Genomic DNA, 72,089 nt, shown 5'->3' with positions numbered 1-72,089 from the left:
ATTCTCGGTGGCCAGTCCATATAGTTCCCAAGTCTGTTCGACCAGTCTCGAGGGCTCAATGCCTTTCTTTCGAGGAAAAAACCATGGACCGTGCTCGGCCAAGACTCGAATGCGGGTTGGGATGCCCATGGCGCTCGTGCACCTAGGTACTGGCCACTAGCGGGCCCATCCTTCACCGCCCCTCACTCTAGGGTGCCCTGGAGCGGCCGTGAACCCTTCGATGGGTCGACCTTTGAACTCCTAGGCATTATTGTGCCGTGGGAGCATTTTTAGCTCCGTATCCCTCTTACCTATAGCGGTCCATGGCCCAACGGGCAGTCGAATTGCTGTTCACCGTGACCCTCAAGGGAGCACCCAGGGGTGGCGTGCGTGTGGCTCCTAATTGGTAGAGCGACAGGACAGTTGATGGGACGGGGCCAGCGCGTGAATCGAGGTGAGTGGTTCACCTTCTACTCTGCCTCCTTATAGACAAGAGCCTTCCTCTATTTTCACCACGCAAAACTGCAATCTTGCCTTCTCCACCATCTGTGCCCGCGTTTCTCGCTCTCGTTCTTCCACCACCGTCGCCGGGGTTAGGGTTTCTCACTTACCTTTCCCCACCATCGTTGAAGCCTTCATACTGCCATCCTCACTTCTCGATGGACCTGTGGCCTCGGTCCAACGTCCGTGATACGCGCATGGAGGGCCTCGTCAAGAAGGGTCTTCTCTACAAGAGGACCATGGTGAACGAGTGGGTCATCCCAGGCAACGAGGATGAGCCGATACCTCCCACCGGCTATGGTGTCTCCTTCATCCCCTTCCCCAAGCGCGGGCTCATGACTGCCCCCACCGATTCCTCTAGGGGATGCTGCATTACTACAAGATCGAATTGTTGCATCTGAATCCTAATGGGATTTAGCACATCGTGGCCTTCATCACGTTGTGCGAGGGATATTAGGGGATCGAGCCCCACTTTGAGCTATGGAAGTACTTCTTCACCATCTCCCTACACAAGAAGGAGAAGAACAAACCAGAGCTATCGATGCCGATGGGGTGTGCGAGCATCCATCTTCGAAGCTCCCGGTCATTGTAGTACATCGTCATCCTGTTGAGCAAGTCCAACAAGGGATGGCACAAGATGTGGTTCTACCTAAAGAACAGCGACGTCGCCCCCTGCTGCCCTTCATCGGCCGCCTGATCAGGGAGGCCCTAGGTGAGTGGGAGTACGGGCCCATCGCGAAGGAGAAGGAGAGGCAGAGCGACCTCCTCAAAGCAATCAAGACCCTGAAGGATGCCAAACTTCATGGGGCTAGCGTCATCAAAGCGTACCATGAGAGGAGGCTAGCGCCACTAATGGCGTGTGAACTCCTGATGTACCGAATGGCGCCAGATTCATCGCCTGATGGTACGGTGCTCTCCTATGACACCAAAGGTGACACCAAGCAGGTGCTTAGTGTCAGCGAGGTGCCATAACATATCAAGGAGGTGATGGAGTGCCCGACTGGTCCGGTGGTGGATCTTAACCCTGTGTACCTAATCCCGGGGCATCCCCCGATGCAGCCGGATGCTGGCTTTATCAAATTGGGAAACTCTCCCCTGTCTTCCCTTGTTGTTCATCCTTCCCCTACTTTTTGATTGTGAGAGCCAGTACTTGTAGCCTAGCCTCTTCGTCCAGGTCTCCAATCCGTCGCTACTGGAGGATGCGGCCAGGAGGGAGGTGAACCGCACCATGGCCGAGAAGAAGAAGAAGAAAAAGAATGACAAGAAGAAGAAACTGGTGAGAGAAAAGACCAAGCTAGACGACGCAAAGTAGTGCCAGGGGTCAGACGAAGAGGAGGATGACGACAAGTATGAGGATGAGTCGGACATGGAGGAGGAAAGAGAAGAAGAGGAAATCGTCTTTATCTCATCCATCGAATTGGACAAGATAGAGCATCAGGATGAGGGCCCATCTCTGCAGAAGATTGGGCCCTACCCATACCATGTGGGGCAGGAGGGAGAGAATACGCACCCAGGAACAATGGAAGTAGCCCACTCTGCCTCGCTCAAGCCCTCCAAATAGAGGGAGAGCTAGAAGCATCAGCGTGATGACGAGGCATAGCTAGGGTTGGGTGAGCCGACCCCAAAGCGCCCTAAGGCTTTGTGTCATCAAGGTGAGTGAGGACCTTTTTGTTCCTCCATTTTGGTGACTTTTTATTGTGGGTTGATTGTTGCCTTTTCGCAAGACGGGCGTAAGCCGAGGTACCCTGCACCTGGTACCGAAGAAAAGCCTGGCGCTCCAGTAGGTGCGCTCAGGGTCGGTCGGCACCACGGTGGAGATAGACAGGAGCAGCGCTGAGGCAGCAACTGCAGCCATGGCACCGATGAGGGTGGTGCCACCCACGGCGGTGTCCACAGAGGAGCTGATAGGGGAGGGCACACTCTGGGTGCCTATGATGGGCGCGGTGTTGGTAGGTGGTGCCAAAGATAGTGTAGTCGGTGCTGCCATTTAGCCGATGTCCATGCCTATGACCGACGTCAAGCCGCTAGGCATGGCGATGGCGCCACCGTCGGAGGCGGTGTAATTAGAGCTATCGTCTGTGCCGACGGCCGTGCCCACGATGGGGCAGGCGGAAGGAAGCGCTGCCGAGGTGTCCCCGGTAGCTGTGGCGATGGCACAACTCGAGACAGCCAGCTAGGGGACCTCACCGGCCCACGATGGCCAGGAGTCTGAGGTCATGATGGCAGTTCCTTCTGGCGGCATACAACCGTCCTAGGCCTTGGACCGGGTGGGCGAGGTTCCTCAAGCGCAAGGAGGTGCCCAAAGCCGATTGGCTGATCGACGGAATCCGGGGGTGACGCTTTTCGCCATTGACGCCATAACCGAGGAGGAGTGGGAGAGAGTCCACTCAGGGGTTGGGGACCTAGCCTGCTCCTTGGTCGATGCACTATGCAAACTGCATGACATCATCGCCCCAGCTAGCCAGGTATGATGCACTCGGACCATTGTTCTTTACCTCCTTTCCTCTATCTCTACTTTGTGTGCTCATTGATCTGTGTTCCATTTGTAGTCCCTCAAGGCCCGCACCCAGGGGAAGTCCCATTCCTTCGTCGTGAGAGGGGCGTTTGGGACCACCCGAGGAGTCTGAGTGGCAGCATGAGGAACTAGCCGAGCAGCTCACTGTCGCCCATCGGTAGGCGACCGAGCTTGCTTTTGCCCATGAGGAGTTGGCCAGCCTTTGGACCAAGGAGGCGGAGGCCTACCACCACGCCAACCAGGTCGAGAAGTAGCTCCATGACCTGGCCAAGAGGACATGTTCGGACGCTGAGGCGATCGAGCGACTACGGAAGGAGCGGGACGAGTTGCTCCAAGGCATGGGAGGACTTCGCATGGAGTGCAACTTGACCCACCAAGAATCCGTAAATGCCCAGGAACGGACCTGCCAGCTGTAGTCTAAGCTCCAAGGGGAGAGGGACCTGAAGGTTGCGACCGAGGGCAGGAGCGCTAAGCTCATCACGGACGTCGCTCAGCACGAGGCAGAGATCTGACATCTTCTAGGCAAAGTGACCGGTGAGTCTTTGACTTCTTTTGTTACTTTACTTCATGAGCTTCATAGTGGGTTTTCTGATAGGTTGATGCGTGGCTTGGGCAGGTCACGAGAACCAGCTCAAGGTACAGGCATTGAAGAGCCATGATTTGGGGATGGAGCTCACCAAGATGAAGGTGAACCTCCAATCGGAAAGCGATGAGCATGGGGCTCTGCATGTTGCCCTCGGGCTAGTCTACGATGACCTTAGAATGGCCTCGGCACAGGGGTGAGCTCACTCATGGTTAGCGCCACCCAAATCATAGAACGAGCTCACGAGCTTACAAGAGGCGCACTTCACTATGGTGTTCGCCAGTCATTCACGATCGCCCGCTCCTACTATGTTGACATTGATCTGGAGACGATAAGTCAAGGCTTCCCACCAGGTTACGAAGATCAGGAGTTGGATGAGATCGAGAAGACGGTGGCCCCCTGGCGTAGAACCTGGCTAAGAACTTGGAAGATGCAGTCGTCCCCAGAAGGGGTAGTTAGTTTAAATGAATCGAGCGATGACGCCTAAAAACTTGTAAGAAATGAACAAGTCATTTGCTTGTGAATTGATCGTTTGAACAAGTTTTGTCCTTTTTAAATGTATAAAAAGTCGTTGCGGTCTAATCTCTTTTAGCGTTAAGGCTGTAAAGCTCGAGGTGTGGGTAAGAGATTCTGGTCATAATAGTGACCAAGAGTACCATAGCTATTGGGGCGTAGGTTTCTTACAGTCCAACCAACATACATAGTGTTTTATTCCCGTGACTCCAACTTCTAAGTCTTAACATAAAAAGGGGTCAGACGTGAGTCATTGCGGTCCAGTCTCTTTTAGCATTAAGGATGTAAAGCTCAAGGTGAGGGAAAGAGATTCTGGTCATGCTGGTGAGCAAGAGTGCCATAGCCTCTGGGATGTAGGTTTCTTACAGTCTGACCGGCATTACCTAGTGTTTCATTCCCGCGACTCTAACTTCTAAGTCTTTACGTAAAAAGGGGTCGGACGTGGGAAACATTGTTGGGTGTGTATACCCCTTATCAGCCCCCGTGTGAGGTCCAACCCTAGGCCACTACTTGGGGTTGGGCATCACTGAGAACCGATGAGAGGATAGCCAAAATCGATAAGAGGAAGAGCACTTTCTTATTTCAGAAACATAGCTCTCGTTTTTCATGAGTGTATGTATAGCTTGGAAATGCTAGGGGTAAAAGCGACGTAGTTGCTTGATGTTCTAAGCGTTGGTGAAGACTTTGTCGTCGTCAGTCATGAACATGTAGGTGCCTGGCCGGAGCATTTCTGCGATGACGTATGGCCCCTCCCACGGCGGGGAAAGCTTGTGGTGGTCCTTGTTGCTATGGACGAGACGGAGCACCAAGTCACCAACCTCGAAAGCCTAGCCTCACACATGGCGGCTATGATATTGACCCAGCGCTAGCTGGTACTTGGCCGAGTGGAGGAGGGCGACGTCTCATGCCTCATCGAGCTGGTCCAGGGCATCTTCGAGGGATGCCTGGGCTCCCTGCTCGTCGTACGCCCTGACCCTTAGTGCTCCATACTCAAGGTCGGTCAGGAGGAATGCTTTGGCGCCATAGACTAGAAAAAGGGCATGTAGCTAGGGGTTGTCCTCATGCTCCAAAGGATCATGGGCAGCTCCGCAACCCATCATTTGATGAACTTTTTTAGCTGGTTGAAGATCCTAGGCTTGAGTCCCCGTAAAACCATGATGTTAGCACGCTCGACTTGCCCGTCCGTGCGAGGGTGTGCTACGGCGGCCCAGTCAATGCGGATGTGGTGGTCATCACAAAACTAGAGGAACTTCTTCCCTGTGAATTGCGTGCCATTGTCCATGATGATGGAGTTTGGGACCCAAAGCGGTGTATGTTGTCGAGGAAGAATTACACGGCCTCCTCGGATTTGATCACCGAGATCGGTCGAGTCTCTATCCACTTGGTGAACTTGTCTACGGCGACAAGCAAGTGCATGTAGCCCCCGGGAGCCTTCTTGAGGGGTCCGACCATATCAAGCCCCCAGACTGCGAACGGCCACATGATGGGGATCGTTTGGAGGGCTTGAGCCGGCAGGTGGGTCTGCCGAGCGTAATACTGGCACCCCTTGCAGGTGCGCATGATCTGCTCAGCATCAGCCACTACGGTTGGCCAGTAGAAGCCCTATCGGAATGCATTACCAACCAGGGTTCTAGGCGCGACATGATGTCCGCAAACCCCGTCGTGGATGTCCTTTAGCAGTAGCTTCTCTTATTCGATGGGGATGCATCGCTGTAGGATCTTGGTGCGGCTTTTCTTGTAGAGCCGCCCCTCGATGATGATGAAATATTTGGCATGGCGTGCGAGCTGTTGGGCCTCTGTCTTGTCAGTAGGGAGTGCCTCTCGGGTGAGGTAGTCAAGGTAGGGTGTCCTCCAGTCAGTCGGAGGGTCGGGCTCCACCGCTGGATCCCTGTCGAGCTCCATGACCTCAGGGTCGGACGGGGTCGGCGGTTAGTCAGCCCCCGAGCCTGGGACAGGCGGCTCGTCGATGACTTCCCTTGGCTCCTCATAGCGGATCAAGGGCTTGTATTGATCGCTAGCAAAAATGTCGGTCGGGACTGGTTCCCGACCGGACGCCATCTTTACTAGTGCGTCGGTCGCTTCGTTGAGCCATCTCAGGACGTGGTTGAGTTCGAGGTCATCAAATTTGTCCTCCAGTCGATGGACCACCTGACAGTACGCCACCATCTTGTCGTTATGGCAGCTCAACTCCTTTATGACTTGACTGATGACTAACTATGAGTCGCCCCAAACGTCAAGCCAGCGGATGCCGAGCTCGATGGCGATGCGAAGGCCGTTCATGACTGCCTCATACTCGGCCACGTTGTTGGAGGCGGGGAAGTGAATGCAGACTGCATACTTCAAGCGCAGCCCAAGGGGAGAAACGAAGACTAGCCTCGCACCGATGCTCTTCTTCATCAGCGACCCATAGAAGTACATCATCCAGTACTATTGATCGACGGCCACCGGCGGCATTTGGACCTCGGTCCATTCTGCGATGAAGTCGGCCAGCACTTGGGACTTGATGGCCGTCCGAGGGGCATACATAATGCTCTGACCCATCAGCTCGAGCGCCCACTTTGTCCTTCCCATGGCGTCCCTGCTCTGGACAACCTCGTCGAGAGGGAAGGACGACACGACCGTCACCGGGTGTGACTCGAAGTAGTGACGCAGCTTCCTCTTGATGATCAGGACGACATATAAGAGCTTTTAGATCTGAGGGTAGCAAGTCTTGGAATCCGACAAGACTTCGCTGACGAAGTACACGGGACGTTGTACTTTGAGGGCGTGTCCCTCTTCCTCCCGTTCCACCACGATAGCGGCATTGACCACTGTTGACGGTAGTTAACAACCATTATAAATCGTCAACTAAACATGGATAAGGGTATAAATATAATCACCAATAAAGGTTTAGGGGTTTAAACTAATAAATTCCACGAGTTTTGGTGACTCTATTTTTTCAGCAGGGTTTATCTAGAAAACCGCCAAGGAGAATCTAATCGTCAAAGAAAATTATGGAATTTCGCCGCGGCACCGACGTGGGAAGGATCTAGAAGGTTTCAGAAAACACCACGCCGAAGCTTGGGCCAAACGGCCATGAAAGTGGGCCGGTCGGCCCAAGCCCTAGGCCGGTCGGCCTGCTACAGAGCCCAATCGCTCTCCCCTTCGACGTGGACTCTTCCACCGTCTTTTAGGATGCATCTAAGTCGTTGCTTAAGTTGGTTTGATCCAAGGACTCACGTTGGACATTTAGGACTATATATACCAGCCCCTACCTCCTCCCTGGAGCTATCTCTTAAACCCTAATTTATATCTCTCATTCAGAGATCAAGATACACCAGGAGGATTAAGGGGGTGTTTGGATTCAGCTACTAAAATTTAGGAGGTGTGTCGGGAGGATGTTGCATGGGGTGTTTGGATACTAATAAAAAATAAATTACATAATCCGTCAGTACTCCACGAGGCGAATTTTTTAAGCCTAATTAATCCGTCATTAGCACATATTTACTGTAGCAAAACATTGTCAAATCATGGACTAATTAGGCTCAAAAGATTCGTCTCGTAAATTAGTCGCAAACTATGTAATTAGTTTCGTAATTAGTCTATATTTAATACTCCATGCATGTGTCCAAACATCCGATTGGACAACGACTAAAATTTAGAAGGAGCAATCAAACACCCCCTAGGTCTAAACTCTCCAATATAGTAGATTAGTAGCTCAGGAGTAAGGATCGAGTTAGACTCGTGCTTAAATTCTGGATCCAGCCTATCTCCCTACTTCCATTGGAACTTTTTTCCCTGCATCACCTAAAACAAAAGTACAAGGCAAAAGATTAATTGGCTCCATATCTGCTGTGGCTAACTGACTGCTAGCAGCACAGAGAAACTAGACAACAGAGCTAATAAGGAAGCTTGCAAATTCCAGGAATTTAGAACTGCTGCAAGTGCACTTGTTCATACAATAGGAAATGAATTAATTCTTCAAATATTTGAACGATTCCTTGACTAAAATATTTACTATTATGAAAGTGACACAACACAGAAAGATGCAAGGCTGCTGCTCTGGAACAGCTGAACTGCTCTCGAACAGCTGAACTGCTCTGGTGTACACAGAAAGACACAAGGAACCTTGCTGAAAATATGTGCTCGTCATGTCACAGTTCTCACAAATCATAAGGCAAATTGGCTTCCTAGTATGCCAGTATACGGCTTTATTTCAACATGCAGTACACAGAACAGACAGCTGCAAATAAGCTTCCCTAAAAATAAATATTCACGAACATGCTTGGTATTTCAGGAACATAAGCTAATGCAGATCAAGAAAAAAAATGCAAAACAAATATTTTTTTTTTCTGACATGCTACCTTACCATCTAATTCCTAAGACAAACAAATTTTACACAGACTATCCAATATCAAAACACTAAGCCCAAATCCAATATAAAAAACACAATCAAGTGCATGCAAGTGTACCTTTTACAGGTGCGAGTTGAAACAAAAGCTGCCAGTACAAACTTATAGAAACGTAGCATACAAAAATTATATGTCAAGTATGCAAGCTAGTCTACTGGAAAAAAAACTGTTTTTAGTTCTAAGATAAGAATCATTGGGCATGTAATAATTATCTGGAAATTATTCCATTCAGACACTAAACTTTTGAACAATAACATGGATTCATCATCAGCCTATAGGCAAGGCACTAGGCAGTACAAACCAAGCACTAGAAAATTAATTTGGCTGTTTACTTGTTCTAATACAAGCCAACTGCAACAGTGTTATCGCTTCAATTTTAGCAATCTTTTTTTTCACTTAGTATGCAAATCTACATCACTTTATTCCAGAAGCTTACATGCTCGAAATTGCAGTCAGATTGGCAATGTTGTCAGATATCGATCCTCCAACTCTGAAATTTGTGAGGTTGCTGCAAATAATATTTTGTATAATCTATTTGCCTTAACAACAGGGACATGTCAACTCATTTTGTATACTTCCCTCCGTTTGTGTTTACTTATCAGCAACTTTTTACTATAGCAAATTTGACCATCTGTTTATCAGCAATTTTTTTTACCGTAGCATCTGTTTTTTCTTCTAAAAAAATTTTAGATACTTCAGTGTATATAACACTAATGAAGTATGTTCAATAAAGAATTATATATGTGAAAACTTGATGTATCTAAAAATCTTCTGCAGGGAAAAACGTATGGTCAAAATTGCTACAGTAAAAATTCGGTGACAAGTAAACCAAAACGGAGGTAGTAATATTTTAGACAGCATGATTTGAGCAACAACTTTACAATGGCATTATAACAGCACATAACACGTCTGCCTTGATTATGGATACATATACTTCCTACACAAGAACTCGCTGCAAATCAGCCCCAATAATTTCCCAGGAACTACACAACATGGAAAAGGAGCGGCACTCCTACCAAACAGCAAAAATTCAGTCCAGAGCATCCATCAGTCACTAATAAAAAGAAGAGAAATACACAAGATTCGAACCTGGTAGTTGGTCAGGCGGCAGAGGAGGGCACAATTCATCTTCTTGGGGCGAAGGTTGAGGAGGAGCAGCTTCTCGTTCTTGTACACCACCCACTAATCTTGGATATCCTAGCAGATCTAGCACAGGAAAGGGATTCACCAAAATGGAGAATCGCACATGGACACCAGGTGGAAAGGAGGTCAGGTTGCTTTATTATTTGAGCGTACATAACATTTTAGCAGAAACTTGAGAATTCCACTATAAGCAACGCAATCAAAGACGAGAGTGACAGCCGCTTGATCACTCTCTGTAAACAGTGCCGACCGCCAACCTTTCCTGCTGCCCAAAACAACCCTCCCTAAGCAGAAAATCGCAAACAGACGAGGAATATTAGACCCTCGCTACACGACAAAGCCCCTGCCGGAGTCTGCGCCCCTTGACTCCACTAGCGAGATGCCCATCGCCTCCGCCGCCTGCCCCCACGTGTACGACGGCGATGCCTCCACGCCACGCTCACCGTCCCGGTGAGCTCACCTCCCCTAGTTAATGCACCGCTCTTGCGAGTCATGGCTTCCCTTCGCTTATCCCCCGTCCTTTTTAGCGGCTTGTGCGACTGCTCCCACCCTTCCTCTCGCCCCGTCAGTCGCCTCTAGCTAGCTTCCCGCACAAGCAGCGAGGCGGAGCGAACAAAGCCGGCGACCGGTGGTTCCCGTCCCGTCGTGGCCACGACCGGTAGCTCGACCTCCGCGTCGTCGCTCCGCCCTTCCAAAGGCGCGCGCTTTTATGCCCGCGGCAGCTCGGTTCGTGGACTTCCCTGTAGTAGCGCTCTCCGCCTCTCGCCCTCGGACCTTTCTGCGAAAGCGAAGATTCCGGTATGGAGGTGGAGGCGACGCCCACGACGGCCGTGTCGTCTTCCGGCGGGGCCGCGCAGCTGCCGCCGCCCGGCCCGCCCGCCAAGAAGAAGCGTGCCCTCCCCGGCATGCCAGGTGATTGATTTTTCTTCCTTCTGTTTATTACTCGTCTATTAGTGGTCCGAGGTGCGTGCGTGCCGGCTCCGGGGTAGCTCTTTGTCGTGATCGATGGCGACGGCGCCGTGGTGGCGGTGGTGCAGATCCTGACGCGGAGGTGATCGCGCTGTCGCCCAAGGCGCTGCTGGCGACGAACCGGTTCGTGTGCGAGATCTGCAACAAGGGGTTCCAGCGGGACCAGAACCTGCAGCTTCACCGGCGGGGCCACAACCTCCCGTGGAAGCTGCGGCAGCGGAGCGGCAAGGAGGCCCGGAAGCGGGTGTACGTGTGCCCGGAGCCCAGCTGCGTGCACCACGACCCGTCGCGCGCGCTCGGCGACCTCACCGGGATCAAGAAGCACTTCTGCCGCAAGCACGGCGAGAAGAAGTGGAAGTGCGACAAGTGCTCCAAGAAGTACGCCGTGCAGTCGGACTGGAAGGCGCACGTCAAGACCTGCGGCTCCCGCGAGTACCGCTGCGATTGCGGCACCCTCTTCTCCCGGTCCGTCCTCCTCCTGCTTGCTCTTGCTCCTACTCCTCTCGATCGGGTCCCCTCTCTCATGAATTGCTCGTGCATCCAATTCCGTTGACTGACATGTGTTTCGCCGTGCGCACGTTGCAGGAGGGACAGCTTCATCACCCACCGCGCCTTCTGCGACGCGCTCGCCGAGGAGAGCGCCAAGGCGCGGGCGGAGGCGCCTCCCGCGGAGGACGGGAGCTCGGCAGCCGCCGTGGTTCCGCCCCCGGCGCCCCCACCTCCGCCCCCGCCTGCGCCGCATCACGCGGAGCAACGTAATGGTCAGTTCACATCAATGCTTATCATCTTGCTGCGGTCAAATTCGACTCTACAGTACTTAGTACGGGTTCGATGCATCTTGCATGTGTGGGTTTGGAATGTCATATTGTTTGTGTAAAGATTGTCGGGGAGATAGGAGGGGAATTCTCTCTCTGTTGATGGTTTTTGTCAGGATCTGGGAGAGCTAAAAAATGGGACCTTGTCCCAGAGCTGGGGTGGTCCACTGTGTTCTTGCACGCGTCACGGAGCTCGATTATGCCATTTCTCGAGTAGTTTCACGCGAGTGAGATCGGATGACGGCGATTATGCAAATCTTTTAGGACTGCGTTGCTGGATTGTTCCTGGCTCCGTTCTGGGATCATGCAAAGTTGCTCCTGATTACGACATCCACAACGCCTTTCTGAACTTCTCAGAGCATTGAAATCCGATGATAAAAGTGCGCCCACGAACGCATGAAAAAGATGCCATCATGCGTTGCTTTCTGCATCTGCCAAGCTTTTAGCGCTTTACACTAATCAACCTGGTTTGAATCTAATCCTTGCTCCTCATTTGCTAATGCTTCGATGCAATGCATGCAGAACCGGAGACCAATGCCACTGAGCCCGTTCAGTTCGCGCCACCGCCACCGCCGCAGGTGAGCGCCGCCAATGTTAGCGCCGGCAGCAGCAGCAGCGTCGCGGGGACGTCGCAGAGCCTGCTCGGTGGTATGTTCGCACCGTCGTCGATGGCCTCAGCGCCACAGTTCCCGGACCTCGTCGGCGGGGTTGGCCGCCCGGAGCGCGCCCTGCCCGCCAAGCCCCCGTCGCTGTGCCTCGCCACGGACGCGTCGTCGTCAATCTTCTCGGCACCCGTATCCGCCGAGCGACAGCAGTTCGCGCCGCCGCCTCCGTCCCCGTCCTTGTCCCCGCACATGTCCGCCACCGCGCTGCTCCAGAAGGCAGCGCAGATGGGCGCCACCTCGTCAAGCTCCTCGTTCCTCCGCGGGCTGGGCCTGGACGTCTCCTCGTCATCGCCGGGGGCCTCGTCGTCAGGCCAGCAGCAGCAGCACCAGGAAGCCATGCAAGTGTCACTCCCGGACACTTCGCTGCCGCAATGGCCGCCGCGGCTAGAGCCGGAGCCGGCGCCAATGCTGTCGGCCGGGCTGGGCCTCGGGCTGCCATACGACTCCACCGGGGCTCAGGTGTGCCTGCCGGAGCTCATGATGGGGCAGTCGTCTCTGTTCAGCGGCAAGCCGGCTACGCTGGACTTCCTGGGGCTCGGAATGAGCCCGACGGGCGCGCGGGCCAGCAGAGGTCTCCCCGCGTTCATCCAGCCCATCGGCGGCGCCGTCGGCATGGCCGGGACCGGGGCTGGCGCCGCCGAGACGTTCGGCGCCGGACGTGGCGCGCAGACGACGCCGTGGGAGAGGAATCCGAGTAGCTCGCCAATCCTGTAACACACTTGGATAGCAAGTAGTAGTTGAACCCGAAGCGCTGTGATTTTGGGCAAAGGAGGAGGGATCGGAAGAGGAAAACACTAGACGCCAGGTTCGATTAGCAGCTAGTAGTCTCTTCCACTGTCAGTTCTTGCTGTTCTTTTGTTTCTTTTAAGCTCGGTACGGAGTTACGAGTACTCTACTCCTTCAAGTGAGCTGCTTTGCACTTCCTCGTCTCAGTTCATTTTGCTCTCTTTCCCTCCCGTCGCTTGCCGTTGTCTCTTCCCGATGGCTTCCTTGCGCTTGTCATCTTGTTGCCACTGCCGCGGCATTTAAGCGCGCGGCACGGCGGCAACGCAGAAGTGGATGGCGAAATTTAATGGAATTGGGGGTGTTTAGTTCCCCAAACTCCTGAATTTGGCACTATGCAAAAAGAAGATTCTCTGTCACATCAAACTTGCGGTACATACATAAAGTACGAAATCAAAAACTAATTGCACAGTTTGATTATACTTTGCGAGACGAATGTTTTGAGCCTAATTAATCAATGGTTGGACAATTATTATCAAATGCAAATGAAAATACTACAGTGCACAACAGTACATTTGGCGGCGCTAATTCCGGCCAACTAAACAAGGGCTTGGTGTTGCAGCCTGGGACGATTTCGCAGCAGCCACAGCTAGCAGGTGATGATGAACATTCAGGCTCGCCCCCTGGAATGGTGTTCAAGTGTCCGTGTCATCAGATGATCAGACTGGTACAAGCGTTCCTCTCGCCACTATTCCTTCCTATCAATGCCGGCTCTGTGGCGGCCCAGGTACATGCATGTGTGACTGTGTGTGCGGTAGCTGCTTTTAATAGGTTATCTCCGTGGTGTGTTCTTTCGCGGTGGTTGGCTCCATGACTCCGTCGACCGCTGACTAACTTCTTGTTTAGGTTAGGCCTACAGATTCTGATGATTGCAGCATCCTACTCATACATTTTTCTTTAGTTGGATAATCCCAACGGTTTGTTAACTGTAGCAGAAGCTTGTCCGGCTGTTAACTTCATTTCGTACTAGTATATGACAGACATAAGACAGACGTATGAACTTTTAATAAGGTACTTTGGCATGTCTTTGTCTGAAGGAAAACATTGTTGCCTAGTTGATAAGCCCTGATTGAAAACAACAAGCGAACAGGTTGAGAGGTAGGTCGAACTCACATCACATGGACCAATTAGTGGTTTGAAACTGCGAAAATACGAGAGGCAGCAAAGCACGTGTCATGGATTGTGAAAGCATACATCGCAATCTACGGTGTGCAGTGCATGCAGCGGAGGGCAACGACCGAGTGCGACTGCTCACGGACTTTGCTCTCGCCCGTTTGGAATCATGGAGCTTGGAGACCAGCAGTTGGATGGATGGATGCCTTTTGATGAACATGGCAGGCCGCAGTTCTTTCGACCGCCACAGTACGTGTTGGATTGCTTTCAACTTGTGTGTGCGGATGACGCGGACTTTTCGTCTGTGCTCGAGTGCACCGCATGTGCGTGGCGAGATCGTTTTTTTGTGTGTACTTGTTCGCGACCTCTGACGGCCTACTACTTTGAATCCCTGCATCGACGCAGACTGGGCTGCGGCGTGGCCAAGGGTGGCAAAAGTCGCCGAAGGACTCGCCGAGTCGCTGTACACGAGCGGTGAGTGGCACCGACTCTGATCCGTTGTACACTGGCGGTGTTCGGCTGAGAAGGTTGGCCAAAACGTATGAACAGTAAAAAAATTCATACCAGCCGAGCGGAAGTCTGGCTCGTGGTTATGCAGAAGCATTCCAGCCGATTTTTTTATATTTTAGCCTTTTTTTTAAGTTTCTCGCAAATAGATCCATGACGAAACGAATTCAGAAAATAGACCTTTAGCTCGGTGTCATTGGTGCTGGTACCGAGCTAACATGTCTCGGCACCAGTGTCTCTGGCGCCGAGCTCCTGGGCACGGTAGATAACATGGCAGTGAGCTCGACACCAGTCACTCTGGCGCCGAGCTCACTGTCATTTAACCCCGGTCAACCTTCCTGTCCGAGCGTTCTTCCTCTTCTTTCTCCTTCCTCTAGGGTTTTTTCTCTCCCCACTTTACCCTATCTCACAAATCGGCATATTGAACCTTGAAAACTTTGATTTGATCCATAGATCTTCGAGAGCAAGGTATCCTCGCTCCCCTCCTAGTTTTTTTCGCATCGATTCGGTATGTATTAGTCGAATTTTTGAACGTAATAATTGTCATTACTTAGGGTTTTATTGTATCTACCAATATATGTATTATACAACCGTATGATGATGCCAAGGCGTAAAAAAGCTAGCAAACCTAGGCGCATGTACTTATGTTATGGGTTCATTGTTGTGCATCAAATGAGAAACCCTAGGTTTATTGTTTAATGTTAACTGCTTTGGGTTCTTAGAACGAAATTGGTTGTATTGTAGTTATGGTTCTTATTGACATTTATTTGTGATGTTTTGATTTATGTTTGTTAAATTACATCTGTTTTGTTAGATGCAAGAAATGTTTCGGGAGGACTTTTGGCGAAAACGGGGTCGTCCTCGAGAATTATACCCCGACGCGTCTAGCAAAGATGCCCCTGTCCCTCCCGACCTTCCTGTCCCTAACTGTGACTGTGGTTTTCCGACCCATGTTTTTCAGTCGAAATATCCTGACACTGCGGCGCGTTGCTTCTACACATGCAGTTGTTTTAATGTAAAAAATTGTTTCCACTATCCTTTTTTTTATTTGTGTAAGTATGCTACTAATATTATGATGGAATCTCGTTGTGTAGGACCATGAGAGGTGCTTTTTTCAGTGGATCGACGGTGCGACAAGTTTAATCCTAGGTACCTCCTTTTTGATGATAAATTTAGAGGGAGACATCCACGTGAGCACTTTAAGCGCTGGGTTCCACCCCCCTAACCCTCCGCCAATGACGGCTAAGGAGAAGCATCTAGCTGCAGTTAGACGACTCGAGAAACCTCCTCTGTGCGATTGTGGAGATTGAGCTGTGATAAACTCTGAGAATACGTTGGAGTTTATGTGTCCAAACAAGCATGAAGTAAGTGCAAAGTGTATGTGTTGAAATGTTGAGCTATATGTGTTCATGTACTAATGTCTACTTATTTAGATGTTTTCAATGGCGAAGTGTCGTTTCAAGGAGTGGTTGTATGGTCCTAAGAACCAATGGTCGGAAGAACCGTGAAAGGTTAAGGAAAAGAAGAAAGACAGGATAATTTATAAAGCACCTCCTATCATATGCGAATGTGGTGTTAAATCCAACTATGGTCTAGTCCCTTCGGAGCTTGGAATAGGCCATTATTGCGGCCATATGGTTGAGTATGATGAGGTTGGTTATTTTTGTGGTAAACATGAAATCGTATTTTATTCCTTTTGCTAAGACATATATGATAGAATTTTATGTTTGAATAGAGCACTAGGAAATGCAGGTGGGAATGTTATGATGGTCAAGCTAAGTTTTTGGATGAACTAAAGAAGAGGCAAGTATTTGTACGAAAGAGGAGATATGGACCTGACTACGTCAACCTATTCGTTAAACATCATAAAGAAAATATACGTGAGTTTGTTAGACAACGCGGTATTTGTAACCTCATCGATGTTGGGCTTAACAAATGGAGATTGGAGAGACGGATTACGTTAGAGGAGGAGAGGGCATGGAATGAGGCAAGGGAGGAGACAAGAGTATAGATGCAGGTCTTGAACGAGCATATTATTGCATTATGTGGCAGTGAGTGATTGAAAGTATTTTTTCGTTGCATGATTTTAAATGAAATATAATCGTGTTGCTAACTTATTATATTTTATACATGAAGGAATTGGTTGCAGTGAGGAACATACCCCAGAGCTAGCTCGTGCAAGCTATGAGGAGAAGAAGTTAGATGAGCATAGATCGTGAGTTGGTCACACTGTTCAATCATCGATTGTGTTGTCTGATGAGGGGCACGAGGATAAGTATGACACTGGCAGACTCAGTGAGCTCATTGCTCTAGCAGAGGGGGGCTTGCAGGCGTAAGAGGCTGAGGACGGTACTGACAGACTGAACGAGCTCATCGCTCTAGCAGAGGCGGGGTTGTAGGCGGAGCAGGCAGAGGAAGACACTGGCTGACTGAGCGAGCTCATCGGTCTAGTAGAGGCGGGTTTATAGGCGGAGGAGGATGACGACGCGTTCTTCACTCAGACCGCAGCAGCCGCAGATGAAGTGGAGGCCGCTTACTACAGGCGACAGGCAGGCCAAAGCAGCGCAGGTGAGCCTAGCCACGACAATAGGGTTATAGTAGAGGACTGATACTCGGATGATGAGTTGCTTACTCAGTATGTTTCAGACTGAGGATTTGGAAGTGCATTTGCCCCTATGTCTACTATCGGCACGTACTTCTAGTATTATTATATTGTGTAATGTGGCATAGTATTGAACTTTTCGTTATACGGTTGTTTTCATTATTTATGGTCTTAATATTCCGCTTACTGATACGGACGTATTGAAATGTGAACACGTGCTGCAAATAAAACTTAATGACATACGACATTATATAATTCAACACACGAAATAAATAAAATGGCATGTGAGAACATGTACCGAACCTGGGTATAGAGTTTCCTTCAACTAAACCTGGTGAAAGCTTTAGTTTGGTTTTGGTGAATTGATAAAACTCTAAGTGCTAACCTAGTTTATCAAGTGATCATGACATAGGTAGCACATTCCAAGTGGTGAAGCAAATGAAGATCATGACATGATGATGGTGATGGTGATGCCATGGTGATGATCAAGTGCCTAGACTTGAAAAGAAGAAAGAGAAAAATAAAAGACTCAAGGCAAAGGTATAAATAGTAGAAGCTATTTTGTTTTGGTGATCAAGACACTTAGAGAGTGTAATCACATATAGGTTTGATAGCCGTACTATTAAGAGAAGTGAAACTCGTATCAAAATGCGGTTATCAAAGTGCCACTAGATGCTCTAACTCATTGTATATGCATTTAGGATCTAGTGGAGTGCTAACACCCTTGAAAATGTTTGTGAAAATATGCTAACACATGTGTACAATGTAATACACTTGGTGGTTGGCACATTTGAGCAAGGGTTAGGAACTTCACCAGCAGAGTGTCCGCACGTAGAGTGCGGATAATCCGACGGTACCACCGACGCCCTAAACAGAAAAGACGGAGGTCACTGTAAGTGACCGGACTCTGGTCTCGGTTGGACCGGCGCGTCCGGTCAGTGGTAGCAGAGGGCGTGCGTTTCGGTCACATGACCGGACGCTGGGTCGCTCAGCGACCGGACGCTAGAAGGCTACGTCCGGTCATGTTGACGTGGCAGCACAGAGGTAGACACCATGTGACCGGACGCTAGTCGTGTCCGGTCAGGAAAAAATGTTTCTGGAAGCTTACTGGAAACGACCGGACGCTGGGGGTTCAACGTCCGATCACTGTTAGCTGCTGCGTCCGGTCGACTGTTGATCGTTGAGATCGGGCGAACAGTATTCAAAGAGAGGGGACACTGTTAGCTGGAGCGTCCGGTCACCCTGTGTTGTGCCCAGTTGAAGGGTCGAGATGGCGACTAGAGGGGGGGTGAATAGTCCTTTTTAAAACTTAATCACGTTGGCTAACCGAAACAAGTGCGGAATTAAAACTATCGATCTAGCCAAGACTATACCCCACTATATATGTTCACTAGCACCTTGCAAAGATAACAATTATGCAACAAAGGTGTCGGGCTAGTTAGAGCTCTCCTAAACAATTCTAGGAGCAAGGTTACACAAACCTAGGCCACTAGTACTTTAAGCGACAAGGGAGCTCCTACACATGCTAGTAAGCAAAAGCACAAAGCTAACGAAGCTCACTAGCAATGCTCAATAACAAGGCAACCAATGCCTAATTAGAGAGTGTAAATACTTAGCTACATAAACTAAGCAATGTGACTAACAAGGTTACTAAAACCAAATTAGCCACACAAGGGAGCTACTTCTATGCTATACAAGCAAGAAGGTAATTAGCAAGCTACACAAGCTATCTAATTACAAGAGCAACTACACAAGCTTAATATGTATAAAAGTAATCGCAAGCTTGTGTAATAGGGATGCAAACCAATGGGAAAAACAAGGTTGACACGATGATTTTTCTCCCGAGGTTCACGTGTTTGCCAACACGCTAGTCCCCGTTGTGTCGACCGCTCACTTGGTGGTTCGGCGGCTAATTAGCATCACCCGCTAAGCCCGCACGTCGGGCGCCGCAAGAACCTACCCCTTGAGTGAGGGTAGCTCAATGACACGCTTTACTAGAGTTGCTCTTCACGGCTCCCGTGGGGCGAGCACAATGCCCCTCACAAGCACTTCTCCGGAGCTCCGCACAATCTTCTTGCGGGCTTCGACGGAGACCACCACCAAGCCGTCTAGGAGGTGGCAACCTCCAAGAGTAACAAGCACCACCGGCTTGCAACACGATCACCTAGTGCCACTCGATGCAACCTCACGATGCAATCGCACTAGAATCGCTCTCTCACACTATCGGATGAACACTATCATGTATGTGTGAGATGGAGGGCTCCCAAGCACTACTACACAAGCCACCAAGGCTCTAGTGTGCTCAGCTGCCGGCCCAAGGCCGGCCATGGCCTCTATTTATAACCCCATGGGCAAATAGAGCCGTTACCCCTTCACTGGGCAAAACTCGGGCCGACTGGACGCTCTGGTCCGATCGACCGGACGCTGGACCTCAGCGTCCGGTCACGCGATACTCGCCACGTGTCCCCTGCGTTCAACGGTCATCTTCCGATCCCAACGGTCATCTGCCGACCAGACGCAGCACTTCAACTGACCGGACGCTGGACCCTCAGCGTCTGGTCGTTTCCAGTAAGCTCCCGAGCATGACCGGACGCGTCCGGTCAACTCGACCGGACACAGCCCAGCATCCGGTGCTTAACCCTAAGCACTGTGCCGACCGACAGCCTGACCGGACGCACCACTTCAGCGTCTGGTCGTTTCGGACTCAGCGTCCGGTCACTGTTAAACAGTGAGACCGAAATCCTTTCTCCTCTATCTTCTTCACCCTTGGTCTAATGTGCTAACCACCAAGAGTTTGCATCCGGCATAATAGAAAATAGGCATTCCATTTTCTCGAAAGCGCTGAATCCCGACCCAAAACCCATCTCACCCCTGCAAACACCACCTCCTTTGTAAATGTGCCAACACCACCAAGTGTACACCACCATGTGTATGTGTGTTAGCATTTTCACAATCATTTCCCAAAGGATGTTACCCACTCAACTTGCCACGCCACTCGATCCTAGCGACAATGCAAAGTTAGATCACTCGAGTGGCACTAGATGACCGATATGCAAACAAGTTTGCCCCTCTTGATAGTACGGCCATCTATCCTAAACCCGGTCATAAACTTCTCTTACACACCTATGACCGGTGAAATGAAATGCCCTAGGTTATACCTTTGCCTTGCGCATTCCATTCCATCTCCTCCAATGTCGATGCAACACATGCACCAACACGATCAACAATGATATGATCCACTTCATATCATCACATGATCATATTGGTTCATCGATCTTGACTCTACTTGCTCTCACCGTTGCCATCGTCCATCGGCGCCAAGTCTTGCTCAAGCTTCACCGCCACGCGGTCCATCACTCCAAAGCATTCGACTTGCCCTTCACGCTTGCAACCGGTCCATCAAGCCAAGTCATGTCTTGATCTTCTCCACCTTGATCACATGACTCAATGTCATGTCTCATGTGCAATAAGCTCCTTCATCATCACATGTGTGAGCTTTGCAACATCTCCAAGCCATTTTCACCTTCATGGCATATGTTGCTCACACACATGTACCTGTGGACTAATCACCTGTGTATCTCAAATAAACACAATTAATCCACCTAGGTTGTCACTCAATTACCAAAACCAACAAGGACCTTTCACCAGTGAAGGGGTACAACGGCTCTATTTCGTGGGGGCTTCTATTTAAGCCCCATGGCAGGCTCAAGCTTACACTCTTGGCCATTTGCATTGACATAGCAACCTTGTGAGCTTAGCTAAAGCCCTCTCACTCATCTCCATCATTGATTCATCATCTTTGTGAGATTGGGAGAAAATCCAAGTGCATTGCTTGAGTGTTTGCATCTAGAGGCACTTGGTGTTCATGTTTCGCTGCGGGATTCGCTTGTTACTCTTGGTGGTTGCCACCACCTAGACGGCTTGGAGCAGCGAGGATCGAGGAGCGGAGGGTGGTGATTGTCTCTGGCTCTGATCGTGGTGATTATGAGGGGTTCTTGACATTTCCTCGGTGGAGAGCCAAAAGGTACTCTAGTGTATTGCTCGTGGCTTGTGTGATCCTCATCTTGTGTTGGTTGTGCGGCACCCTATTGAGGGTTTGGCGTGTGAAGCCAATTAGCGCGTAAACCTCCAAGTGAGTGAATCACCATAACGAGGACAAGCTTGCCGGCAAGCAAGTGAACCTCGGTAAAAAAATCATTGTGTTCATCATTGATTCTGAGGTGATTAGTCTTCATTATTATTCATCCTTGTGATTGATTGGCTTCTTCATCTACACGGCGGTATAAACAAATTGCTCACTCTACATTACCGTAAACTAGTAGTCAAGCTCTTTAGTGTAGCTAGTTATGAGAGCTTGTTAGTTTGGTTAGTATGACTCTTTAGTTAGCTTTTGAGAGCATGCTAACTTAGTGTAGTGACATAATTATTTTGTGGATAGAAACTACATAAACTCGAATTGTGGTAGGTGACTTGCATTTTTAGTAGGCTAGCGCAACACTCGCTTCGCCTCATAATTATCTAACCGGTTTGTTAAGTGTTGTTGTAGAAAATTTTAAAATAGGCTATTTACCCCCCTCTAGTCATTAGGACCTTTCACCTGGGTATCGAACCTGGGTACGACATTATATGAATGCAATACCATGTAAGGCCTTTTTTGTATCACTGTAAAAGCCTGCAACCACCTCTTTAAAGCAGGGAGGTCATTGAACACCCTCCCATTCTCAATTACCATGTTAGGACCAGCCTCAGGAGCTTCTAGGAGCTCATCATCATATCCTTCTGCAAACGCCTGATCGGAATGAGCAAGATCGCTGAACTCGTGAACTCTAGGATCACGGCGGTCGGGAAAGATATGCCTCATCATCGCAACATCACTCTCAGTCAGCTCTCTAACAGGACGATCATCATTAGAATCAAGAGCCCTAGCCATCTCATATGGCTCCAAATCATGCATAATTTCAACACTATTGAAGCCACGAAATCCATCTCCAAAGTGTACTTGCGCAGCAACAGAGGGCATATCCATATTCTCAGGAATGTCTCCTGTAACATCAGTAGAGAAATAAGAAAAGAATGAAAAAAATACAAGTAAGGAACGGGGTAAGCTCCCAAAAACCATGCGGTTAAGACACTTACTCGGATGATTTTGTGTCAAAGGGATCTCATAAGGAGGATCTGCCACGGAAACATAAGTGTGACAACCATCTCCAACTACAGCATTGGGGGCAGATTGAGCATCGTGAATCGTAGGTGCAATATGCACATGCAGATAAGGTTCCAGAACAGGAGGGTCGATGTGTGCCTGATGATCCATTGCTGGGGTAAACCCATGAGGGATGGGATCGACTAACACCCGACGCACAACCACGTCCAAACATTGCAGCTGGCTCTTCATAGTCGATCTCACATAGTTCTCCCATAGATCCGCACAACCAATTAAGACCATTCGCCTGAATATGTTGGGAGGAGAACCTAGGTGCAGTACACCATCAACTGCAATGCCATCATCTCCAAGGCAATGCAGCTCCTCCCGAACCCTTGCAACCATCTCACTAAATGAAGGTCTATCATTGAATAGCACAGGCAGGCTTTGCATGTCAACAAACTCAACATATCCATAACGATCGCTTTTAACGGTGCCTCCATGATATATGGTGACTAGGTTGTCCATCTAATTCAAACACCTAACGGAACGCATGTCATTTAGTCCAAATTAGACGATAGATAGTACCTAACAAGTACTTTCTAACTAAAAACTAAGTAAATAAGATAATAACTACGCATATATATACAGTGTACTCACTAAATAGCTAGATCATATGTAGTTAACTAAATATGTAACTACATATCTAAGTAGCTATCTAACTATATCTATGTGCCTATGTATTTATGTTTCTATCTATCGACATATATATCTCACTAGATCACTAATTAAATTAACTACCTGAGTCATCACATTAACTAGTAAATAACAAATGTCAACTAAGTAGGTACATTGCATATTCGTAATTTTTACCTTTCCAACGACTGATCCGCGGACGTCGACGGAGTCGCAGCGGACGATGGACGTGGGTCAGGCCGACGATCCGGGTCGGCGGTGGCACGGCCGGCCGCTGCAGGTGGCGGGGTCAGCGGTGGCGTGGCCGACGACAACGGTGTCGCGCGGCGGGCGCGGGATGCCCGGGGCTCCGCGCGGCGAGTCTGGCTCGACGGGCGCGGGAGGCACGGCGGCCGCGGGGCGAGGGCGGTGGTGGAGGGCGGCAAGGCGGGCCGCGGCTAGGAGGGGCGCGGGCCGTCCGCTGGGGTGCGGCGCGGGACGGCCGTGGGCGCGGTCGGCCGGTGGAGGAAGGGCGCGGGTGGCGGCGGCGACGGAGGTCGGCTATGCTAGGGCGAGAGAGGGAGAGGAAGAGAGACGCAGGGGCATAGGTATTAAAGGCTCGGCGCCAGAATGACTGACGCCGAGCTCACTGACATGTCATCTACCGTGCCTAGGAGCTCGGCGCCAGAGACGCTGGCGCCGAGACATGTTAGCTCGGCGTCAGAACCAATAACGCCGAGTCGAAGGTCCATTTTCTAAATTCTTTCCGTCGTAAGTTTATTTAGGAAAAACTTAAAAACAAAAGGGCAAAAATGTAAAAAATTCGGGCGTTCCGACGGAGCTCGCATCAGGCATTTGCGGCATTTCCGTAGCAGAAGCAGCCGCGATTGCAGAGCAACAATTTGTTGTCACGTCGACAGGCAGGAACCGCATCAGAATCCAAGGACGACTGGATTAACTCTTCCATGAATGAATCGCTCCGCTGAGGCGATAATCGTCGCTGTTGTCCGTAAGCGCACGCCGGGGACCCGGGGCAGCATGGTGTACTACCGTCCTCCGATCACGATCAGCGTGGCGTGCGGTCACCGTCTCCCCGGATTCCAGCGCGCTTTTGGCCCGCTCTACGGACTACAGCCCGCCAGCGCGCCGTGCGGGTGCGGCGCCTACTCGAACACGGCCCGCCGGAGAGCCACGGGACGGGCCTGGCCTGCGGCTGCGGCGCGAGGTGTTCAGACCGCAGACGTACCGTAGTCCGTAGGGTTACCCTGCCTGGCGTGCGTGCCCGCCCGTTCCCGACGGGCCTACACAGGGGTCAGTCAGCCACCGGGAGTCCGTCAGTTTTTGTGGCCATGAAGTGCTGAATTCACGAGCGCACTGCGTCCTTGCCTCCTTGGTTGGACACGTGAAAAACATCGGCCAGGGTCCGGTGACCGGCGATTACGGGCAGCTGCACGGGTTAGCCCCAGCCCCCCTACACAGCGGTCCCCGTCGTGCGGAGAAGGAAGACTTCAGATCCGATCCCCAGCTATTCCGGTTGGTGCCGCGGGCACGGAACGTGCGTATTCCGGCCGCGCTGCGGGCGTATGGCGTAGTATGACATGCCGATATGCCGTATGCGCCCGCGCCGTCGCGCGGCGGCAGACAGCCTCGCAGCCTCCGGACGTCGTCCGCGGGCGCCGGGCGCCTGCTGGAACGCGAGACGGTTTTTGGCGCATCCGGCATCCCGGACGCGTGCCCCTGCGCGCGACGTGCCGTGCGGGCACGGCGCACGGGCGCGCAGCACCCACATGCAACCTGTGAGTGTGACGTACTGGTACGGGCCTGCCGGCGTACCCGGCCCTGGTCCGGTCAAACGTGTCAGCTCGAAGTGAATGCCGTCCCCGGGCTGGCCTGACCCTGAGCACGACGTCAAGCGGGGAAGGAGGAGGAACGAACGATCGATCGATCGAGTAGGGGAGCAGTACGGAGAACCAGTGAATGCTCGATCGAACCATGCAGCCCCACCCACCCCACGTGGGGGAGTTATTGCCGTGCCCATCTGCGGCCGGCGCCTCCGGCAAACGAAGCGTACGCGTGCATATGCGTTGGATGGACGCCTAGACGTATACCATACGTACGTAGCTAGAAGCTATAGACTGTAGTAGATGAGTAGTAGACGGTGGACTGATGCGTGCGGCACGGCTGCCTGGTGCCCTGCCCACTGTGGCCTGGTCTTCCGTTCCCGTCCGCGGGCGCGCTCAGTCGGTTGTGTGCCGGATCAGGCCCGGCAACAGTGACGAGCAGATGTTGCCGCTGGTCACTGTTGCTTTGCGTGCTCCATCGACCATCGTAGAAAGTGGCAACGTCCTACTGGGGTCCGTACTGGAAGTTTAGTACAGCATGAAAAACCGCGCCGTCAGTCCTCTTCCTCACAGTAGAAAATTGCGTCAGAAACGACTTTAGGAGATGAACTACAGCAAGTGCGTCGTCAGCGTATAGACCACAGCATGTTCGCTGGCTCCTAAACGATCATTTTATTTTTCTCTTATACCAAATCAATTAGTAGTAATAATCTACTATCATATATCGTTTCAGCTTGAGCTGAATAAGCTGCAATATGGTTTCATTATACTGCTTTTTCATGGACATATAATTTGATGACTTAAGGGGTGTTTAGTTCTTTAGTCGCTCCTAAAATTAATGTCACATCGAATGTTTAGATGCTAATAAAGAGCATTAAATATAGATTAATTACAAAACCAATTAGATAGATAGAGGCTAATTTACGAGATGCTTTTTTAAGCTTAATTAATCTGTCATTAGCACATGTTTACTGTAGCACCACGTTGTCAAATTATGAACTAATTAGGCTTAAAAGATTCGTCTCGTAAATTAGTCGTAAGTTGTGTAATTAGTTTTGTAATTAGTCTATATTTAATATTACATGTATGTGTTCAAACATTCGATGTGACAGGAATTTTAGACACCCCTGTAGAAACCAAACACCCCTTTAGAAACCGAGCCAAGCGTTTGTGAACTCAGTCATAAACTATAATAATCAGCAGATGTTTGAGGGGAGTTATGAGTGAGAGCTGAGAGAGGGCGGTGGAGGACACGCCCACGGCGACGGCGTCCACCTTTGGTCTTGATCTCCGCCGGCGCCGGCGGATCAGGTGAGCAATACACAGGTACGTGTTTCTAGTGTTTCGGTGGAAGGAGACGGGGCGGAGGATGAGGACGGCGAATGGCACTTCGTCGGTGACTACGGGAGACAACCTATACCTGACCCGGCAGCGGACCTATGTCCCATAGGAACGAAATCCAAATTCTGGTCACTGGCGGACGATGATGATTCTAAGATCGCGTCCCGGTCGCCATTCACACCGGATTTGGTGCGTCAAGCAGTTGTTCATGGTTTCTCCAAGGAACAACTATGTGAGGCGGAGATGGCTTTGCAAGACTTGTCGGTTCGCCGACGGGTAGAAGCATCAGCGTCTCCGGCTCCAACGGACAAGAAGGTAGTGCTGGTAAGAAATATCATGAAGGCTTGGATAGATGTTTGGCGAACGGCAAGGACGCCGTGGTTGGGGAAGCTGTCGCGCCCAAGGATATCACCGGTGATCACCCTTAGCGATTGTGCGGTAACTGATGTTCGCGGTCGATGGCTAGTTCCAAGAGGTACTCTCACTGAGGTACTAAGGGAGGCATCCTCAGCGGCTCCGGCGACGACAAAGACGACATGGCTCAATGTCGGACGTCGAACTTCGACGTATTTTCAAAATACGCCTGATCCGAAACTGATGCCTGAGGAACGGCCATCGTCTCGATCCATAATGCACGCAGGGGCAGGTGGGCCTCATGACGAGGTCCAACGTGGGCCCTGTACGCTGAACATCCAGGGACGCTACAGATGTCGTGGTGCCAAACTAGCGGCTCGGTTTTTACTCTGAAAGTTTGATCTTGACGCAATCAATAGGAAAACCCTAGCCACCACTCCCTACTCAGTTTATCCTTTCGTACATCCAAGTGTTGTGTGCAGACATGGCGGCACTAGCACGGGCAGCGTGGGAAATGGTGGCGGAGGCAGTAAGGGTGGTGGTGCCAGAGGAAGGGGACTCTCAGCTGGTCGTGGCGGAGGACGTGCAGGCGGTGGTGGTGGTGCTCGCGGTGGGAGACAAGGCTATGGCTGGGGTACGGCTACAACTACTACGATGAAGGCGCGCATTTCAACGGATCTCCTCTATTCAATCACAATCTCGAGGTTCATCCACCGAACTATGGCCCTGGCTGGGACTATGAGCGATGGCGAAGGGGATGGCAAGTCGACAGTGGTGGTCGTGGCTAGAGTAGTGCTTATCGGCATGGTCGCAACTATTAGCGACATGTGCCGCAGCGGGAGCAGCGAGTACTACAACATGGACCTCTGCAACAACAATCACTAGCACCCCCATAGTTGCCGAATCAGCAACAGTTATCGCGATGGGAGCAGCGGGGGCCATTGCAGCAGCAAGCATCGGCACCCCCGTAGTTGTTGAACCAGCAATAGGCGCACCAACCTCCACCACTGACGTCTGGCACGGTCGCTCGGTCATTATCGCAGCAACTGGGGCTAGGGTCCAAACATCACGTCAAGACCAACATAGAGCAGCATCAGGTAATAGGGAAATGTTTAATTCTATTTGAGCAAAGCATGGGCAAGACTAACAAGGAACGACAGCCAGCACCACATGTGTTGCATGGTTCGTCCTCAGTTGCTGGAGCAAGTGCTATACAGATTGAGAATTCGAAGATTGGAGCAACTAATGATGGTGCAGTGGAGGTGTTTCAAAAGGAAGCTACTTCCAAAATGTGCAGGCGGTGTGGAGTAAAGGGTCATTTGATGTTTGAGTGCACGGTGACAGTTTTCTATGAAATTTGTAAGAGCACTGATCATGTCATGATTCGATGTCTGATACTCGAGCAACTGAAACCAGTAGCTCAGTTAGTTGGACAGGCGGTTGATGCACTTGCTGGCTATCATATTCCACATGCACACATACAACCAACAAAGAAAGATTCTAGAATGGCTCTAATTTCTACTTCAGGCAAGAATCTAACAGAGGAGGAAGTGGTAGCATTTTTGCGGGTGTTGGTCTCTAATACTTTTGCGTGGGATGTAAAAAGACACAATGGCTTTGAGTTTAAGGTCCTTTTCCCTACTAAAGGGGATCTTGTCAAGATGACAAAGCTCAATACAGAGATGAAGGAAGGGGTCACTCTCAAATTTCAAGAATTTATGGAATATGAAGAGTATTTTGCCATGCTCTACCAGTGGTTTGGATGCGAGCCATCAACCTGCCAACAATTCTGAGGGAGTACGTCATTCTGGGGCACTTGGAACTCTTTTTGGTGTTACCTAGGATGTGGATATGGTGACTACTAGAGCCAATAACTTTGGGCGGTTTGCTGTGGCAGTACTAGAACCCGAGGCAATTCCGACCAAACTAGATGTCATAATTGGTAATAGGTACTTTCGGTTGATTTTTGAGGCTGAACCTTGTTTACCTAACATTGTGAAAAGCATCTAGGCCCCTAGTTGGGTTTCGGTGATTAATGACAATATGAGATTAATATGACTAACATGTGTTTTGCAGAGGCAATTAAGTTAGGTCATGGTAATGACAATTGATTGGGCAATCATGGTTGTCATGTCCCTACGGTAGAAATCGTTTTGGTTTTCAAAGGATGGACAACAAGGTTAAAGATGGACTAGTTCTAAGTGTCGCTTGGTGTTCAAGAGACACTTAGAGTAGTTTAGGACTTTGTTTTTCCTTTGGCCGTACTATTAAGGGGGTATGAACTAGTAGCTTGACCTAGGTGAGTCTAGTGGGTTGGGTGTGGTGCACACTTATTAAATCTAGCACTAGGTAGCTCCGAAGTAGCTCTAAGATCAATTAGGGCAAACTTCATTCACATATGATTTTGAGTTGGAAGTGAATGGAGGGTCAAATGTTGACCAGAAGCTAATTCGGTTATGACCAGACGCTGGCAGTAGAGTCCGGTCAATTCATTTAATCAAGGAGAAGTCGTCTGATTACGATCGAACGCTGAGTGAAATGTGACCAGACGCTGGGTGCTAGAGTTCAGTCAACTCCAATAAGGTACCATAGAGGGAGAATCCTGATCGGACGCGTCCGGTCAGTGCTGACCGGACGCTGGTCAGGTTCCGGTTATTGACCGGACGCTGAACTGCAAAGTGACCGGACTCTGGGTGCCAACATTCAGTCAACATCAATAAGGGTCTAGAGAGCAGTTTTCATGACCGGACGAGTCCAGTCAGTGCTGACCAGACGCGGGTCAGAGTCCGATCACAACTTAACGGCTTTGTGGCGGGGAGAACTGACCAGAGCGTCTGGTCACCTTGACCGGGGCATCTGGTCACCTCGTAAAACGCTGACACAACCTCCTAACAGTTCATTTTGAATGAGGGGTATAAATACTTCCTCTATTCATCTAAGGGAGGTCTCTTGCTCATTTCATCAGCTGAGAAGCACCCTTGAGAGTACTTTGGAGAGCAAGAGCCTAGTGAGGTGATTGTGATTTAAGAGTCCACGATTAAGGCCCCACTAGTGCAAGGAGAGTAGCAAGTGTGCATCCACCCTTCTCATTAGGCTTGTTGTGGTCAAGTGAGAGTTCGTGCTTGTTACTCTTGGTGATCACCATCACCTAGACGACTTGGTGGTGATCGAGTGTTTGGTGATCATTCGGCGAAGCTTGTGGATGACCCAACTCAAGTTTTGAGCGGTTGTGGATGATTCACCACGATGGAATGTCAAAGAATCAACCCATAGAGAGCACTTGATCCTTACATGGATCAAGGGGGAGCTACACCCTTGTGTGGGTGCTCCAACGAGGACTAGTGGGGAGTGGCGACTCTCCGATACCTCGGCAAAACATCACCGCATTTCTTCTCCTTTCTTTACTTTGAGCATTTACTTTTGAGCAATTCAATTCTTATTTTTATATTCTTAGAATTACCATGCTAGAGTAGGATTGAAACTTAGGGTGCTAAACTTTTGTGCGGTAGATCATTAGAATCACATTCTAGGCACAAGGGGTGAAGTGGGCTAAGTTTAGGGTTTAATTATTATAAAGAATTTTAGAATTAGCCCAATTCACCTCCTGCTCTTGGGCATCTTGATCCTTTCAATTGGTATCAGAGCCTCATGATCATGTATTTAGGCTTAACCGCCTAGAGAAAGATGTCCCCTAGGGATGGACCTCCTCCTATATTTGAGGGAGATGATTTTTCTTATTGAAAAATCCGCATGGAGGCGTATTTAGAAGCTCTAGATGTTGGAATTCTTAGAGCCACCTCTCAAGGTTTCCCAAAACCTAGGGATCCTGCACATCTTCAAGGCGATGAGGTTAATTATGAGAAATGGAATGCAAAGGCTAGAAACACCATCTTTAGAGGCCTTTGCAAAGATGTGTTTAACCATGTGCGGAACAACAAGGACGCCCATGCACTATGGTCGAACATTTGTGTGCTCTATGAGGGAACAAAGTGTGAGCGTGAGGAATGCTATCATCTCATCATCAAAAAGCTTAATTCTTTTGAGATGCTTCCTAAAAAAGTGCTAATGAGATGTACTCACGCTTAAATGTTCTTGTAGAGGAAGTCAATAGACTTGGACTTATATAAATGCAACCATCCGATGTTGTAAGAAATATCTTGAGTGTCCTCTTCATTGACAAATATGGGCATATTGTGACCGTGCTTCATCAAGGTGATATTTCCACCACTACACCAACTCAAATATTAGGAAAGATCAACGCTCATGAGATGTATATGCACATCACACCACAAGATGACTCTTCCTCTACCAAGAAGAAAGACAAATACTTAGCATTCAAGGCTAGCCAAGAGAAGGGCAAAGCAAGAGTTGAGTATAAGAGCTCAAGTGATGATGAAATTGATGATGCAAGTCTTGCTCTCATGGTGAGAAGAACCACCAAGATGTTGAAGAAGCTCAACAAGAATGGTGTCAAGTTTGATGGTAAGAAAAAGAAGTTCTTCACTAGCAATAGAAGGAAGCCTATCTCAGAGATGGATTGCTACAATTGTAGAGAACTTGGTCATCTAGCTCATCAATGCCCCAAGCCCAAGAAAGACAAGTACAAGAAGAAGTACAATGGCAAGAAAGATGACTCAAATAATGAAGATAATGATGAGAAGAAGAAAAACAAGCCATACAAGAAGAAAGATGGCAAGAAGAAGCATTTCCACAAGAAGAAAAAAATGGCAAGACATATATCGTCGATGCTTTTCTCACGGATATTGGTTCATCAAGTTGCTCATCCGATGATGATAGTGAGAATGAGAAGGTGATCGTTATTGTGATCGACTCTTCATCATCTTCACCGATGCCACCACCATCATCCTCTACACACCTATGCCATATGGCCAAGGGTGAACGAAAGGTATCAAATGATGATAAAAGTAGTGGTGATGAACATGCTTGCAATGATGATAGTGATAGTGCTGATGATGAATTTGAATCACCTTCATATGATGATCTTGTTAAATTGCTAAATCAATACACTAAGATCATTAGAAAGTCAAGAGCTAAGAATGAAAAGCTAGAACTTAAGAATGATTCTCTTTTAGCCAAATGTGACATAGCGGAAAAGGCTAGTGTTGAGGTTAGAGAAGCAAATAATGCTATATCATCAAAACTCAAGGAGCTCAAATATTCTAAGAAAGAGCTTAAAGATAAACATGATAAACTTGAAGGGATACATAATGAGCTCATCACTAGCTACAAAATGCCAAAAGAAGAATATATAAATCTCAAGATCAATCATGATAATCTTGTTATCTCTCATGAATTTTTATCCAATGAGCCACATGATGCTACTAACCATATTATTAAGATTGATTTAGCTACATCATGTGATGATTTGATTATTGAGAGCATTGAGCAAGGTTCTAGTAGCAAAGGCAAGCAAGTGGTTGAGTCTGATAACTATGATGAGTATGTCAAGATCAAGAGTGAGAATGAGAAGCTAAAGAAAGATCTTGAGAAGCTTTCAACCACCAACACCATTGTGATAGAGAACCTTGACCATGATAGTGATCTAGCTCTTAAGAATGAGAAGCTTAAAGAAGAGAACAAGAGGCTCAAGAAGGAGAAAAATCATGATGAGCTAAAAGAAGAGAACAAGAAGCTCAACTTAGAAAAAGAATATCTCAAGACTGGATTGAGCAAATTCACAAGAGGTCAACATCTTCAAAGTGAGCTACTCATGAACATCGTCATTAAGATGGATAGAAGTGGAATTGGATACTTGGCATATCAAGAGAAGAAAGCTCAAGCTCAACACCAACAACAACACAAGTCAAAGGTAAAGCCAAAGAGGTGTTTTGAGTGTGGACAAGAAGGTCACTTTGTCCATGAATGTCAAACTCCACCACCACAACCCTTGCCCAAGAATGCTTAGAAAGGTCTCTAAAGGAAAAATGAAAGTTATGTTCTTAGGACCTCCCAACAAGAATAGGCCTAAGAAAATTTGGGTTTCAAAGTCACTTATTGAGAAAGTCAAGGGCCCTCAACAAGTTTGGGTCCCTAAACAAGCTTGATCTCTTGTGTGTAGGTGAACTACAAGACCGTTGGAAGTCATTGGGTAATTGATAGTGGTTGCACCCAACATATGATCGGTGATCCTCGTATATTCATCTCACTAGATGAAGAAGTTGATGGCCAAGAAAGGATAACATTTGGTGATAACTCAAAGGGTAAAGTCAAGGGATTGGACAAAGTGGCAATATGAAATAATCATTCAATCTCAAATGTCTTATATGTTGCTTCATGGAGCTTCAACTTGCTATCCGTTGGACAATTGTGTGATCTTGGCTTCCAATGCTTGTTTACCAAGAAGGAAGTGGTTGTATCTAAGATAGATGATAATCAAGTTATATTCAAGGAATTTAGATACAACAACCTGTATCTAGTGGATTTCATCTCTGAAGATGCTAACTTGAAGACATGCATATTCACCAAAACATCACTTGGGTGGCTATGGCATAGAAGACTTGCTCATGTTGGGATGAGTTCACTCAAGAAGCTTATGAAGAATGAATGTGTGAGAGGGTTGAAGGATGTGAAATTTGAGAAGGACAAGCTTTGTAGTGCATGTCAAGCCGACAAGCAAGTTGCAAATACTCATCCTACAAAAGTTTTCATGTCAACCACAAGAGTGCTAGAGCTCCTTCACATTGACTTATTTGGACCAACAACTTATAAGAGTTTAGGAAGAAATCTTTATTGTCTTGTAATTGCTGATGACTAGTCAAGATATATATGGATGTTCTTCCTTCATGACAAGACCGAGGTTGGTTCATGCTTCAAGAAGTTTGCCAAGAGAGCACAAAATGAGTTTGAAGTGAAGCTCAAGAAGATTAGAAGTGATAATGGTAAAGAGTTTGACAACATAAACATTGAAGCCTATTATGATGAAGTTGGAATCAACCATGAGGTCTCCACAACATATGCTCCTCAATAAAATGGTGTAGTTGAGAGAAAGAATCGGACACTAATCATTCTTGCAAGAACAATGCTTGATGAGTACAACACACCCGAAGCTCTATGGGTGGAAGCTATCAACACCGCATGTTATGCATTAAACTGCCTATTCCTTCAAAAGTTTATTGGCAAGACACCTTATGAGTTGCTCAATGGGAAGAAGTCGGATGTCTCATTCTTCCGGGTGTTTGGTTGTAAATGCTATATCTACAAGAAGCGGCAACACCTAGGGAAGTTTCAAAGACGTTGTGATATTGGCTTTCTTGTTGGTTACTCATCAAAGTCCAAAGCATATAGAGTATTTAATTATGCCATTGGCTTGGTTGAAGAAACATATGATGTGGAATTTGATGAATCTAACGGCTCCCAAGGAGCCAGTGGCGGAGCCAGGATTTAAAACTTGGGTATTCCCACTTCCATCTCATAAAAAAATCGAATCTATAGGCTTAAAATATTTGGGAAGCAAGGCTGAAAGGCTGATTTTTTTTTGCTTTTTTGGGCTAAATTGAGTGGAAATGCTATACAGAATGTTGTATTATACATATATACATATAAGTATATACTCATATATACATTAAGATGTCCCAAAATAGTTGGGTATTCCTAGGAATACAAGGGAATACCCTTGAATCCGCCCATGCAAGGAGCATATGAGAATCTTGATGATGTAGGTGATGAATCATTAAGGGAGGCTATTAAGAACATTTTGGTTGGAGACATCAAGCCTAAAGATGATGAAGATGATGTACAACTATTTGATCCACCTTCATCAAATGTGCCACAAGATGGTGAGAAAGATGGTAGAGTAAAAAATGAAGATACTTATGTCTCTCATAATCAAATGGTGGCACAAGCACAAGATGTTGATGCTCCACAACCTCTGCCTCAAGTGGTTGATAGAAGAAATTCACCTCTACTACAAGCCCATCCACAAGATCTCATCATAGGGAGTCCTACAAAGGGTGTAATGACTCGATCTCCAAAACTTACTTCATTTATTGAACATCACTCTTTTGTCTCTTATGTTGAACCTAAGAATGTAGAAGAAGCTCTTCAAGATTCGGATTAGATAAATGCCATGCATGAAGAGTTGAACAACTTCACTCGCAATAAAGTTTGGGCTCTTGAAGAGCGACCACAAGGTGCAAGAGTCATTAGAATAAAGTGGGTGTTCCGCAACAAGCAAGATGATCAAGGCGTTATAGTGAGGAACAAGGCAAGACTAGTTGCAAAGGGGTTCTCTCAAGTTGAAGGCTTGGATTTTGGAGAGAACTTTGTAACGGTTGCAAGACTTGAAGCCATTCGTATCCTCCGTGCATATGCATCTCATCATGAAATGAAATTATATCAAATGGATGTTAAAAGTGCATTTTTAAATGGCTTCATAAATAAACTAGTCTATGTTGATCAACCTCCTAGGTTTGAAGACCCTAGATATCCTAATCATGTTTATAGGTTGTCCAAGGCGCTATATGGGCTTAAGCAAGCCCCAAGAGCTTGGTATGATGCCTTCGGGATTTTCTTATTGAGAAAGGCTTTACCATTGGGAAAGTCGACACCATACTATTCACCAAGAAGCTTGATAGAGAAATCTTTATTTGTCAAGTATATGTTGATGATATCATCTTTAGATCATCAAATAAAGATTATTGTAAAGAGTTTGGTGAATTGATGTAGAAGGAGTTCAAGATGTCAATGATTGGAGAGTTTACATTCTTTCTTGGTTTTCAAGTCAAGCAAATGAGGGAAGGGATTATCATCTCATAAGAAAAGTATACCAAGGATCTTCTTAAGAGGTTCAATATGAATGAATGTAAGCCAATCAAGACACCAATGCCATCTAATGGACATCTCGACTTAGATGAGGGAGGTAAAATGGTTGATAAAACTCTCTACCGCTATATGATTGGTAGCTTGTTATATTTAACCGCATCTAGGTTTGACATCATGTTTAGTGTGTGTATGTGTGCTAGATTTTAAGCTAATCCTAAGGAAGCTCATTTGATTGCCGTTAAAAGAATCCTTAGGTACCTTAAGCACACACCAAGTATTGACCTTTGGTATCCCAAAGGAGCTAGATTTGAATTAGTTGGCTATTCTGATTCGAATTATCCTGGTTGCAAAGTTGATAGGAAAAGCATATCCGAAGGGTGCCATTTGCTTGTTAGATCACTTGTGTCTTGGTCCTCTAAGAAGCAAAATAGTATGGCTTTATCCACCGCCAAAGCGAAATATATTGCCGTGGGTGCTTGTTGTGCACAAATACTTTACATGAAGCAAACTTTGCTAGATTATGATGTAGTTCTAGAAAAGGTACCACTTTTGTGTGACAATAAGAGTGCGGTAAAGCTTGCTAATAATCCAGTTCTACACTCTCGCATAAAAGCACGTAGATATCCACCATCACTTTCTTAGAGATCATGTGGCTAAGAATGATATTTCACTAGAAGGTGTAAGGACCGAGGATCAATTGACGGATATCTTCACTAAACCGCTAGATGAGGCAACTTTTTGTCGGTTGAGAAATGAGCTCAATGTGCTTGATTTTAGCAACTTCACTAAAAAATGAGCTTGTGTTGCCCCTTGCATTGCATTATAATTTACAACATGTTTACTTCTTGGTAATGCATTTAGGGCTTGTCTGACATGGTTAAGATAACCACCGAAAAGCATATAAAGAAGCTTAACCTTGGATCAAACTTGACAAGCAACTAGAATTACTTTCAAATATTGCATTACATATGCATATATGTTGTTTTGTCATTTCTCTTCAATCACCCTTTTATTGCCTATTTTCTTAAAAAGAAATATAGCCTAAGGCAAAATACTTTAAAAATTTTGAGGGTTTGAGAGAGGTCACTCACACCAGTCCCAATTGGTGTTTATTTGGGTCTTATTGAAGTTGGGACTTGATTGGGAACAGGCATCACGAAGGAACATTGAAGATTTGTAGAAAAAGAGTGACCGGATGCTGGACCGGACTCTGCTCCCTATGTCTGATCAGTTCACAGGAGGTGAACCATTGCTGCACAAGAGTGACTGGACGCTGAAACAATACCTTTTCTGTGTCCGGTCAGTTGGTGATCCTGCGTCCGGTCAAGCAAAGAAGATGAAGACAAGATCGACCGGACTCTGGCTACGTCCGGTCAGTATTAACCGGACGTGTTCAGTCATGACTTGGGAGGTTTTGGACCTCTTTGTTGTCGACCGGACTTTGGGTGGCAGCATCTGGTCATTGCCACCGGAGCTTTCGATCAGTTGAAGTCATGAGGATCCCGGTCTCTTCTTGTTTCCTTTTCTAATCCGTCATGGGGGCCACCATATAACCCAACAGCCGTATGCGCCGCCTGACCTAACCCCGCACCCACGACGACATCGCAGCAGCTCGCTCAAGTCGCTGTGACTCCACCACTTGTGCTCGCCTCACGCCCGTGCCCTAAGCCACGTAGTAGTGCTCCGCCGCTCCTCCGTCGCTCCCACGCCGCCACATGATCCCGCACCGGCGCCGCTCTTGAGCTGAGCTCGTGCCCTAGCGATGTTGCCTGCATCTCCAGTGACGTTGCCGTCGTGCTCCATGCTGGAACCCTAGCCTCGCCTATGATCGCCCCTTCACTGCATTGCTCGACCGCTGCATCACCTTGCATCAAACCCTAACCCTAGGCGATTCTGAGTGGTTTCCCGTGATTCGTTCCTCTTGTCTTTGGTTCGCCGGTTCATCAGGTAGCAAGCCCTCGCTTCTATTTTTTGTATCAATTGCTTGCTTCTTAGGGTTTCGTATCTCTAGATGTATATTGTAATTATTTATATATCCGTTCTATTCTATCGTGCAGTGAGTCATTGTTTTTTAGGTCACTTTGGCAGTTGTTAGTTAACTCGGGGCCAAGCTCACGAGTATAGATCGAGTCCAAGCCTCAGAAGTGACAGTTGGCAGTTGACTCTTGTCAATGGTAATTGTTCTTTTCAGCTCCAGCAATGGCACATGTTAAGAACACTGGAGGTGGTCCAGGTGATGAGGATCCGAGGCCTCCGCCTTGCCTGCTTGCTGAGGTGAAAGGCAAGGCAAAGAAGCTTACGATGAAGAAGTGAAAGTATGCAGATGTTGATACTGAGAGAGCAGCAGCTGCTGCAGCCACCATAGAGCATGTAGAGAGATGAGGGGCTCAAAGTGGTGTCCGCATAATAGACCAGCTTTCACCAGCTTAGAGGGCCACCGTCGAGCAGGTTGAGCATCGTCATGGTAGTCCAACTAGGACTATCATGCTTGAAGAACGGTGGGTCGCTTTAGAGGAGAGTCAGCCTCAGGGGGAGCCACAGCAGCAGACAAAGCCAGTAGGGTAGTCAGAGGGCACCTAGCAAACAAAGCAGACTCAGGAGGCAGAGCAGACCGAGGAGATAGAGTAGGCACCTCAACCACAGTTACGATGCTCTAGTCGTACTCGTGCTCATTTGACACCAAGGCTAGAGACACAATGGAGGGGTTCTCGTCTGCCTTGTAGACTATAGGGTCTACCTCCTGTGACTCACATGGACTTGAGGGCTACCATAGCCAAGTAGGTGCAACAGCTCAGGTTTGTTCAGTTGAAGGACTGGTTCCTGCTGAGGAGGGATGAGCGTGCCTCAGAGGGATTCTGTACACCACTATAGGAGGATTTCTATAATGCATATCTTAACAGTGGGGTTGCATTCAGATCTCAGATGGTTTGCTCCATTGAGTCAGTTGTTGCAGCAGCATGAGAGCATATTCACCCTCACCTATCTTATCTACTAGGACTTATAGACTTACTTGGACGGATTAGCTGATATGTACCATCATGGGTCCGTGAGTTCTACGCTACACTTTGGATTGACCCGGCCCATAGGTCCATACACTTTGCATTCAGAGGCCATGACTATAGGCTAATGAGCTATAGGGTCAGAGAGATTCTTAGGATTCTAGAGGCACCTATTCGCTTGCATGAGGTTTGCTACTGTCAGACAGAGCCTCCCAGACACCCTCATGGTGGTCTTATGCCTCCCACAGACTTAGTCTGACCCTACTTCATAGAGCCTTTTGGCGAGGGGTCGAGCAGGACACCGAGAGATCTTACTCCTATAGTGGGGCTACTTGATGCTATTATGAGGAGGACCCTGCTTCCAAGGATGGGCTATCGCGAGGGATTGACTCGCATTTAGCTATGGTTAGTGAACTCCCTAATCTAGCAGACAGTGTTTGATATCTAGGATGTCATACTATTAGAGATGGAGGATACTCTTATAGATGGGTTCAGAGGTCACAAACAGTTGTCTTACGCTCACTAGATTACATTCTTGATCCGCAAGGTAGTTACAACGAAGTCCCCAGAGACTATGGTAGAGTACACTAGTGCTACTATAGAGTTTCCTCCATACAACATGACCCAGATGCTCCGTCATAGCAGCGCGAGGACACCTAGCCAGTCACACCGTCGCTTAGAGGTGTCAGAGACTACAGCCCAGTAGGATGAGATCATCAGGGGCGTAGCAGCGACAGAGGAGGAGCAGCTAGATGCTCAGCAGGAGGGTATAATCGAGAGCAACCCCAGTGATAGTTCAGTTGATGACTAGTAGGCTATCCCTCAGATGCCTCCTTGACGACATGACAGTGAGGTCGGTGGCTCCAGCTCAGCTCCACCCCAGCCACCATAGACAGACCCCGCTTGCCTTGCTATACTTGAGCGGATGAGGTAGGATCAAGCTCGCCAGGCCTAGGAGACCGCAGCTACCCTTGCATGGGTTCAGGCCTAACAGGACGAGTTCTAACGACAGCAGCAGGCTATACAGCAGCAGTAGCAGGCCATGTAGTAGTAGCTCCTTATCCAGCAGCAGTTAGTTGGGTTCATGCAGCATGTTGTTACTGCTATTGGGTCTACACCGCCATAGCTTACATCTCAGCTCGGCCAGCCTATCACCACCATAGTGACTCCATCTATACAGTCCAGTGGGCTTGAGAGTCAGGGACAGCCAGTGACATGGTTTGCTTCATCGACAGAGCAGGTGTCCTAGTAGTTTGCTTCCCGAGTGCTAGCCCATGGTCTGCAGTTCACATCGCTTGTTACGGGCTTCACTCTAGCTCAGAGCTCCTCAATACTTGTGACAGACACCCCAATTTCTAGGAGCCTTGGTGCTACATTCAGTGAGTTGACAGGGCAGTCTACACCGCTAGAGCTACGTGTCCCTAGACCTTCCACTGTTGCTCCAGTCACTGGGACTATAGAGACGCTCCCTTCTTCTATTGCATCATTAGAGCCAGCTGCTACAGTGATACCTACAGAGTCTCAGGCCACACCAGTTCCACAGCAGACCCAAACCGCTTCAACCTCACTTCCAGTGATAGAGGGTCAGACTGCTCAGAGCTCTAGATCATAGGATGATGCTACTTAGTTTTAGATCGCTCATCACACCTCAGTGCCCGACTCGTCTGCTCCTACCCCACCGACAGATCCTTAGGTTTTAGTGCTTGACGCCAAAGGGGGAGAGGGATCGAGTATGATAGACATAGGGGGAGCGTAATATCTAGGGAGAGCTTATGTTTTAGCTTATGCCTTATTACTTTTGGTTCTTTATGTGTGAGACATTATGCATTCACGTTTACTTATTTATGCATTGAACTATATAAGTGTGATAGTGATATTTAAGTGATATGTGACATATGTGCTCTCTATCTTGAACTTTATATATGTCATGTCACTTCATTATGCTCATTTGGTTTGCTTCTGCATTTTTACTCCAATGCAAATGAGCTTTATTTCTTGTACTCATGCTTATTTCATATCTATTGAGTACATCATGTTGGCTTGGGTCATATAAGCATGCCTAACTCTTTTATTCTTATTGTCAAGAGCTTATATGAACCAAGCATGTTAAAAACCTCATCTCTTTCACATACTCGAGGTTGTATTGTCATCAATCACCAAAAAAGGGAGAGATTGAAAGCATCTAGGCCCCTAGTTGGGTTTCGGTGATTAATGACAATATGAGATTACTATGACTAATGTGTGTTTTATAGAGACAATTAAGTTAGGTCATGGTAATGGCAATTGATTGGGCAATCATGGTTGTCATGCCCCTACGATGGAAATCGTTTCGGTTTTCAAAGGATGGACGACAAGGTTAAGGATGGACTAGTTCTAAGTGTCGCTTGGTGTTGAAGAGAGACTTAGAGTAGTTTAGGACTTTGTTTTTCCTTTGGCCATACTATTAAGGGGGGTATAAACTAGTAGCTTGACCTAGGTGAGTCTAGTGGGTTAGGTGTGCTGCACACTTGTCAAATCTAGCACTAGATAGCTCCGAAGTAGCCCTAAGATCAATTGGAGCAAACTTCATTCACATATGATTTCGAGTTGGAAATAAATGAAGGGTCAAATATTGGCTGTAAGCTGATTCGGTTATGACCGGATGCTGACAGTAGAGTCCGGTCAGTTCATTTGATCAAGGAGAAGTCGTCTGGTTGCGATCGGACGCTGAGTGAAATGTGACCGGACGTTGGGTGCTAGAGTCCGGTCAACTCTAGTAAGCTACCAGAGAGGGAGAATCCTGATCGGATGCGCCCGGTCAGTGCTGACCAGACGCTGGTCAGGTTTCGGTTACTGACCGGACGCTGAACTACAAAGTGACCGGACTCTGGGCGTCAGTGTCCGGTCAACATCAGTAAAGGTCCAGAGAGTAGTTTTCGTGACCGGACGCGTCCGGTCAGTGCTAACCGGACGCAGGTCAGAGTCCGATCACAACTTAACGGTTCTGTGGCGAGGAGAACTAACCGCAGCGTCCGATCACCCCGCAAAACGCTAACGCAACCTCCTAATGGTTTTTTTGAATGAGGGGGGCATAAATACTTTCTCTATTCAACCAAGGGAGGTCTCTTGCCCATTTCATCAGCTGAGAAACACCCTTAAGAGTACTTTGGAGAGCAAGAGCCTAGTGAGGTGATTGTGATTTGAGATTCCAAGATTAAGGCCTCATTAGTGTAAGGAGAGTAGCAAGTGTGCATTCACTTTTCTCATTAGGCTTGTTATGGTCAAGTGAGAGTTCATGCTTGTTACCCTTGGTGATCACCATCACCTAGACGGCTTGGTGGTGATTGGAAGTTTGGTGATCATCTAGCGGAGCTTGTGGATGACCCAACTCAAGTTGTGAGCGATTGTGGGTGATTCACCACGATGGAGTGTCAAAGAATCAACCCGTAGAGAGCACTTGATCCTTGCGCGGATCAATGGGGAGCTACACCCTTACATGGGTGCTCCAACGAGGACTAGTGGAGAGTGGTGACTCTCCAATACCTAGGTAAAACATCGCCGTGTTCCTTCTCCTTTCTTTACTTTGAGCATTTACTTTTGAGCAATTTAATTCTTGTCTTTACATTCTTATAATTGCCATGCTAGAGTAGTATTGAAACTTAGGGTGCTAAACTTTTGTGCGGTAGATCATTAGAATCACATTCTAGGCACAAGGAGTGAAGTGGGCTAAGTGTAGGATTTAATTATTGTAAAGAATTTTAGAATTAGCCTAATTCATCTCCTTCTTGGGTATCTTGATTCTTTCACATTGGACTACAGAATATTGGGAACATACAAAATGATGGGAATGAGGACCATGGTAATGGCGCGACAAAAGACACTAAGATAAAGGAGGCACAACATACTGGGGAAACTAACATATCAAATGCAAGCGTCGAAAATGCAACAAAAAAACAACACGACCCGGAAAGAATATAAGGCTCCTGACTTCCTGAGACACAGATGGATTATGATCGGTCAAATGATGATCTGCTAGGAGCGGAACATGAACTTAACGAATCTGCACGTAATTTTTTAGGAGTCAAAAATGGAGATCCATTAAATGTGAAGAATGCAGCAACAATTGCAGCGTCAGCCTCTGGGACGTTGTCAGCACTGGCACGCAAGCTGCAGCGACCTTCGTAGTCTACTAGGCCGGCTGAAAAATTGGTGAATGCAGCCTTGGTACCACAATCTAGTATAGAAGGTTCGGCAAGGGATGGCTGCATGGGCCGGGCACAGCAGCCCACACTGTCGGCTAGTGCTGCTGCAAGTGACCTATAGAAAAATAAATCTTGTGAACAACCATCCACCATGTTTGATAATGAACATGTGGAGATCTCAGTTGGGCAGATCGATGGGGCAGCAGAAGGGGCGTTTGCAGATGGTGCTCAACACCTTGGTGTTCTTCTTGATGCCATGTTGGGAGCTAGAGTGGCGGCTGATGGTGAGTCAAAAAAGGACTTGGGTAGTGTCATGAAAATGGCGATTATGTCAAATGGAGAGTCAACCCCAGTACGGCGGAGCAAATGGAATGCGAAGGTGGCTGATGTGGACTCTCTAGAGAAGGCAGAAAGAAGAGTTGTCGTCAAAAACCTCGAGGAACCCCAAGGTAATTTAAATATTAATTCATTTTATTTCTTTTCTAATGTTCGTATTATGGAAAACTTAGGGGGAGTGGGTATTAGTTTGGGTGACAAAGATGATTTAACGATCGGGTCAATTGCTCTTTTAAAAAATGTTGAAAGGGAGAGACTGAAACCATCTATTTGTCTCAATAAAAATGCAAATGAATTTGATTCTGAGGAGGATGAGATCGATCTAGACACCTTCACCATAAGTCGACTCTGTGGCGACTTAACGGAGGAGGTGATGGATGATAATAGTGTGGACCTCGATGGAGTACTTGTAAATGTGCCCATCAAGGTGGCAAAAACCAAAAAGAAAAAGAAACTCCTCAATAAGAATACAGCTGCAAGAAAAAAATAGTATTTCAATGAAAGGTATTTTATGGAATTGCAGAGGTCTGCGTGATTTAGCTAAACACACCTTTTTACATGATGTGGCTGGGGATAATAAACTTGATTTCATAGCTCTATCAGAGACCAACAAAAATAGTTTTTCGACTCAGTGTCTAGAAAACTTTTGTGCGGCGGCTGATTTTGTTTGGCATTGGCGATGTCCTCGGGGTATGTCCGGGGGGATACTAATGGGAAAAATCAAGGTTATTTTAAAATAGAGGACATAGAGGATGGTGATTATCATATCAAGTTTCTCATCAAAAATAAAGTGGATGGTTTTCGATAGGCTCTATTCTCTGTGTATGGTGCAACACAAGAAGAGCACAGAGAACACTTTCTATTAGAGTTAGTACGAGCATGTACTAGGTGTGGGGATCTGCCTTTCTTAGTAGGGGGAGATTTCAATATCATTAGGAACCTTTCAAAAAAACAATTCAAGATATAAAAATAAGTGGCCTCTTTTGTTTAATGCTATCATTGAAACGTTAAATTTAAGAGAGCTGGAGTTAATAGGTAGGAAGTATACGTGGGCAAACTATGCAGAGGTTCCAGCATATGAAAAGTTGGATCGTATCTTAGTAACAACAGATTGGGAATAAAAATTTCCTTTAGCTTCTGTCCAGGCACTTACCCGAGAGATCTCCGATCATACACCTCTTTGATTAGATAGTTGTGAGCCATCTCACAGAGGCAATGTTTTGAATTTTAAGTTCGAGCTAGGGTGGCTAACAAGAGATGGTTTCTTTGGGTTGGTCAAAGAGGTTTGGGAATATGAGAATAGGGGTCGGTCACCCATGGAGAAATGGCAAAACAAAATTAGAAGGTTGCGACGTTTTCTTAGAGGCTGGGCTAGGAATTTGTCTTCACAAAATAAGAAACACAAATCTAACCTCTTGACTAAGATAGATGATCTGGACAGAAAGGCAGAGACAATTGTGTTGTTACCTCAAGAGATGGAACTTAGACATCATCTCAAAGGGCAATTAACTAAGTTGCTGAGAGAGGAGGAGATCTATTAGCTCCAACGATCAAAAGCAACAAAGTTATTGTAAGGGGATGATAATACTAAGTATTTCCATCTAGTGGCAAACGAGAGACACCGGAAAACAAAAATTGTCCAGCTAGAACAAGAAGAAGGAACGATTGTTGGGGATGGGAATTTTAAAAATTATATAACTGAGTACTATAAAGCACTGTTTGGACCTCATACACCGAATTCATTCTCAATGGATGAGACTTTGAGGCATGACATACCTCAAGTGTCGTAGGACGAGAATGAGGGTTTGATGGCTCCATTCAGCGAGGAGGTTAAATTGATAGTTTTTGATATGGAACATAACAAAGCACCTGGTCCGCATGGTTTTCCCGTAGAATTTTACCAATTCTTTTTGGAGGTTGTGAAACCGGATTTGATGAACCTTTTTTATGAATTCCATGCTGGGAAACTGCCTATCCATAGCCTAAATTTCAGGGTAATTACATTACTACCAAAGATTGCTGATATGGCCCGGATACAACAGTACAGACCAATATACTTATTAAATATGAGCTTTAATATTTTTATGAAAGTGCTAAATAATAGGATTTTGAAAGTGGCAGATAAGATGATAGGACCGTCGTAGACGGCCTTTATCCTAGGTCGCTATATCATGGAAGAAGTTGTGATGTTGCATGAAACGATTCATGAGTTGCATAGGAAAAACAAGATGGTGTGATCTTAAAACTAGATTTCGAAAAAGCCTATGATAAATTAAAATGGCCGTTTACATAACAGGTCCTCAGAATGAAAGGATTCTCACCAACTTGGTGCGAATGGATTTCAAAAGTCATGTCTGGATGGAGTGTTGCAGTAAAGGTCAATGATAATGTAGGCCACTATTTTCAAACCAGGAAAAGAGTGCAGCAGGGGGATCCATTATCTCCAATTCTGTTTAGTATAGTGGTTGACATGATGGCTATCTTTATTTCACGAGCTAAAGAAAGTGAACAAATTCAAGGGGTTGTTCCACATTTGGTAGATGAGAGACTTTCAATCCTTCAATATGCAGATGACACTATCATCTTTATGGACAATGATCTAGAGAAGACCAAAAACATGAAGGTTTTACTTTGTGCTTTTGAACAGCTATCAGGACTCAAGATCAACTTCCATAAGAGCAAATTGTTCTGTTATGGAACAGCCAAAGCTAATCAAAACGAATATGTACAAATTTTTGGGTGTGATTTGGGGTTGTTTCCATTTAGATATCTGGGAATCCCTATGCATCATAGAAAGCTCTTGAATAAAGACTGGAAGCATGTTGAAGAACGTTTTCAAAAGAGGATGAATTGTTGGAGAAGCAAAATGTTGTCGGTAGCAGGAAGGCTTGTTCTGACTAACTCCATTTTGAGTAGTCTCCCCATGTTCATGCTTTCCTTTTTGAAGTACTTAGAGGGGTTTTAAAGAAGTTGGACTATTTTAGGTCACGATTTTTTGGCAGAACGACGAACATAAGAAAACATAGATTGTTTAAGTGGGAGGTAGTTTGTACGCCGAAAGATCAAGTGGGGTTGGGAGTCCTAAACTTAGACGTACATATCGGGTGTTTCCTAACCAAATAGCTTTTTAGGTTGCTGAATAGAGATAGGATCCGGCAACAATTGCTTAGGAACAAGTATTTAAGAGACAAAACTTTGACACATGTTTAATACATGTATGGGGACTCCTAGTTTTGGGCTGGCCTTATGAAGGTGAAGGAGGAGTTCCTATCGTTGGGCAAGTTTGATCTAGGCGACGGGTCTCAAGTGCGATTTTAGGAGGACTCATGGATAAGACCGCGTCCTTTAAAATCTCTCTTTCCCACATTATATAATATTGTTATGAAGAAAAGCGCATCTGTAAGAATGGTGTTGTCTACGATACCGTTAAATGTGGCTTTTAGGAGATCTCTGGTAGGTGTTAATTTACAAGCATGGCACGAGATGGTCGTTATGGTTGCAGATGTACAGTTAACAAACGAGAGGGATCATTTCGTGTGGGGGCTACATCAAAATGGATTGTTTTCAGTCAAATCCATGTATAGAGCCGTTTTAGAAGTTGAAGCTATACCTTATAACACTTTAATATAGAAACTAAAACTACCTATCAAAATCAAAGTATTTTTATGGTATTTGTATAAGGGAGTAATCTTAACCAAGGATAATTTAGCAAGGCGGCAGTGGTAAGGAGATAGAAAGTGTTGTTTTTGCTCTTTTGACGAGTCTATACAACATCTATTCTTTGACGGTCATTTTGCTAAATTCATGTGGCGAATTATTCATGTTTCCTTTAATTTAATACCTCCAACTTGTGTTCACAATTTGTTTACAGACTGGTTAGACGGGATTAATAGGAAACTAAAATCTAAGATTCTTGTGGGTGCGAGAGCAATTTGTTGGGCGATATGGTTAACCCGGAATAATATAATTTTTGACAAGGCCGCAACACCATCTTGTTTGCAGATTATCTTCAGAGAGAGCTACTGGACCAGGTCCTAGTCCCTACTACAGAAGGAGTAGGATCGCCAAATGATAACAATGAGATACAGGAATATTGAGACAACCGTGATGGAAGTATTTGCTAGACATGGTTGGAGATTTACTAACAGAATTGCTCTCTAGATATCGAGTTTGAAAACTTCTCTATTTTTTTTCTTTAGATCAAAACTTTATGTTTGAGATCGTGTGGATTACAGTGGTTGGGTTGTAATAAACAACAGCTATATATATTGGTCGATATTAATATATTCGTTTTTCTAAAAACGTACTAGACCAGTAAATGCGATGGCGTTACGTCAAGAAACACGCTCAATATACGGAGTAGAGGCGTTCTTGCACATCTGTGCTGAGAGCGAGAAAGATAGAAACCCCACGGCAAAGGAAGCAGCATTGGGTTGGGCTACAACTACAATTGATCAATCATCCGCATTTCCCTTGTTCGTGGGACACCGTGGGACACCATAGGACAGTTTTAACGTTTGTAGCAAGAAGATACTCAATTGTCATTTTGACAAACGTGGAGCAGTGGTGCTAAGTTAAAATTCATAGCGTCGGTAGCCAAACTTTGCGTGATTAAAAAGGCTGAGCGGAAGAGTGTTTTTATCCCCAATAGTATGGGCCCCACAGCAAGGTGCTAGGCTTGCTGCAAATTAGAATTACAGGTAGTTTGGGTTACCTGGATTGGTGGTTAGTACAGCTAAAACTTAGGTGAGTAAAGTTTAGACGACTAAATTTAATCGTGTGTTATCTAACATATAGACTACTAATATTAAGTAACAATTGGTTATGCTAAACTAAAAATTACTCAACTTTTTAGTCCACTCTTTTAGATGGTCTTCGACTCAAGCGGATCAATGGTGACTAAACACAGAACATGACAACTGAACAATATTCAAAGTAGCGACAAGAGGGAGCAAAACATTCCAACAGCTGAGAATATGACGAAAAACATTGGCTTTTCATATCTCACGTCCAATTGGTATTATCGATCCCCTAACGTGCATATGTGACGTAAAAAAAAACTCGACCCGTGGAGATACGACAACACCCGGATATTGTGATTACGAAGATCTTCTCACGTAGGCTGAAAAAATCACCAAACCCCCTGTCTCACATAGACAACGGGACTGCAACTCATGTGAGACTGGACCGGATCTTATACATGTGATTTGACATGGAATAGGCGAGAGGCTTTTTTTTCGAAGCACAAACCTTCGCATGCGGAGGTGGGGTGTTAAACTGCCGACCTGGAGCTTCCCACGACCAGGAGATACCAAGCGAGCTATAAGCTCGTCCGCGAGAGGCGCGACGTACATTGCATTGTTTTTTTAATCGGTCGATGATAGGTATACTGAGTTTTGTTTTGATGATTGGAGCGGGAGCGCATTGACAAAGGACAATTACATTCGAGAAAATAAGATAAGATATATTTTCGTACAACAATAAATGAGCAAAAAAATCTGTAGTATTTGTGCGGACTATTTGGAGTTATATAGTACTGTAATGAAACGAAAACACCATGCGGGGATACCTCAGTTGGGAGAGCGTCATACTGAAGGTCGCTTGTTCGATCCACGCTCACCTCACATTTTTTTTCTCATTTTTTTTTTGTTTTTTTTGTTGCTGATTGCATAGACAAACTTCCTTTGCTTCCATCCCCTCCCATCAGTCACCTCTGGCTCTCTGAACTTTACAGTTTACCCCCACAATAGCAGGTGTCACCTGTCTAGCAGCATTCAGTTTAGCACCCCTTTTTCATTTCACAAAGAAGCTCACAGGATTTCTATTAGCATAACCTCTCTTTAAGTGTATACATATATTCACCAAGACTGAACAAGAGTAGACACTTCGTGAAATGCGAAACTCTTCCTATTGTCAAATAACTCTCTTTAAGTGTATACATACTCATCAAGACTGAACAAGAGTAGACACTTCCCAAGAACTAAACACTTCAGCATTAAGCTGCACAGACACAGTTCAGGACAAACCTTCTTAGCGTCAGTATAAGTGAGGAGTTTGACGATACCGCAGCAAATCCGAAGGCTGGAAAATAAGTCTGCAGTGGTGTGAGGACCCACCCAAATTGTTGACAAACATAGGCACCAACTGAATCAACTCAACCCCAGCACCACAGTAATTGAAATTCGAAAATGCTCTAAATCAAGCATCGGGCACTGATCGGGGGCACTCTAGGGTCGAAGACCAAGACGGCAAGAAGTGGCTTATACCAACATTTCTCTTATTGCTAGATCCAGTCTCCTGGGACCTGCATAAAGGAAAAAGAATTTCACCTTTGTTTGTTTTTCAGGGAGGGAGGATTAGCAAAGTCCATGTCGGCCTACTGGGCCAGATTATTCTTGTAGCAGGCGGCAGCAACTTGGACCCCTTCGTGGGCTTTCTTCCCCCGCAGCGAACAACTAAAATCCAACCCCAAACTGACGCGCAGTTTCGCCGTCATCAGTTGGCCGAAACAGACAGGCGCCTGACGCGATCCAATCCACCCGCCGACGCCAATCACGCAAGGAACACCAAACGCGTCCTTTCGCGGGGTTTTAACTGTCGCTCGGAGGCCTCATGCACAAACCCACACCACCGGCATCCGGCAACCGGCGAACCGCGCGCGGCGCAGACGCAGAGCAGAAAGAATGCAGATGTACTACGTCGTAGTAGACCGCCGGCGGTACGTGGAAGCGGTCCCTCCAGGTCTTCTCGTGGTGCTTCCCCTGACAGCGGCAGCGGCGGCCATGGCGAATGGCCACGGACACAACAACCGGCATAGGGCGCTCGTGCCCATCCTTGTCCACCGCCGGAGCCGTGGTGGCCTTCTGCTACACGCCGGTGTAGCGCATGCGGTTGCAAGACTCGCTTCTGCGTTCCTCTGTTACTGGCTTTGCTTCATTGTGGGTGTGTTTGTGTCACTTGCCGATATTGCTCTGTAATAAGGCCAGAACGAACGAACAGTGTAAGACCACATCATGTCGATAGTGGATCCAACATCTGTGGTGTACTGGTGTACTCCCTCCGTCCCAGAATATCTGTCGTTCTCGCTTCCCGAGAAACAACTTTAACAAAATATATATTAAAAAATATTATTATTTAGGGTACATAATTAGTATCATCGGAAAGATCTTTGAATCTAGTTTTTTAATAAATTTATTTGGAGATACAAATGTTGCTAGTATTTTCTATAAATCGAGTCAAACTTGTGGCACGAAAACCGGAAACGACAATTAAATCGGGACAGAGGGAGTAGACGTGTAGTGGCATTCTGCAACAGCAATGGTGTATGAGACTCGACTTGATTAACGAAAAGTAATGTCATACAGCTGTTTTAATTCCTTTATTTTTCCAGTAATCCAGTTCAAAGTGTCCTCCCCCGGTCCATTTGAATTATTCAGCAGGACCATAAAACGGTCTTAAGTGCAAACATTACAGTTCTCACAAAAGAATATCAAAGGAAGGGCTCTAATTTAGACTATTATTGGAGCATACTTTTCGTTTTACACTAAAGTGCCCTGTGGCACATACGCGAACGTTGATCAAGCGACTTGCAAGCGCCATCCGACGATCTCCCGAACGCATACCCACACTTACAAAGTTACATGATGATCTACAATAATATGATCTCGCGACTGAGAAGCCCTATCCGTTAGAGCATGCTTTTCAGGATCGTGTTGTATTGGCGGCATCCCTTCATCTTCAACTCCTCAAACTTGTCGATGGCGATCTGCAGCACGATCGTCCATGCCTATCAGTTAGACCATTGCACGCGCTGTCTGTACGTGTTGTGGCACTATCATACAGACAATAGAGCTGGAGAGGAGCCTCCCGGGCTGGGTCTGGTGGGAAGTTATCAAATACCAGTACTTTTTAAGTTTAATCTTTGAAAATACCCTCTACTAGAAAATAAACACCAAATTAGGACCATAAATGATCCAAATAACTTTGAGCTATGCACCAAAAGATAGAGGATGGTTTTAAAGAAACTATAAAACATGTTTCATATTTTTCCAAGCTAAAACAAAATTTCTAAGATTAAACCACATTTTAGGATGCTTAATTACAAATGTTTCAAATATAATATTTGGATAGTTCTTTTAAAAACATATATGTCTGATTTAATCCGATTTACTCCTGAATTATTAATATAGTTTGATTTACTCTTTATCATAGGACAACTGACGTTGAGGTAGAACATGATTTTACATGAAATGAAATCTAGCTTCATTTTTTTGCGAGCTGAAACAAATTATATATGAATTTTCTAAAACCATATCGGATTTGGGATTTTTAATTGCATATTTTCTTAGAAAAATGGATATCCAAACGTTTTTTTATAACTTTTTTTTTGCTAAAGTATAATCGACCTCCATTATTATCAATGTAGTTCGATTTACTCTCTCGTGACTGACCTAGCTCCAGGAATTGGCCAATTGACCTTTTCCTATTGGCGGCAGGAATTGCAGCAAAGAAACAGTAACATTCGGTCGACATTAGACAATTAGCCTGGAGTGTTGAGCTTTTCGGCTGGGCCGGGGCGGTAACCACCCAGCCGAGCCGGCGGCCTGCTTTCATCAACAACGAACAAACCGGCGGCGGACAGGATGGAGCGCCGGCCGGAACAGGGTGGTGCGGCCGTGCGGGTGCCGCTCAGCAGTCAGCGCCGCAGCCCCGAACGCCCATTTTGCAGGCGGTGCCGCCGCCTCTTCACTTCACTTCACCGCCGGCTGTAATCCCAGCACCTCCTGTCCATTTTTAGCACAGCCTTCTCGACCCGGCAAGGTAATGTGCTTTGCTGCGTCGCCATAATACTCCTACTCGGAAGCGAGCTGGTTGCACCATGATGCTACCGCCTCTTCCTGACGAACGAGTCCCTCAAAATCAGGGGGGCGCTCGCATCGTCCACGGCCTAGAATAGCGACCATGTGGTCTAATCCAACGCGTGGCTTGGGCCCCCCGTGCACAGCTGCAGTGGCTTGCATTGTGGTCACAGCTCTCAGCTCTTTTGCCAACATCTTTTGAGTTTTGGTCGACTTGAGCAATCAGCACGTCTGAACGAACGTAAAGGAAGGCCGGCCGTTCCCGTCCGCCGCTCCCGCTGGCTGGCTGCTGGACAAATGGAACCGCGTTGGGAATGCCAGTGTACCAGTGTGTACGTCCAAAGCGCTAAAGATGTTTTGAGCGTTTCAGTTGGCTGGTAGTCGATAGTCGTCCTGCGTTGGCAAGACAGTAGCAGCACACCCTGTTCGCTCATGCTGAAATTTGACTTATACTGAAATATTGTAAGAAAAAAATATTATTCTATAGTTGAAAAATTAGCCGAAGTAATAAATTTTGCAGAAACAAACCAAATCCTCCAGCTGCGTTCCGATACACAGAGCCCAGAACACGCGTAGGATCGACTAGTGATTGTACTCTGAATCAAGCATCCAGGACGACTGGCCGATCGAGCTATAGAATATATATTCGTGCGAACGTACAACCGAGTAACCCTAGTCTGTGTCCCTCCATCTAAAAAAGTACATGCCGCTTTTAAAAATCTTTAATTTCAAATTCGATTAATAATAAGTTATAGAAGTAACATCGATACTTATGTTCCCAAATAACTTTAATTATTAATAAAATATTGCATGATTAATCTAATAATATTTATTTGGTACTATCTTTTTTTTAGATTTTCAACATTTTAAATTTATCGATTTCTTAAAAACAACTATATGTGCTCTCCTTTAGGTACTATAGGGACGGAGGGAGTACATAAATGCATGGAACAAAATCAACTGCCGACATAACAAAATTCGAATTTTGAACTACAAACATCTGGCCGTTGGTGCAAACATTCCGGTCGATCATTTACTGCGTCAGCATCTTCAGTGATGAGCATGAGCAATGTCACAATGTACAAATCTTCTAGGTGAGGACAGACTGAATAAATACAGAACTATAGCACCAATTCAGTACAACAACAATTCATTCTCCCCCGTTTTTGGAAGCCTGACATTTCAATTTGAACACTAGTACTACTTCCTCACTTAACCAACTACTCCTACAGAGCAGCAGCACTAAAAAAAATGGAGCAGTATGCAAATGCAAATACGTATGGCGTATACTGCCTATTGCCTATAGGCTGTCCATGGTGTTTATGTAGCCGCTGAAAGGAACTGAACAAACCTGCTCAAAAGTTGTGCAAGAGAATCCAAACTCCTCCAGGTCAAGGCTCGCGTGAATAAAGACGCTTTGAGATCTTCGAATCCAATTTCACTCAACCTCCTATAGCTATGCTAGTCTATCAGTAAATGTATGTCGCATCAAATCATATCGCGTCAACTGTTTGCTTTCTTTCTTCTGCACAGCGTTTTCCGGCAAGAGAATGATGCCCGGACGTGAAGTGAGTGCTTTCCGTAGAACAAAACTCCACTTTCTTAAGAACGATTAAGCAAGTACTACCATAATGGCTTAAAAGGTCTGTTCGTTTGAGCTTATTCAGCACTAATTTTTTTTAGATATGAAACAGCGTTTTACTCTTACGATATTTTAGTATAAACATCGACATAAGCCAAATTTCAGCATAAGTTACAGCAAATCACCAAAAGCTGAACAAATTGCTCTTTGTTCCCGCGCCAAAATGGAGCCATGGCGCCAAGCCAACTCAACGCACCAACAGTAATGGAACCTTGGGCCTGGTTTAGATGGTAAATTTTTGCAATTTGGACACGGTAGCACGTTTCGTTTGTATTTGATAAACTTTGTCTGATCATGAATTAACTAGGCTTAAAAGATTCGCCTCGTGATTTACAACCAAACTGTGTAATTAGTTATTTTTTTATCTACATTTAATGCTATGCGTCCAAAAATTGATGTGATGGAGAGAGAGTGAAAAAACTTGAAATTTGAAGGTGATCTAAACAAGGCCTTGCGCAAGTGCGCGTCACATCCATGTTGGGTGTTCCGGGCCATGGCTGCCTTGGTGCTGTGCAAGAAAGTACACTGGCAGGTGAGTAGATAAATCAACAAGGAATTCAATTGCTTTTTTTTTCTCCCGACCTGCGCCGCGATCAGTCTGCACGAAATGGCAATGCGTGCACGCGAAAGATGTACGTACGAAAAATTCGGTGAGCAAATCTGAGGCCTCGTTTAGATTGCGAAAAAATTTCAACCCGATGAATAGTACCACTTTCGTCTTATTTGACAAATATTGTCCAATCGTGGACCAACTAGGCTCAAAAGATTCATATCGTGATTTCCAACTAAACTGTGTAATTAGTTATTTTTTTATCTACATTTAATACTCCATGCAAGCGGCTAAAAATTGATGTGATGGAAAGAGAGTGAAAAAACTTGGAATTTGGGTGGTATCTAAACAAGGCCTGAAAGGAGAAAGTAGAGATGGATTGGGATCGAGAAATAGTGCCATACTCCGTACGCTCACTCCAGGTCACATCACATCATGTCAGACACCAGAGTCGTGACACCGATTTCCACACATAACATGCATGCTGTAGGGAGCAGGCCGAAAGGAGCCGCCGCCGTAAACCCATAGAAGAAACAGAAAGCGTAACATGTACATATACACTAGAGTAGTTGCTTCACGTAATTAAAAGAAGTGCATAGACATACGTGTGCGATGAGCACGTTATCTAAGGATGGGACATGGCTGCAGCACGAACGGAGGATGTGGCAGCGGCAGCAGCAGCGGCGGCGGCGCCGTGGGAGTGCGACTGCGGCGGTGGGTTGGAGAAGACGGCCTCCCACACGTCGCCGAACGCCGCCACGATGTCGCGGCGGTGGCGCTGGTCGTTGAGCGCCAGGAAGCAGCGGAGCAGGCGCTCCAGACCGTCGGCGTCGTAGATGCCGCGGCCCACGACCATCTCCGCCATGGACTGCCGGAAGTCGGCGCGCGGGTCGTCGGAGCGTTTCACCACCGCGAAGCCCCCGGCCAGCGCCGCGGCCGCGGCCTCCTCTCCCCTCGCGGCACCGGCGCCGGCGCTGTTCCGGCTCGCGCCCGTCGACGAGGACTCCGCCGTGGTGGTCGACGACGCCGCCGCCACGTGCAGCGCCGACGACGCCTCCCCCGCGGCGCCGAACGGTTCGTCGCCGTCATCGCTGCTGAACCACCCGCTGTCCCCGGACGACCAGCTCGCCGGGCCCGCCAGACTCCGGTGGAGGACCCTGCGGCGGCGGCGGCGGCGCGAGTGCCGCACCCGGCGCCGCGCGTCGATCTTGAGGCGGGGCGTGTCGTCGCCGTCGCCGTCGGAGGCGTACGCGTTGGCGGCCTCGATGATGTGCCAGCGGGAGCTCTTCAGCCAGCGGTACGCCGGCGTTCCACGCGCCGGATGGAGGTCGTCGGCGCCGTAGTCGACGGCGCAGCCCCCGGCGCCGCAGGCTGCAGGAGTCTGGGGCCCCCGCCCCCGCCGAGGCACGCGGCGCGGGCAGCACGCGCCGCCCGATGGGGTCGGGACAACGGGCGGGTGAGCGGTCGGGAGGAGGGTGGTCGTGGGGCTGACCGCGGCGGCTGCCGACGGCGAGCGGCAGGAGTAGAAGAGGCGCTTGGCCATGCGTGGATCGGAGGTGGAGTGATGAAGCTCGGTGCGCCGGGGACTGGCCGGTGGCGAACTGGCGATGTCCAATGAGGTGTAAATGAGGCGGACGTTGTGTTGGCGCGTGGCGGGGTTTGACTGTCTGCACCAACCGATAGCTAAAATAGACACATTTCACGTTTAGATAGCGATATAGGTAAAAAATTTAATATTTGTTTTTGATATTTCCCAGCAATGAGATTTAGAAGAGAATAATTTTCTATAAAAGAGGTTATATCTCTCTTGATATTTAAAATGGGTTTTCTATCTAAGTACTCTGTTAGATTGTCTTCATTAAGAGACCCAAACCTAAAATGGGTAGTGAGAGACTCAAAATCAGCCTCCAACAGAATACCCTAAATATGGGTATTCTCTCTCCTGGAAATTCATTTGTAGAAATAATTCTCTTTTGGGTCTTGTTGTTGGAGAAGATGCCGAATAAGTATTAAACATTTTGCCTATAGCGCTACCCAAAGTACGGATAAGTCTTGTATTTTAAGTGGTGGTGTTGGAGATAGCCTTGAGACTATGGCCCTGCTTCGTTCCTGCAGTCGCTCCTAAATTTTCTGTCACATCGAATATTTGGACATATGCATGGAGTATTAAATATAGATTAATTACGAAACTAATTGCATAACTTGCGACTAATTTACGAGACGGATCTTTTAAGTCTAATTAGTTCATGATTTGACAGCGTGATGCTACAGTAAACATTTGTTAATGACAGATTGATTAGGCTAAAAAAACGTCTCGCAAATTAGCCTCCATCTATGTAATTAGTTTTATAATTAATCTATACTTAATGCTTTTTATCAGTATCTAAATATTTTTCGATGTGACATGAATTAAAGAACCAAACATCCTCTTAGAATCATTTTAGGTTTGGTTCGGGACTTCGGGTCTTCTGTCGGAGACAGGAAGCGTCTGAGGGATTGAGGGTCGGGGTTGGAGGCCGAGGGAACAGACAAACCAGACACGGAGCCACCAGTACTCTGCTCTGGATAGCTAGCGAGCGTTGTGTGCAACTGTGCATTCTGCGTTTCTGCACAAGGATTTTCAGTGTGTTTGTAGTGCTTAAACGTCAAGAATCAGAGCCATATGGTGTTTTCCTATGACATAGCACGGCTCTATTCGTGATAACTTGCGTGCGTCAGCACAGGCAACTAGTGTGGATATTGATGGGCTGTTTGGTTCGTTGTCTGAGAATGTGTCTTGGCTCAGGCAACTGATCGGAGCCTGGCTGCTGAGCTGCCTGCTAGGCTACGGGGTGATCGGTTGCACGCTGAAGACTATCCTCAGTCCTATCCTTGCACCGCTCTGCCTCATTCATATTTGGCCATGTTTGAATGCCTGTCTCGTATCATTTCCCTACTTCGTCTCATTTATTTCTACCCCTCCGTCTCGTATGGCCCTGTTTTCTCGATTTCCACTTCTCCCGTGGATATAGGACGGCACGGTGCACCCATGGTACAGATGTCCATGTGTCATATATTCAAAACTCACATCCATGCATACAATCAAACAAGATTTCATCTCGTACTGAGCAAACAACAAAGACAACCAAACACGACTGGGTGCACGATTTAAGCATGCATCTCACCATCCTGGACCAGCTCTCCATCCCGACTCCTCATCACTAAAGTAACCAATCACCCCCTACATACACACAACAATCCTCGAGAGTCAGGGTCACTCAAGCCTGAGCTTGACTTAGCTTGCTTACTGGCTTGAGCTAATTAGCTTCCGATTTTAGTGGAAAAAGGAAAACTTTCGTCCTGTTCGCTTGGCTTATAAGCCGTATTTTTCAGTCAATAAATAGTATTTTTCTATCACAACAAATCAAGCAACAGTATTTTCAGCCATGGCTTATCCGCGAAGCGAACAGAACATTTGTATACATATATACTAGATAAATTTCTTGCATTGCCGCGATAATTTAAGGTAAGTTTATGTGACTATTGATGAACGAAGGGAAGAAATAAAAATGTTACTTAATGAAAATTGTATATGGACAATTTCATCCAGTATATGTACAAATTGAAAGAAATTTTGGAGCATATAGCACGGCCTACAGCACAGACAAAAAAAAAAACTCGGGCTGCGAGGGTAGACACCCTCAAGCTATTTTAGCTTTAGGTAGATGACTTCTCATCTAGCCCGAGAAAACCTGCGAACCCTATGTCCGGCTCGCACACAGGAGTCCGTTATCCGGTAAGAGGGACGATCCATTTTACCCGTGCTTTGTGAACGCGGGACACATGAGGGTTTTTTTTTCTACACCGCTGACTAGAATTTCGTCTGACCAAGAATTCAAACTCTGGTCACAGGAAACATCACCCGAAGGCTTGACCAACTGATTTAGCAACCGTAGCACGGACCAAAGAGTTGATCAAAATCGCATCATTAAGATTTGTTAGTTGTTACATTGATAGGACTGGAGGTTCGTGAAAGTCCATGAACAGAAAAAAAATAAAGAGTAAATAAAAGGATAACTATATTCTTAGCTAAGCACAGACCAAAGAGTTGATCAAAACCGCATCATTAAGACCTGTTACACTGACAGGATGATGCTTGCGGTACAGATGTATAGAGGCATTGGGTAGTGCGTGGCCTCATCACGGATAAAACAACCATTCACCAATCATGCACAAGCGGCACATATGCAATAGAGCAATTAAAAACAAACCTATTAGGTTCACATGATCATATAAATCCATCATCCCTGGCTCCGGGCTTTCATGTCCATGCAATACAGATACGAGTATGAATTGGCAGCAGCCAAAACAGTCCACTGTCCACCATATTTACAAACAGGGCCTATGCCATGATAAGGCAAGGTGCGAACATGCCTCTAGCCAAGTGGCTCTGGGCCTTGTTTAGATGCCATCCAAATTTCAAGTTTTTTCACTCTCTCTCTATCACATCAATTTTTAGCCGTTTGCATGGAGTATTAAATGTAGGTAAAAAAAATAACTAATTACACAGTTTAGTTGGAAATCACGAGATGAATCTTTTGAGCCTAGTTGGTCCACGATTGGACAATATTTGCCAAATAAGACGAAAGTGGTACTATTCATCGGGTTCAAAAAAAATTGCAAAGTGAACAAGGCCCTAGTAGCACTCATCCGATTTTTAGTTGGACTCTCTCCAAATGACATGTCCATAGTAATACATTTGTCTATACTAGCATATTGGGTTATCTATTTTTATCCTTGTTTAAGTTTATATAGGCTAGCAAGTTGAGTCGATTGTTGAGGGTGTGTGTCTAGTGTACTGGATATGTAGACTTTAAGATATGCCTTGTGCAGAATCTAGCGAGTTTGTATCATCACTGCATCCTTGACAACACAACAAATAGTGGTACAACGTTTGGTAATCTATTTCCATTTTTAAGACGTCTGGAGTTCTAATTGTGTACTTTCTCCATTCCAAATATAAGACATTTTGGATTTTCTAGAAACATAACTTCTGTCGTGCGTTTAGATATACAATATATTTAGATACTAATGTATTTATAGATTATAGAAAAGTCAAAGCATCTTATAATTTAGAATGGAGGGAGTAAAAATCTTAATGCAATATATTGACAAAAGGAACAATCGAAGCGTTTGGTTCGGTGGAATGTAATGTAATCTAATTACTCCTGGGACTAGATAACGATACAGCTGTTTGCTTTGGTCCTTCCTATTACGAGATACCGTGTAATCAAATAACACCCAATTCCCTTTTAGCCTTTAAGGATTCAAACATGATGGCTAAAAGGATGTGCTAATCTTTACTCTGCATTAGCCCATTAGCCCTTGCAAGGTAAGCTAAAGGGGAGTAAAATTACTAATATGTGACTTTACTCTATTTCTCTGTTCTATCTGTTTCACCTTTTAGTCACAATTTAGTCGTGTATCCAAACAGGCTAAGGAGCTAAACTTTAGCCCATTTATTTTAATGGCTAATCTTTATCTCTGGGCTAAACTTTTACCAACGATCCAAACAAGGCCTGAGCTTCGCACCCTTGAGTTGAGCCTTCAGATCATCACCATCTCATCAATACTTATCTTTCAGAGCACGCGTCAGAATGGTTTCAGATATGAACAAAATTCTATTGTCACCGCTGCCCCACCAGATTTTCTGGCCACACGCACACGCCGCATGAGGACCTCGGCCTTAATCGGCTGGCCGAAAAAACGGCCGATGCTGATGCTGATTTTAATTTATTGTGAGAGAAAAACACTGTTATTTCGCTGAAACAGTAGGACCGATAAGTTCGTAGGAACAGGGCCCTGCTCCCTCGGCGACAGATTTCTCTTTCGTCTTTCGTCTTTCGTAGCACGCAAATGCCCTTTCGTCTTTCGTAGCACGCAAATGCCAGTTGTTAATTGTCATCACCAGACGCAACGCATCGCGTACGAGTGGAGTACGATGCTAATAACGACGGGGTCGCTGCATCCAGATCCTGAGGTGCAGGTGCAGGAGGGGAGGAGGATTGCCGTCTCCACGCACGCATGATCAACCCGGTCCTGCGATCCTCACCTCCCGAATCCCGATCAAAGCCGTGCACTGTGCGCACGACACCCGTGCCCGCGGCCCGCGCAGGGGCCTGGGCGCTCTGGCTGGCTACCAATCGAGACCATGGAGACGGGTCGTGCCCTGCCGGGTGCAGCGCGACCGCGCGGGATGGGCCGGGGCCGCCCGGCCGCTCAGCCTGCAGTACTGCCGCACCTTGGCTAGCAGTAGCCAGTAGCACGGTACTGTGTCGCCGTGTCGCGCCCTACGCCGGTGACCTGGATAGCGACAGTGCGAGCGCCCGTGTGCGCGCAGGCCGCGCCGGGCCAAGAGGCGCTGCGACGACGGCCTGTTTAGTTTTCCTCCAAAACATCAAATTTTTCGAGATTCTCCGTCACATCGAATCTTTGACGTATGCATGAAGTATTAAATATAAATAAAAAATAAAACTAATTACACAGTTTAGACGAAATCCACGAGACGAATCTTTTAAGTCTAATTAGACTATGATTAGACACTAATTGCCAAATAACAACGAAAATGCTACAGTAATGTTTTGCAAAAAAAAATTGGCATACAAACTGGCCCGCCGGAACAACAGGGAGTCAGGGAGAGCGCACGTGCAGGCGGACACGGCCCCGGATCCCCTAGCAGCATGTATGGTTTATTGGTTCATATCGTTGCTGGTTTATAAAAAAATAATATTGGTTAATTTGTGTGAGAGAAAAATACTGGCTACACATTTACGATCGTCCACAGGCTGTAGACCTGTCGCGAGGTGCTTGTCCGCGCCCGCTCGTCGCGTGCGCGCCTGCCATGTCAATGCGCTACCGCGCTCGCTCGCGGTTCTCCAAGTGGATAGAGCGTCGTTCGAGCCGGGCTGTGGTCTGGTCTCCGGGTTCATCGGGTGGCTTGCTTCGTCTGCACGCACGCACGTCGGGTGGGGTGACGGGGTCAGTCCAGATCCATTCGCGATTCCAGGCTTGGGCACCCGGAGAACCACCGTGCATCCGCGCGCAGCCCGCCGTCGCCGGGCGTCGATTGGAGCACTCATGCTTGTTTGATTGGCGCGCCTGTCATTGGTAGGGTTTCGAGATTAGGTGTCGTGTAAGGCCCCGTTTAGTTCCCAAAAAATTTTGCATAGTAACCGTCACATCAAATCTTGCGGCACATGCATGAAGTACTAAATGTAGACGAAAAAAAAAACTAATTACACAGTTGGTCAAGAAATCGCGAGACGAAACTTTTGAACCTAATTAGTCCATAATTAGACACTAATTACCAAATACAAACGAAATGCTACAGTGAGCCAAAATCCAAAAATTTTTGGATCTAAACGCACCCTAAGTCAAGATCTATCGATTCCGGAGACACTCGTTGGCTGGTACGTACAGTATTTGGTAGTGGCAGGAGTGACCGAGTGAGGGCATCGGGGAAATAAAGTCCATGCAGGACAAGATGCAGCCGGACTGTAGCTTTTGGACGTGCTTTTGGTACAAGTCAAGCTATTTGCAACTTTGAAATAACGGATGGTTTTAAGGTAGCTTGACATCGGGCGGATTGCAAAGCTCGACCGATTCAAACTTTGTTCTTCCTTCGGGACCTTAGAAGGAAGAATAACGGTGGGGCTGAGTGCCCACCTCTTCACGATTCTTGTAACACCCTGGTGTTACAAGCTTGATTAGCATTGAGATTTAGGTCTGAAAAAGATTAATCTAACAAGTTTTTGGGTTTTAAAATTTTATAACGCACGTGAGGCGAAAAACAATTTATGTGAATAAGGATACAACTTTAACTTTTGAAAAATAGATGTTAATTAGTGTTTTGGGAGCTCAAAAATCAAATTTGATGTTAAGATAAGTTATTTTCGTTAAGTCGGCAAACACTTGAACTATAGTGTAAAATACCATTTTTGGCTAATTATATTGAGCAAAATAGTTAAATGGTGCTTAAAAATTTTGCTCCTATAGGTTAGTATAAGGTATGGACTATTGCATGAAATACTTGTTGGTAGCAGTTAATAGAGTTTAGGCCTTTTAAAAATTGTAACAAAAGTGTTCATGGCTGTTAGTTTGAATTGAACCCTGACTTTTCTAAGTATGGGAAAAGTAGTAAGACAATGCTATCTTGACATTTAAATTCTAGCTAAAATGTTTAAACACTAGCTACATGTTTTTGTATTGTTGATTGCATCGAAGTGAGTACTTTAGCATGGTGAAGTCCACAGATGAGTTGACGTTGATGTGGCGTCACAGAAATTGCCCTAACTTTGTTTGAACACGCTGCCAATCTTGTTTCGGGCTTCGGTCGTGAACTAGTGTTCAGCGCGACGAGCTCCTGTTGGCACCTCTCTATCTCCCTCGATGCTCACTCTCCGGCCATGCTCGTTGCTCGGACGAGAAGCACTTAGTGGCTACTTTAATCTTGAACTCTTGTTTTAATCTCAATTGGGCTCTAAGCGGTTGGTTTTGACGCTTGAAAAGTCGTGCTTCGCACGTGGTTCGGCCATTCGTGCCGAGGACGCGGTCACCGCGTCCGATGTCGCACCGTCACGGGCTACCTACACCGCTGCTACCACACGCTGCGCCGCGCGTTGGCTGGCGTACTCTGTGGCCTTGATTGTTGTCCCGTTGACCAGCCGTGTGGCGTGGGCTGCCCACCGGGCCAGGCGTGGCCGCAGCCGCAGCCGCTATCCGCTGTGCACGGGATGCTACCGACCGTGGCTCTGTCCAAGCGCACCTGCAGGGCTACTGAAAGGTCTTTGTGTGGTTCTGGTAATTGAGTGACAACCTAGGTGGACTAATTATGTTTATATAAGATACATAGGTGATTAGTCCACAGGTATATGTATGTGAGCAACATATGCCATGAAGGTGAAAATGGCCTGGAGATGTTGCAAAGCTCACACATGTGATGATGAAGGAGCTCATTGCACATGAGACATGACATTGAGTCATGTGATCAAGGTGGAGAAGATCAAGACAAGACTTGGCTTGATAGACCGGTTGCAAGCGTGAAGGTCAAGTCGGAGGCTTTGGAGCGATGGACCGCGTGGCGGTGAATCTTGAGCAAGACTTGGCGCCGATGGATGAAGGCAACGGTGAAAAGCAAGTGAAGTCAAGATCGATGAACCAATATGATCACGTGATGATATGAAGTGGATCATATCATTGTTGATCATGTTGGTGCATGAGTTGCATCGACATTGGAGGAGATGGAATGGAATGCGCAAGGCAAAGGTATAACCTAGGGCATTTCATTTCACCAGTCATAGGTGTGTAGAGAAGTTGATGACCGGGTTTAGGATAGATGGTCGTACTATCAAGAGGGGCAAACTTGTTTGTATATCGGTCATCTAGTGCCACTCGAGTGATCTAACTTTGCATCGTCACTAGGATTGAGTGGCGTGGCAAGTTGAGTGGCTAATCCTTTAAAAATGATTGTGAAAATACTAACACATATACACATGGCGGTGTACACTTGGTGGTGTTGGCACATTTACAAAGGAGATGAAGTTAAAGTTGATGTGGATCAACTCGACGAAGAAACAGAGGCAAGGGTTTGAACTCCACCGGCGCCCTATACAGAAAAGATAGGGTCTCACAGAGTGGACCGGACGCTGGTCACATAGTGACAGCGTTCGGTCACTGGCGGCCGAGAGCATGCAGGCATCGGTCTTCGACCGGACGCTGGCGCTGGAAGTGACCGAACGCTGGCAGGGTGCGTTCGGTCAGGCTGACGTACGGTGACGTAGGCGACACAAAAAAGTTGGAGAAGGACCGGACGCTGACGCTGTGTCCGATCATGACCGACCAGATGCGTCCGATCGCTACTGGTACCTTACTAGAAATGACCGGACGCTGGGGTTGCTGTGTCCAGTCAGTTTGTGCAGCTACGTCCGGTTATTACTTGACCGTTGAGATCAAGTGACTGAGGTTGAACGGAGGCGACCCGTGGTGAGCATCCGTTGACCGGACGCTGAGGTCCAGCGTCCGATCGATATGACCGGCGCGTCCGGTCAATCCGAAAAACGCCCAGTGAAGGGGTAACGGCTAGTTTAGCCTGTGGGGCTATAAATAGAAGGTGGCCTCGGCCATGGCTGGTGCTGAGCACCTCGAGGGACTTTTGTGTCCATGTTTGTGAGTGCTTGGGAGCCCTCCATCTCACATATGCTTGATAGTGATCATCCGATTATGTGAGAGAGCGATTCTAGTGCTATTGTATCATGAGGTTGCATCGAGTGGCACTAGGTGATCGAGTTGCAAGCTGATGGTGCTTGTTACTCTTGGAGGTTTCCACCTCCTAGACGACTTGCTGGTGGTCTCCATCGAAGCCCGCAAGAAGCTTGTGCGGTGCTCTGGAGAAGAGCTTTGTGAGGGGCATTGTGCTCGCCTCGCGGGAGCCGCAAAGAGCAACTCTAGTTGAGCGTGTCATGTAACACCCCTGGTGTTACGAACTTAATTGGCGCCACGATTTAGGGCTAAGAAAATTTTTTGTAATGAGTTCTCGGAATTTTTGATTTAAAACATACGTGAAGTGATAAGCGAATCTTGTGCGTCTTAGTTTCGCGGACTCAAATTAAACGCTCAAGTTAAAATACGCCATACGTAGGGATATTCTGAACTGTCCGATAACGATGCTATCGAACGATTTGATCTTTAAGATTCGGCATGACGAGCAACTGTTATAATTGAATAAAAGTCCATAATAAATAGAATGAGATATATATATATATACACATATATAGACTCACGGGTCTAGCTTTATAGGTATGAACGGTGTTGAGAGTTTCCCGGTGGTGGAAATTTGTCCTCTGTAGAAGTTGACCTCGCTCTCTCTCACACGTCTGCCTACCGTATCTCCTTGGCTTGGCCTCTGCCTGCCCCTGTCTGCTCCTGTCTTCTCCGGTCATGTCCCTGTCTTTCGTTGCTGGTCATTGCACTATTTTCCCTCTGCCACTGCTGTCTCCTGCCGTCCTTCCTTGCTCTCCTTTTTCTTCTACTAGGCCAACAGCCGAAGCCGTCCACACCAATGATTTTTCCCCTCCTCGGTTCCTGCCCGTGCTCCTGTCCTCGCCAGGCCACTGGTGCCACCGAGGCACAGCCGCGCCGCTCCCTTGCCTCCTCATAGCCGTAGCCTCGTCGGCGTCCGCTCCACTCTGTCTCCAGTGCCTTCCTTCCCGCCGCCTGGTTTTTCCTCGCATGCCAGAGCGCTTGACCCTGAGGCCCCGCTCGCGGGCTCCCTCGGCTTTTTCCCCACACGGGCGCACGCGTAGCCTTGCTCGCCCTTTCTTGTCCATGCCAAATCCGCAGAGCTCCTCGGCTGCTGCACCCACGCGTCCCCTCTGCATCGCTGGGTCCACGCGCAACTCCCCACGCCGTGTTTCCAACCGCGCGCGAGCGCGCCCCTTTGCCCCGCTCCACGCCGGAGTCACCATGCTGCGGTCCGCGGATGCCCCGGCACGCTCCAACGCCAAGGCCGCACCCGCCATTCCTGAGCACGGTGCCCCTCCTTTTCCCATGCTGCTCCGCTTCCGTGTGCGCCGTTGCCGCCTCGAACTCCCGCGGCTGCCGTGGCTGAGCGCCGGGCCGACGTGCCGCGTCCGTGCGCCTACGCCCCGCCACTACGCCGTTTGGCCTCCTCGTCGTCGTCAACGAGCGCGCGGCCGGGTTTCACCATCGGCCGGTGCTCCCCCTGCTCCGTGCGCTCTGTCTCTAGGAAGGAGGAAGGTGAGACGGGTGATAAATCCAAGAAAGATTTTATACGGGGTTATTTCCGCAAAATACTAGACTCAAGTAAATAGTGTTGTTGGACCTTGCCGTAATTTAAGGAAAGTTTAGTGGCCTTCTCGCGTATGTGCCGCGCCTTGCCCCGCTCCTGGGCTGTTGCTTGGCCACTAGGGCCGGAGTCAGCCGTGCAACCCGCCCGCGCCAGCGTTCTGGGCCACAGGCCGCGCCCCGCTGGGCCGGCCTATTTCCGCTGCGTGGGCTGGCCGCTCAGTCGCATGGGCCGCCCGCGTTGCTGACGTCTGCTGGGCCTCACGCCTCTACGGGCCGCGCACGCTGCGCGTCCTGGCGGGGCCACCCAACGCCCTAGGCCACCGCCGGATGGCTGGCTGGGCCTTGTGCGACTATGGGTTGCTGAGCTGGCTATTTTATTTAATATGGCTAAAGTTTGTAAATCCATAATAAATCAAATAAAAATCATAAAATTGTGAAACCAATTTTGTTAGATTCCTAAATTCATGATCTACATGTTAGTATATTTGTTCACGTAGGTTGGTAATATTTTTGGAAGCTATATAATTAATCTACGATACTTAATATTGTAAAAGATGAACTTGTAGGAATTTCCGTGGGAAATTGTTAATAGTGTTGACTCTAAAACTTTGACAGTAAACTACTACTATTATAATCTACCCACTGTAAATTTGGTAGCTCAATAATAATTAGTTTGCTAGGTAGCTAATGATGCTCTATTTTGAATAACGATTAAATCGATAGATAGGAATAATGAAACAACTTGGGTTTATATAACTAAACTAATTATTGGAAAATAACGCCTTATCCGACAACGTGTATATGTAGTCTAAGTACGGACATCATTAGAATTAGTCGTAACTCGAGAGGCGTACGTCATAGTTTACGAGTCACGATTGTAGTTGATTAATTACATCTTTGCATTGCATCGCATGCATATCATATAGGTACGATGATGGATCAACGGATCACTCGAAGGATGATTGGAAATCCGAAGATGGTGTAATGGTATTGTCTCTAGGAGATGATGCAATGGGCTTTCTATTCAGATGCTGTGGATGATCTGAGGATGCTGATACTAACTTTTAAATATATCTTACCCAGGAAGCCCCGGTGCATAACCCCTACTTTTCTGCAGTTTAAATTATATTTGTGCATTAAGTTTCAAGGAGTTGAATGAAGCCCACTTGCATATATATCTTTATCCTATGAGTCTTACTAGTATGACAGGATCCTGTAGAATGCTATGCTACAGGACTCCGGTAGAAGTCGAGTGATTGCCTGTCACTCGCGAGAGATAGGAAATATATTATTGGATTACTATCACTCGGAAAATAGGAAAATGGTGGAAAGGAAATGGTAACCAGATAGGGATATGGTTTGGGTATTGGTGGGTGTAGGAAGTTGTGTCACCGCGGAGGCGGGTCATAGCTTGGTTACACAGTTTTTCCCTGTCTGGTCGGTTAAGGACCGATCATTGCATATGACTCTAGGCAGGTCACAGACTTATTATCCCGAGCACATACTTGTGTATGGGCGCTTGGAAGACTTGTTGCTCTCTTGTCGCGGATCCGGCTCTTTTCCAGACCGACTGTTAGGGTTTTATTTTGGTGGAGGAGGTCCTTGCACCGCGCTGAGTCCGGGACTCAAGGGCGGGGGCTTGGAGTCCCAGTTTGAACGGGGACCTAGACACCCGGGACAGGAGAGTGATGGGTTGGTCCTGCTTGTGCCCGAGGTATAAGCGGGGCGTGTGTTTTCGGGGTACCCAGCTGGGGACATTGATTCGCGAATCGCCGGGCTATCCGGTACGGCTTGTCTACGGTTTAGCATCGTAGTAAGAACTGAAGATGAAAGATGGAAAAGGAAATTTGGTTGCTTACCACCTGCTTGAAAGTAGCACAGGTGCTTACATAGAATGGTTAGTTAATGAACCAATGCGGCTATTAATAAAAATCGAACATAAGGACGCACGCTTAGTAATGCTTCCTGCAAATGTAATAAACCCACCAGCCAGATAGCCTTGCATATCCTTGGAGTCTTTTCTTTTCTCCTGTCGGATAAGTCTTGCTGAGTACAATTGAGTACTTAGGGTTTCGTTCCCCCTGTTGCAGGTGACAGGTGGACGCTTGAGCTGACCTTTGTGTGTGAATTCCTCCTAGTGGGCTCAGAGAGGATTTCCTTTACGCTACGATCGTAGTTGTTATTTATAACTCTCACCAAATGTTTTTATGAATGACAGTACTACAACTGTGTCATAATTTACGTATCAATAATTCATCATGCCATGATTAGATATTTATTTCCGCTGTAATTCTGATCACATGTCTATATTCCGCTGTATATTAAATTGTTTATAACTCTGATAACATAATTTCATCCCGCTATTATATTAATAAATATTATACTCTGATGTTGTATTAAAAGTGATGTAAGAAATGGTTACGAATGATGTAAGCTTTATTCTCTCATTTGTGATCCTGATGGCAAAAAAATGTGGATTTTCGGGTTCTCCCCCGGGGTGCGCCCGACGAAACCGAGTAATTTAGTGTTCTCCCTCGAGTGCTTAGTGTCTAATGGAAGACAAGCACTCCTGTGAGGCATTAAATTAGGTGGTTCTGCCACAGGTGGTATCAGAGCGCAAATGAGAAAATACAGCTTTGAAAACCTTTTCTAAGCTAAAATTTGACAACCTGTTTTTGCAAAAAAGTTAGGACGTTCATATGCGAAGTTATATAAGTAGCCCTATTACTATGATTATGTATCCAGGATAGATGGCACTCTGCTGACTTAGATAGGATTAATCAAGTTTTTGCTGGTACACTGACTCGAGCATAGTTCGATAGTATCGACTAGTTACAGGGAGAGAACGATGTGCCAAAAATCTAAGAACGATTGCCCTATATGTTGGCAACAGTGGAAGGACGTATAGGACGTGCATTCATGCATATTCCGTTGGTGCATTGTAGCGCTCGTATTGCTGGTAGATTACTGTCCATAGGTGTCACACGTGTCGTATTGTGTACAACTAACTCATTCCTGTTCTAGAGTTAGGTCTGTACTGTGGCTTCGTGTTTCGCATTTGCCCGTAGTTCACGCTGGTCATGACCCACGTCTCCCCATACCCCTTTCTGCGCTCCTATTGGACCCTTGCCCTGCAGTCGTACTAGTCAGTAATGGCATCGCACGTCGCTCGTCTCGAACGCGTGGAATTTGGTCGATCTGCCATAGTGATCTCGCGCGGGAACCCTGGTGAACCGCGCCAGGACCACTGAACGCTCCGCCTTTATAAGTAGAGCCTGACTTAGCCTTTGGTACCACCACTCGGTGCATTTTAGCTCGTTTAGCTTTTCCTTTGAGCCAGCTTTTCGCACAACCTTCCTTGCAACCACCGCCAAAGATGGCAGGAGCATGGGTTAGTACCTACTGCCTGAACATTAAGGGTTTTCCTAGAATCCTGCATGCCACCCTACAAAAGCTCAGAGTCAATGATCGCCCTGAGTATGAGGGCCGTGAGTATGAGGATCATGGCACCAAGCGGTGTGAGGTTACCGTCTACATCGGGAAGAGTGAGGAGTTCCCCGACCTCACTGAAGCCTGGAGTGTGACTGCAACCGGGTTTCGCTTTGTCGACACCTACCAGGTTGTGGCCCGCAAAGCCTTGCGGTACCTCTGCCAGATCTATGAGGAGTCCATTGCTCGTACTCCCATGCGGTTCTTTCCTCCTTTGGACAAGAATCGGCGGGCATGGAGGGCCCGCATGGAGGCTTTGCAAGGACGAGATGTGCAAGAGGATAGTCCCACCATGGTGCACTTGACCACATATCTGCTCGCTCTGGATGAGCAGTACGACCATCAAGCCTTGGAGCTGAGGGCATGCCTTCGGCGCGCCGAGGAAGCTGAGATCTTCAACCGCCAGGTGTAGCTCGCCGAAGCGCATGCCAGCGCTGCAGCTGCTGAGAGCCGAGAGGCTACCATGGAGGAAGCTCTAAAGGGGGCCGAAGACCGACATGTTCATCAGCTGCGGGTGGCCTATCTTGTCACCAGGGCTGAGCGGAGGACGCTGGCTGCTGAAAGGCAGGATGCCCCGATCTTGGAAGGGATCCCTATCCACCCACCCAAGAGAAGAAGAACCGATGTTGCTGCACTGCCAGCACCTCCACCCTCGGAAGTGTCAGAAGAAGAACCCTTGGTTCCTCTCACTCAGCCGTTGCCCCATGAAGATGTAGATTAGTTGCCTTGGGATGCTGTACCCGTAGTAGTAGTGTTTTTCGTTGCTGTCCTCCGGTATTGTACTCTTGTCGTTGTTGTCGTTCGTAGTTGTTGAGCCGTTCGACCGTAGGTGAATGCTATGTCGTGAATGTGAGCCTGAATGCCTGTACGTGTACCCGTATAAGACCGTTGGAACATGGTTATTCGTTGTGTTTATTGCGTTCATCTACCTTAAGTTCGTTAGGTGTGCTTAAGAGTTTCATGGGTGAAATAAAGTGGGTTGCAAGAAAAGTTGCCACTCAGATGCCAACAGATCAGCCGTGATTGGATAATATAGGACACTATATCGACTAATGGTGGATGTCCCAACAGAACACTTGAATCTCTTTAAACAAATCCGCCGTTGGATTTGAATTCCTTGTCCCTTGTTGTGGAGGGAAACCTTTGTTGTTGAATTTTTCCCTTGCGATACCCCCTTACTCTATGGTCTATGACCCCACTGCCTTCATGGCGTGTAAGTTGGTAGTAGTTGTCTGGTTAATAGCTTACGGTGCCACGATGAAACCGAGGGCTCCCTGTGGAATAGCTGCCACATGGTGATGCTGCTCGGCACGCGCTGGTATCACAGTTTTTGACCAAGTACCTTTACCAAGTTACACTACCGTACCATTTTGTTTTACAGTTTTCTCCTTGAAAATGTTCAGGTGTTCAAATAGGAAATCCATAATGGGTGATGCAAAAGTGTTCTTTCAAGGTAACAAGAGATGGTTTGGAGAAAGAAAGAATGACATGATCTGGCTTTACAGAAAAGACGGATGTGGTCAAGGAAGGAAAGCAAAAGAAGAATAGTAAAGGAAGGTTAGCAGTGGATAGTCGGGAGTAATTGCAAAAGTCAGAGTGGACGTCTTGTCCCAAGCCCTGTGCTGAGTTGACCGCGCTACGCATGCTGGGTTATTTCGCTGTGTGTCCTACGAACGTTGTCTGTATCGGGTCTTTAGCATTCTGTTTTCGCATGGCCACGGCATCGTGCAGTGCTCACCGTCTTTGTGCACTGTGTGCTTCTCCTTTTCCCAGCATCTGGTCAGCTCTTGACTCTCGTGCCTCGTCCCTCATACCGGACCCCCCCTTCTCCCTCTTTTCCTTCTTCTTTTGGTGGCATGACCGCCCGCACGCCTACCTCGTTGAGCGGACCCCCTCTACTCTCCTTTATTTGCCCCTTCGTCGCTCGAACAGGAAGCACGCCATGTTTCCGACCTTATCTCCACAGCATGCACCGTCTGTGTATCCCATCCCCGCTGCATCTGCCTCCGGTGTGTTGCGTCTCACCTTCGTTTGGCAATATAAGATACCCTTGGTCCTTGCCCTTCTTCTTCATTCCCATTCCTCTCGCATTTACAGCAGAGCTATGAAATCCAGTTATCGTTGTGAAGCTAGTCGACAGTCTGAGGTGATAGTGTGATCTGAGAAGAAGCAAGGATCTGGTTCGGCGAAGAAGTTCAAGTTCCCTTAGATAGTTGGCCTTAGGATTCACGATGTTTTACTTCTCAGTCGACTGTTTCTGGATTTGTTGATGCTACGCCATGATTTGGATAATCATTATCTTGTTGTTTCTCTATTGTCCTCGTCTATCTCGACTTCTGGATTAGATCTCGGTTGTGCCAAGTTGCTCTTAACCATGTATCCCTAGGTCCCGTGCGGTTTTGTATTTGAAGTCATGTAATCTTTCGTGTAACCCCTGATCTACGAATGTAATCGCGTTTCCCCTTTTCTGATTCTAGCTTCGAATCTTAGGACGAGATTCTTTTTTAAGGGGGGTTGGTTGTAACACCCCTGGTGTTACGAACTTAATTGGCGCTGTGATTTAGGGCTAAGAAAAATTTTCGTAATGAGTTCTCGGAATTTTTGATTTAAAACATACGTGAAGTGATAAGCGAATCTTGTGTGTCTTAGTTTCACGGACTCAAATTAAACGCTCAAGTTAAAAAACGCCATACGTAGGGATATTCTGGACTGTCCGATAATGATGCTATCGAACGATTTGATCTTTAAGATTCGGCATGACGAGCAACTGTTATAATTGAATAAAAGTCCATAATAAATAGAATGAGATATATATATATATACATATATAGACTCACGGGTCTAGCTTTATAGGTATGAACGGTGTTGAGAGTTTCCCGGTGGTGGAAATCTGTCCTCTGTACAAGTTGACCTCGCTCTCTCTCACGCGTCTGCCTGCCGTATCTCCTTGGCTTGGCCTCAGACTGCCCATGTCCG

General features: G+C 47.0%; 2 protein-coding genes and 1 pseudogene across 2 annotated transcripts; 2 read left to right on the top strand and 1 right to left on the bottom strand.

The window, feature by feature from the left end:
• The first annotated feature begins 10,125 nt into the window (after positions 1-10,125).
• LOC136504855 (zinc finger protein GAI-ASSOCIATED FACTOR 1-like) lies at positions 10,126-13,166 on the top strand. The gene is made up of 4 exons (XM_066499892.1): positions 10,126-10,537; positions 10,663-11,059; positions 11,180-11,355; positions 11,932-13,166. The coding sequence occupies exons 1-4, from the start codon at positions 10,426-10,428 to the stop codon at positions 12,786-12,788; spliced, it is 1,542 nt and encodes a 513-aa protein (XP_066355989.1). The 5' UTR covers positions 10,126-10,425; the 3' UTR covers positions 12,789-13,166.
• Positions 13,167-45,423: 32,257 nt separating this feature from the next.
• Positions 45,424-52,994, top strand: LOC136468046 (uncharacterized; annotated as a pseudogene).
• Positions 52,995-54,020: 1,026 nt separating this feature from the next.
• On the bottom strand, positions 54,021-55,553 carry LOC136504848 (transcription repressor OFP7-like). Its single transcript, XM_066499880.1, has one exon. The coding sequence runs from the start codon at positions 55,321-55,323 to the stop codon at positions 54,406-54,408; it is 918 nt and encodes a 305-aa protein (XP_066355977.1). The 5' UTR covers positions 55,324-55,553; the 3' UTR covers positions 54,021-54,405.
• Between the last annotated feature and the right edge of the window lie 16,536 nt (positions 55,554-72,089).

The sequence above is a fragment of the Miscanthus floridulus genome, chromosome 1 (genome assembly GCF_019320115.1).
Source record: "Miscanthus floridulus cultivar M001 chromosome 1, ASM1932011v1, whole genome shotgun sequence".
NCBI classification, from domain to species: Eukaryota; Viridiplantae; Streptophyta; class Magnoliopsida; order Poales; family Poaceae; genus Miscanthus; species Miscanthus floridulus.
This window is presented reverse-complemented; position numbering and strand designations above follow the sequence as displayed.

Bases quoted from the DNA above. Each gene is read 5' to 3' on its own strand.
- LOC136504855 (XM_066499892.1), top strand. From the start codon at position 10,426: ATGGAGGTGGAGGCGACGCCCACGACGGCCGTGTCGTCTTCCGGCGGG. The intron at 10,538-10,662 runs GTGATTGATTTT...GCGGTGGTGCAG, and splicing joins TGCCCTCCCCGGCATGCCAG to ATCCTGACGCGGAGGTGATC. The intron at 11,356-11,931 runs GTCAGTTCACAT...CAATGCATGCAG, and splicing joins TCACGCGGAGCAACGTAATG to AACCGGAGACCAATGCCACT.
- LOC136504848 (XM_066499880.1), bottom strand. From the start codon at position 55,323: ATGGCCAAGCGCCTCTTCTACTCCTGCCGCTCGCCGTCGGCAGCCGCC.